At 41.7% G+C, this 72,089-nt stretch overlaps 1 protein-coding gene, 2 long non-coding RNA genes and 1 pseudogene across 3 annotated transcripts; 1 reads left to right on the top strand and 3 right to left on the bottom strand.

The window, feature by feature from the left end:
• Positions 1-40,333: 40,333 nt before the first annotated feature.
• Positions 40,334-41,859, bottom strand: LOC129492222 (uncharacterized). The gene is made up of 2 exons (XR_008660766.2): positions 41,543-41,859; positions 40,334-41,308 (listed from the first exon to the last, which is right to left on the bottom strand). It is a non-coding gene; the product is annotated as an uncharacterized lncRNA (long non-coding RNA).
• A 305-nt stretch (positions 41,860-42,164) lies between these two features.
• Positions 42,165-46,342, top strand: LOC129491611 (large ribosomal subunit protein uL24-like; annotated as a pseudogene).
• A 2,958-nt stretch (positions 46,343-49,300) lies between these two features.
• SOWAHB (sosondowah ankyrin repeat domain family member B) lies at positions 49,301-53,516 on the bottom strand. Its single transcript, XM_055296208.2, has one exon. The coding sequence runs from the start codon at positions 53,000-53,002 to the stop codon at positions 50,618-50,620; it is 2,385 nt and encodes a 794-aa protein (XP_055152183.2). The 5' UTR covers positions 53,003-53,516; the 3' UTR covers positions 49,301-50,617.
• Positions 53,517-57,989: 4,473 nt separating this feature from the next.
• On the bottom strand, positions 57,990-64,201 carry LOC134731525 (uncharacterized). Its single transcript, XR_010113861.1, has 2 exons — positions 63,763-64,201; positions 57,990-58,472 (listed from the first exon to the last, which is right to left on the bottom strand). It is a non-coding gene; the product is annotated as an uncharacterized lncRNA (long non-coding RNA).
• Between the last annotated feature and the right edge of the window lie 7,888 nt (positions 64,202-72,089).

The raw sequence follows: 72,089 nt of genomic DNA, 5'->3' as shown, positions 1-72,089 counted from the left end.
CTGGCTCTCATAGCAATAAGGTTTACTGGGGGCTGAAAATCAAAATGAGACTAGAGAACACATTCTTTGTTCTACACACATCCCCTATCAAAATACATGTGGGCCTGGGGTCTGGCATCTCTCTCTACTTAGAAAAGCCAGAATCCTTTATTGTGGCAACAGTGAGGAGCAGCTGATCAGCTACAGGTCCTGGCAAAAGTGGTACCAGCCACCTCTCTGGGACTAGACCAAAGCACTGAGTTCTGGCTAATGCTATGCCAGGAAGGCATGTGCCTTCCCATTTTCTTGGCCTGCATGCAGACTTGCAAATACTGTCTCCAGAAGTTGGCTCCAAAACAGCTAACAAACGTGTAATTGGGCAGAAAGAAGTTCAGGTCACAGGACGGCTTATGAGAGAACAATTCTGAGAGAACTGAGATGCCTCTCAAGTCATTTCACTCCCTCCTCTGCTCCCCAAGCCTTGACAATCAAGAGGAAGATCTGTAAGGATGCCAAGAATAGTCCTAGCCTTGAAAACTGGGGTCTGGATAATAAAGGGATAGGGAAGACTGCAGGAACCTTGTCTAAAGCATGGCGCTGGAGCATCTTAATTTCAATACATAATCTTACATTACTCCCTAGAAAGTAAGCTTCATAAGCACGGAATTTTTTTCTTTTTTGTGCATGGATTTATCCCACAGGTAAGAAAAAAAAAATGCCTGACACATTGCAGGAGTTCTATAAATATTCAGATTAATTAATCTTCTGAATTTATTCATTGAGTGGAAAGAATGAATTAGGAAAACCATATACTCAACAATTATGTATTAGATACTTCATATATGTGCAGTAGTCCCCCTTATCCACCAGGGATACGTTCCAAGCCCCCCCGTGGATACCCAAAACCATGGATAGTTCTGAACCCTATATATACTATGTTTATTCCTATACATACATATGTATAATCAAGTTTAAGTTATAAATTAGGCATAGTAAGAGATTAACAACAATAATAATAGAATAGAACAATTACAATAATATGTCAACATCACTACTCTTATGCTTTGGAGCCATTATTAAGTAAAATAATGGTAACTTGAACACAAGCACTGCAATACCTTGGCAGTCAATCTAATAACCGAGATGGCTAGTAAGTGACTAACAGGTGGGTAGCATCTACATCCTCGATACACTGGACAAAGGGCTGAGGCACATCCCAGGCAGGATGGAGTTGAACAGCAAAGCTTTCATCACACTACTCAGAACAGTGAGCCATTTAAAACATAGGGATTGTTTATTTCTGTTCCTTTCCATTTAACATTTGCAGACCACTGTTGATCACAGGTAACTGAAACCACAAAAAAGGAAAATGGCGGTTAAGAGGGCACTACTGTGTATCACTGGACTAGGAGCTGAACATGGGCTCAAGGAATGATTAAAAAAGCTTTTCCTTCTGGAGAAGATGATATGTGCGCAATAAAAACTTAAGTGTTTATTAGGTTTTGGAGCATTGGTGTAGACAGCAGGAACTCTGTCTCAGCTGATGAGGGAAGGTATTGGAAAGGAGGTGAATGTGGGTCCATGTCTTGAATGGTGTTGATAGTGTTCCCTAGGGCTGCAATAACAAATGATTACAAACTGGGTGGCTTAAAACAACAGGAATTTATTTCTCTCACAGTTCTGGAGCCACAAGTGTCAAGGAGAGCCACACTCCCTCCGAAGTCTCTAGAGAAGAATCCTTTCTTCCCTCTTCCAGATTTTGGTGGCTGCTGGCATTGCTTGGCTTGTGGCAACATAACTCCAATCTCTGTCTCTGTCTTCTGATGGCCTTCTTCCCTATGTCTCTCTGTGTCAGGACACTCTCATTGGGCTTAGCGCCCACCCTAATCCAGTGTGATCCCATTTTGAGCCTTATCTTAAATTACATCTGCAAAGACCCTGTTTCCAAACAAGGTCATATCTTGAGGTTCCAGGACATGAGACTATGACACAAATTTTTGGATGACACTTTTCAACCCACCACAAATGGGTAGAACAGCAATGACAAAAACAAAAATTCAAGGGACCAGGATTCCCAGAAACCAATATGCAGCCAAAGCCTCAAAGCTTTCTGAAGTCATTCCAGAACAACACAGAAGAAAAGAGACAACTGCAAATGTAGGGTTCCCAATAGACACATAACCTTCTGGATTGAATTTCCAAAAACTGAGAACAATTTAAAACACACATGGAATGTATAAAAGGAGAAATTTTGTTTCAAAATTACATTTGAGTTTGAAATGGGCAAATAATTAAAAGCATGAAGTCTAGAGTCAGATGGTCCTAGATTTGATTCCCAGTTTCTTAAGTTACTTGCTCTATAATTTGGGCATATTACTCCTTTCTCCACACCTCATTTTCCTCATCAATAAAATAGAGATAACAATACAGCCTGGTTCCTAGAGTCAGTATAAAGATTAAAAGTGATAGTGCACTTAGAATGCTTAGTTTAGAGCCTGGCATAGAGAAACTGCTCAAGAAATGTTATCTCATTATTTTTAGATGCTGATAGAAGTAGACAATGAATTCAATGAGGGGACGGAGAAGGTTAGGAAACTGGACATTAACAGGATATTGTAAGGGAATGTTTATATTCAAGAAGAAAAAATAATTTATGTCTTCCAAGGACTGGGGTATATTCCTATTTAACTGCAATGTCTAGTGTGGCAGTTCCCAAAGTATGGTTTGGGGACACCAGGGAATCCCCAAAACCCTTTGAGGTAGTCGATGAGGGTTTTCCCACTCTCATTCTCTTTAGAGGGTGCTGTGGAGTTTTCTGGATGCCACATGACATGTGATGTTGCAGCTAAACAAACACAGAAGCAGATATGAGAATCCAGTCGTCTTTAATAGGCCAGACATTAAAGATATTTGCAAAAATGTAAGACACTGACCGTCCTATTGCTAACTTTTTAAAAAAAATTTATATTAACATATCTATTGATTGTTACTTTTAAATGAATGAATAAATTAAAATAAAGATGTATCTATTTTAGTTTCTAATACAGTGGATATCAATAAATATAACCCACATAACAAAAGCACTTTGAAATTTTCAATATTTTTTAATAGGAGAAAAGGTCCTAAAACTAAAAAGTAGGAGAATCTCTGGTCTAGAGAAGCACATGACATGCCTGGCAACACCTCTGCAACATACCAGGTAGTCACTGGATAGAAGTGGGCTCAAAGTTCAAATTCAGAGATTATCACCTCATCAAAATATTTTTAGAAATGTTATGAGGAAAGCAATGTGAAATCAATGCTTCTATAATATATCCATTTCCTTTGTGTTGTGGTTTGAATGTTTATGTTCCCTCAAAGTTCATATGTTGAAATCCTAACCCCCGTGGTGATGGTATTAGGAGGTGGAACTTTTGGAGATATGTTTAGGTCATGAGGGCTCCACCTTCCTGAAAGGGGCTAATAACCTTACAAAATAGGCCCAAGAGAGCTTGTTCACTCCTTCTATGTGAAGACGAAGGCATCGTCTATGAACCAGAAAGCAGTCCCTCTGGCCCGAATCTCCTGGTGCAATGTGTCAGGCATTTTTTTTTACCTGTGGAATAAATCCATGCACAAAAAAGACAAAAATTCTGTTCTTGTGAAGCTTACTTTCTAGTGAGTAATGTAAGCTTACGTATTGAAATTCAGATGCTCTAGCCCCATGCCTTAGGCAAGATTCCTGCAGTCTTCCCTGTCCCTTCATTGTCTAGACCCAGTTTGATTGCAGACTTCCCAGCCCCGAGAGCTGTGAGAAATAAGTTTCTGTTGTTTATAAGCCACCTAGTTTATGGTATTTTATTATAGCAGCTAAAACAGTCTAAGACACTTTAATTCTCAGCAATTGTTCAACAGGCAGAGCTTCATGGATTGTAAAGATCGGAGATCCACTCAAGATAGCTCAAGTAAAGGTGAACACAAAGACAACCACTAAAAACTCAGAATGTAACATGTATTTGTAGTGTAAGTTTTCATCTCATACTCCCCTTATTTCACATCCTGTCTTGTTTTATTCATATTAGAATTGCCAATTTCTCTTGTAATAAATTGAAAATCACTCAAGCCTTTACTTAGGAATTAGGTCACATCTTTGCTTTTTGTTGTTATAATTCCAGAACTGCCATTTTTTCCCAGGAAAAAAATAGTATGGATGGTCATATTCTATACCACATAACCCTATCCTAACTGGCTACAGCAGATTGAACTGAAACAGGATACTTAATCCAAGGGTAGACAGTCCATGACTGATCTATGGCATGTTTTCTGTTAGTCTAACGGTGGCTTCCTACTGTTAAATATACCGATAGGCAGGCCTCCAGAGCAGCATGCTCAGACTTCTCTGATGATTAAAAACAAAACATATAATACAAGGGGCTGATTAAAGAGCAGATACGCAGGCTTCTGTCTTGGAATTGATTCAGGTGTTTGAAGGGGACTGTGAATCTGTTTAACAGGGCCCCAGATGCATCTTATCATCAGGGAAGTTTGGTAAACAGGTGGCTTTTTTATGAAGGCATTGGGAAATCCCAGGTACGGAAAAGAGCAGTGATTCTTGAACTTCGTGAACATACCAGTTACTTGGATCCACCACAGAGAGATTATGACTAAGTAGATCTGGCCTAAAGCCCGGGAATCACCGTTTTATTCCCCAGACAGTTAATACGTACACTCAACTTTGAGAACAGCCAAGATGAGATATTTTTTTGTTTTGTTTTTGTTTTTCTGGAGATGGGATCTCCCTTGTTGCCCAGGCTGGAGTGCAATGGCGCGATCTCGGCTCACTGCAACCTCTGCCTCCCAGATTTAAGAGATTCTCCTGTCTCAGCCTCCCGAGTGACTGGGATTACAGGTGGGCACCACCACGCCCAGCTAATTTTTTGTATTTTTAGTGGAGATGGGGTTTCACCATGTTGGCCAGGCTGGTCTAGAACTCCTGGCCTCAGGTGATCTGCCTGCCTTGGCCTCTCAAAGTGTTGGGATTACAGGTGTGAGCCAGCACACCTGGCCAAGATGGTTTTATCAGACAGCTTTTCTCTTTTCTTTTTTTTTTTCTATCAAAGTGTTTTGATTCTGAGATTCCCTACCAAGAAAGAATAGAATTTTTTTGAAAAAATAAATGAAAGGTAAGTAGTGGGCTCAGAACAATTTTGGAGCAGGCTCTGCTACCTCTGCTATAGGGGAAGGTAGAGCACAATGCAGGCCTTCAGCAAGCTTAAGGGCAACTCTGGGATATTTAGGTCCTGTGGCTGGCATAAGGGTGAGACAGGAGGGGCACAGACAGAGAAGCTTCCCTTTCTTCCCCTCAGCTCCTCATGATGGCAGCTCATCATCAACTTGTTTTTGTTTTTGTTTTGAGACGGAGTCTCGCTCTTGTCACCCAGGCTGGAGTGCACTGGTGCAATCTGGGCTCACTGCAACCTCCACCTCCTGAGTTCAAGTGATTCTCCTGCCTCAGCCTCCCGAGTAGCTGAGACTACAGGCACCCACCACCACGCCTGGCTAATTTTTGTACTTTACTTAGTAAAGATGGGGTTTCGCCATGTCGGCCAGGCTGGTCTTGAACTCCTGATTTCTGGTAATCTGCCCGCCTTGGCCTCCCAAAGTGCTGGGATTACAGGCATGAGCCATTGTGCCCAGCCTCAACTTCTAATCCTCATCAACTTTCAGGGTGGGTCAAAATTCTACCAAGTGCTACCAGCCCAAATCTCAGGCTGAGTACATACCTGAACCGGTGAAAGCCACAGCCCTCTCAACCACATAACATTGTAAATGCCTTTGTAAACTGCAGCTTGGACTGAAACTTGGTGAAGACAACAAATGACGCCCCAGAGGTTCCAGTCTCTGAAATTTCCTCATTAATGTCACATCAGCCTGAAATCAAGATGCTATTTCTCAGTGGGAACTCATCTTTACTATCGGATCACACTACTTATTTTCCAAGAAGGTCCAATTACTCTTTGCTTATTCTCCTTCCTAGAAAGAACTGAATTGATTTGCACTAGCCTGATATAGTGCCATAGGCATTTGTTTCTCCATTAAGAAAAGTGTTCTTTGGTCACCTCTCAGAATTCACAATGAACCTGTACTTCTTGCATCTTATCATCAGGGAAGTTTGGTAAACAGGTGGCTTTTCTATAAAAGCACTGGGAAATCCCAGGTATGGAAAAGAGCAGCGATTCTCAAACTTTGTGACCATACCAGTTACCTGGATCCACAACGAGAGATCATGGCTAAGTAGATTCTCTTATTCCCAGTCACTGCTTTTTGAGTCTAGACCCACAGGCTGCATAAGACAACCTTTATTTTTCTTCATAACAATCTATCGCCATCTATCAAATTACATATTGGCCAATTTATTTTGTTTCCTATCTCCCTCTAGTAGAACGTAGGCTCCATATGAGGGTAAAGTTTTGTCTATTTTATTCCCTGGGTCTAAAAGGGTGTTTGGTAGTTAGTAGACCCTTAATAAATATTTGTCAATGGGATGAATAAATGGGTTTTGTTTTCTCTCTGACCAGTTGAGGGAGAAGTGGGAAGTATGGCTTGTAGCTGGCTGAGTCAAGGGACAGGAAAGAGTGGTTGGTTCTAAGGTTCAGGGTCAGGCAAGGGATATTATTTAAGGAAATGAGATAGCGTGGGCAGAGACAACCTTAACCAAAGTGTAATGTAGAGGAGCTTCAAGGCTCTAATACAAAGCACTAGAGCAAAGTGGCCAATGGATAAAAACTAAGGTTGGGTACTCAGAGCCTAGAGATCAGACACAGAGGGTCTGAGGCTAAGCAGATGGGAAACTGTGTGGCAGGTGAGTGCAGGAACCCCCCACCCCCAGCAGAGTTACACTTGAACCACCAAATTCTGTTTCCTGCTGGTTTTCCCTTATAAAAATAGGACATTAAAAAGCTGCTACTCGCTGGGCACGGTGGCTCACACCTGTAATCCCAGCAGTTTGAGAGGCCAAGGCAGCCAGATTATTTGAGGCCAGGTGTTTAAGACCAGCCTGGCCAACACGGAAAGCCCCATCTCTACTAAAAAAAAATACAAAAATTAGCTGGACATGGTGGCCACACCCACAGTCCCAGCTACTCGGGAGGCTGAAGCAGGAGAATCACTTGGGCCCCAGAGGCAGAGGTTGCAGTGAGTGGAGATGATGCCACTGCACTCCAGCCTGGGCAACAGAGTGACACTCCATCTCAAAAAATAATAAATAAAAATAAGTAAATAAAAGCTGCTACTATTTCTAGATTTACAATGAAGAGAAGCAAGCTCTTGCTGACATTAGACAACTTAGCATGGAAAGTTCTAAGTGGTAAGAAAATAAAATACAAAATATAGTAAGCTAGTAACAACATACCATTTTTCCTCTTTATTATGCCATAGAACCTGACAGATTTATAGCCATTCTGAGGCCTCGTTTGAGTCTCAGAGTATTTTTTCAAATATACGCTTCATTTATTTTGAAATAATTCCAAATTTATAGAAAATTTACAGAAGAGAATTTCTGTATACCAAATTCTCCAAATATTAACAGCTCCCATGTTTACCTTACCATTCTCCCTCTCCCTATACACTCTGTTTGTTTGTTTTTTGAGCCAGTGTCTCACTCTGTTACTGGGCTGGACTGCAGTGGTGTGGTCACGGCTCACGGCAGCCTCAACCTTCCAGGCTCAAGCAATCATCCCACCTCAGCCTCCCAAGTAAGTGTGACTATGGGCACATGCCAATACAACCAGCTAATTTCTTTTTTTTATCTTTTTAAAATTTTTTTGTAGTGATGGGGTCTCACTAGTACTTTCCTATGTACTTTTGTTCTAAACCATTTGAGAGTAAGTTGTAGCTATAGCATCACATTACCTGTAAACATTTTTTTGGAAGACTCAGTATCATAAAAATATCAAAATCTCAAATTGATAAATAAATTTCATGCAGTTACAATAAAATTCCAATTTTTTTGCAGGAGCTTGACAAGTTTTATCTAAAATATTTTGTAGCCTTTATTAAAGAGAAATACAATGTTAAAGAAAAAAGATAGGGCTTGACCTGCAAAGTATCAAAAATTATCATAAACATATAGTAATTAGGACAGAGTGGTATTGACAAAGGTATGGACAAACCAATCAATGGGAACCCAGAAATAAACCCAAACATATACAGACTTGATTTTATTTCAGTGCAGCCATGTTAGTTTCAAGTGAAAAGGATAGATGTTTTTTGGTGTGTGGTACTGGGACAATTATGAGGTTGGTGCAAAAGTAATTGTGGTTTTTGCCATTGCTTTTAATTATTTTTAATGGCAAAAACCGCAATTACTTTTGCACCAACCTAATAGTTAACTTTGGGGAAAATATGGTATTAGACTCATAACAGTCTTTAGCCAGACTGTTTAAAGACCTGTATGAGAAAAATAAAAGCATATGACTCTTAGAATCTTATATAGAAGAGTAACTTTATTAACCCCTAAACATTCCTATGCCTATTTCCTAAACACAAGGACATTCTCTTACATAATCACAATTTAATTATCAAAATCAAGAAATTAACATTGATTCACTACTATATCTTAATCTAAAGACCTTATTCAACATTGCCAATGGCCCCACTAACGTCCTGAGAGCATCCTGCAAGAACAGAATTCTACTGTAACCCCCACTGTGTTCAGTCACTGGCTGTAAGCAAGCCTGAGTGAAGGCCATGGTGGATCACAACAGCTGGAACTGTCAGGTCATTTCTGCTCCCCACAGCAACAGATCTGGGTGGCAAGTTTCTATAGCTGCTAATATAGTTTGGATATTTGCTCCACCCAAATCTCATGTGGAAATATAATCCCCAATGTAGTAGGTGGGGCCTAGCGGGAGGTGATTGGATCATGGGGGTGGATTTCTCATGAATGTCTTAGCACCATTCCCTTGGTGCTGTCCTCGAAATAGTGAGTGACTTCTCGTAAGATCTGGCTATTTAAACATGTGACACCTCGCTGGCTCTCTCTCTTGCTCCTGCTCCCACCATGTTAGGCATCTGCTCTCCCTTTGCCTTCTGCCATGATTGGAAGCTTCCTGAGGCCTCTGCAGAAGCAGATGCTGGCATTATGCTTTCTGTACAGCCTGCAGAACCATGAGCCAATTAAACGTCTTTTCTTTCTACATTAATCAGTCTCAGGTATTTCTTTAAAGCAGCGCAAGAATGGTCTAATACAGCTGCTACAGTAGGCCTTCTTGTTACCAAACTAGAAAGGTCAAGAGAATCCTAGAGGTCCATCCTGAACTGAGTTGGTCTGCTGTGCCCACCTCAGCAACTGCCTGCCTCTGACCTCTTTGTAGTCCAGAAATAGAAACCTCTCTATGTCTGAGCCACTGTAAGTCAGGTTTTCTGTTATTTGTGGTCAAAACCATTTCTAACTGACATAAGCCCCTAAAAATAGAAATGCCAGATATGGTGTGTGTGTGTGTGTGTGTGTGTGTGTGTGTGTGTGTGTGTGTGTGTGTTTTGAGACGGAGTCTCACTCTGTCGCCCAGGCTGGAGTGCAGTGGCGCAATCTCGGCTCACTGCAAGCTCCATCTCCCGGGTTCACGCCATTCTCCTGCCTCAGCCTCCCCAGTAGCTGGGACTACAGGCACCCGCCACCACACCTGGCTAATTTTTTTTGTATTTTTAGTAGAGACAGGGTTTCACCATGTTAGCCAGGATGGTCTTGATCTCCTGACCTCGTGATCCACCCGCCTTGGCCTCCCAAAGTGCTGTGATTACAGGCGTGAGCCACCATGCCCGGCCAGAAATGCCAGATTTTTATACCTATGCATGTACACACATACAAATACACATACACATACTCAAACTGCTCTCAAGAAAAAATTTAACAAATGAATTACATAATATATGACTACAGCTGTTTCCTCTCATGACATGCAATATATTTTTATCACTTCAGCTTATTTTGATGATTTTAATAGGCACAACACCTTTCTTTAACAACTAATGTCATAGAATCACAGAATTTGAGTGGAAGAAACTTGAGTGATTATCTCATCTAAACTCTCTTACAGTACATATAATGTTAAGAACTGTGTTTACAGATAAGTAGTCATGAAAGAAAAAAGTGATGTAACAGCAGGTGCAAAAGCAGCTGAACCCAGCTAAGAGGATAGTCCAATTATCTCAAGCCAAATAATCAACGTGTATATTCATGAATGTGCCCACTAAACATTTTCTACAATGTTCTTTATGGTCAGACTCAGCAAACTCTCTTTTTCACAGGCAATACAATAGCAAAACTTTAAAGAAATTTACATTGACAAGCTGTACCATGTTGTCATGTCAGTATAATGTGGGGGGAGAAGCAAATTATTTGATTTCAGCTTCAATCAGTTTTATTGTAGGCTCTACCACTTGCTAAGAGTGTAACCCTGGGCAAATGATTTGTCCTTTCTTTGTCTTAGTTCCTTCATCTATAAAACAGGAATGATATCACAGTTACCGTCTTACATTAGCTATTATTATTGCAGTATGGTCTACGGAGAAACATGCACTGGTTATGTCCTAGAAATAGATGTGACTTATTAAATTATTCTGGCATTTATTGGCCTTGGAATGTCCACTGCAAGGGTTAATAAACTTTGGGCTGTCATGTTCCTCTGAGTCTGACTGGGCCCCAGCCTGCATGCCTTTCCACTGTTGGCAGGAGTCTAGACCTCAGATCTTTGTACTTTGGGGATCTTTGAACCTGAAATTGCAATAAAAGGAGGGCAATTTATTCAAGAGGCTTTATCAAGTTGCCATAGAAACTGATCCTTTTTCCAACTTTCTTTCCATACCCTCCAGTGCAGAGTCACTAGTCAGTAGGCTTTTAAAAGACACTAGTGGATGCCCTCAGAAGCATCTAAAACACCTAAACTGCAATCTGAGGTCCTTTTGTAATCTATACAGATCCTTTCTCTGGAACCTGTAAAATGTTGCAACTCTGTTAACAAATGGAACTATGTCTGTATCTTAAATGGGGAAATGTTTGTAACCCAAGTGTCTATGCCCAGCTGAGTCTACTTGGTTCAGGCATGAAGGCAACAGAAACACATTCCAACTATGTAAGGGCCCAGAAAATCTACAACCTTCGTACTATCCCTGAAAAACTTACTCTAAAACATACTTGGCAAACTGAGAAATAAAATAAACTTAATAGTAGATTGAAAGGAAGCAAGTAATTTGATCTTGAAAACAGCTTAGTAGTATAGATTTCTGGGAACATTTCCTAATCTGCTTTGTAAGGGTGCTTCAATCTTGTCTGAAATCTACAATAAACTAATAGGATTTTTTCTTAAAGATAAGCAAGTTCCTTGCTTATTTTCACAAAGCTGAGACTAATAATGCTTTAATTCTAAACAAACTATTATTTTTATCTTATGGCTTTGGGTCAGATTACCCATCTTTCCACACTGTCTCCAAAAATAATACAAATGACGAAGAACAAGTTGTACCAAAAGCACTGTTATTCCCACTCTCTGGCCTTTTGGGAGACAAAATGACATAACTGAAATAGCAAGTCAGTCTGGCTGGGGAATCAATACCGAGTCTGTAAATTATCATCTGCATAGCCTTAGACAAATCACTTACCTGCTTTTTTTTTTTTTTTTTTTTTTTTTTTTTTTTTTTTTTTTTTTGAGACAGAGTCTCGCTCTGTCGCCCGGGCTGGAGTGCAGTGGCGCAATCTCGGCTCACTGCAAGCTCCGCCTCCCGGGTTCACGCCATTCTCCTGCCTCAGCCTCCGAGTATCTGGGACTACAGGCGCCCGCCACCGCGCCCGGCTAATTTTTTGTATATTTTAGTAGAGACGGGGTTTCACCGTGGTCTCGATCTCCTGACCTCGTGATCCGCCCGCCTCGGCCTCCCAAAGTGCTGGGATTACAAGCGTGAGCCACCGCGCCCGGCCCACTTACCTGCTTTTTGCCTCAAATTCTTGATTTGTCCCTCATTCTACAGCAAAGGGAGACAAAGTGGCATTCCCAATTTTCTACAGTTTGGACTCTAGGGTAAGAGGATTTTCAGTAATCAATACTATCTAAAGTGATAACTGCTTGTATATTCAAAAACAATGAGATGGATTCACATACCTGGATTCCCACCAGAAAGAATACTGAGGGACTTACAGCCTTTCTAACAGTGGGCATAGCAGTTGCAATCCTATTTGTATTTTTTTTTTGTAGTTTCTTCAGTGGAAGTGTGTGTGTATGTGTGTGTGTGTAATTTGATATTTACAATTCTCTGAGGAATGATTATCTCCATTTTTTTCCTAATAAAGAAACAGGGCCCATGCCTGTAATCCCAGCACTTGGGGTGGGCTGATGCAGGCGGATTGCTTGAGGTCAGGAGTTCAAGACCAGCCTGGCCAGTATGGCAAAACCCCGTGTCTAGTAAAAATGCAAAAATTAGCTGGGCGTGGTGGTGTGCGCCTGTAGTCCCAGCTCCTCATGAGGCTGAGGCAGGAGAATCACTTGAACCAATGAGGCAGAAGTTGTAGTAAGCCGAGTTAGCACCACTGTACTCCAGCCTGGGTGGCAGAGTGAGACTCCATCTCAAAAAAAAAAAAAAAAAGAAAAAGAAGCTCAGAGAAACAAAGTGAGTTGCTCAAAAATGAATGTAAGACAGAGGTGGATGGAAAGGGTGACAGGTGATAATGGAAACCATAAAGACCTCTGAATACAACTCCTCCATAAAAGTAGTGGGAATACTGGCAAAAATAGCCAAATAAACTTTTTTAGAACTCTGGAAATTAACCAAAGAGAAGTATTTATTTACAACAACAACAAAAAAAGCTGATCTCTTTAAGCACAGTGAACTTCCTGGCATTTTAATTTGTCCTATTCCTCTTCCTCCCTAGCTCAGTAGAGGCTGGAAAACAAACAGCCCCCCAGTCATGGTGAAAACCAGCAGCCTAGCAGCCACTGGAGGGGGCAAAATGGGTTGGGAACTCCCCAAAACACTCTTCTCAGAGAGTTGTCAGTTTTTGACAAATCTGGCAGTTCCCTGGAAAATTCTGTTCTAAAGCCTTGTCTTTATTTGACCTGACTCAGAACAGCCTTTTCCCCAGGGCCATTTGTCAAAAGCAATCAATAGCAATTGTTTAACATTACAACTGCTTGAAGCAGCGATAACAGTTGAGACAAACAAGAAGTGGACCAAAAAACACTTACAAGGAAAAGCTTGGGAATGAAATATTCATAGGGGGCTTTGCAAAGCTTCCACATATTTCTAGAAACCTAGAAGGATGCAAATGATAAGGCTCTTCAAGAGCCCAGGGAAGACTTAAATAAATGGAAAGACATCCTGTGTTTATGGATTGGAAGGTTTAATATGGACAAGATGGCAATACTCTCCCAAATGGATCAACAGATTCAATGCAATCCCTATCAAAATCCCACTTGCCTTTTTGCAGAAATTGACAAATTTACATGGAAATGCAAAGCACCCAGAATAGCCAAAGCATTCTTGAAAAAGAAGAGCAAAATTGAACTCACATTTCTCAATTTCAAAAGTTACTACACAGGTAGAGTAATCAATTCAGTGTGGTTCTAGCATACAAGAGATACATAGGTTGGGCACGGTGGCTCACGCCTATAATCCCAGCACTTTGGGAGGCAGAGGTGGGTGGATCATTTGGATCCTTTGAGGTCAGGAGTTCAATACCAGCCTGGACAACATGGTGAAACCCTGCCTGTACTAAAAATACAAAAATTAGCCAGGTGTGGTGGTGGGTGCCTGTAGTTCCAGCTACTCAGGAGGTTGAGACAGGAGAATTGCTTGAACCCAGGAAGCAGAGGTTGCAGTGAGCTGAGATCCTGTCACTGCACTCCAGCCTGGGTGACAGAGTGAGACTCTGTCTCAAAAAAAAAAAAAAAAAAGAGAGAGAAGAAAAAACAACAACAAAAAAAACAGAAGAGATATATAGATCAATGGAATTGAATTACTGTTACACTTAATGGTCAGTTGATTTTGACAAGGATGTTGACACAATTCAATGGGGGAAAAATCATCCTTTCAACAAAAGGTAGTGGGACAACTGAATATCTATATAAAAAGAATGAAGTTAGAACCTGAAGGAGTGAAGAACATATCATCTCAAAATATCCTAGATAGGTATATTGATTATTTCAAGTTGAAAACGTTGGAGAAATTGCAGTTTCAGAAAGGGCTAGCCAGACTGTCTCTTCCTCCATGCAGTAAGCCATTTCCTCTGGGAGGGGTACCTTCACCTTATCAGGGTAAGAATGCAGCCCTTCCCTCACAGACTTGGAACTGGACCTGCAGTGGGCCTGAATAAACATATTTACTGAAGTAACCCTTATCTTCTGCTAATCTTATGCCCCCACCCCATGTATCTCCAGTGACTCCCCAGGAAAATTTACTGTCTCGAGCTAGATTTTATTTGTACTGTCATTTCTTCTCAAATTTATCATTCTTTGTCTAAAAAGTATAAAATCGTCTTGCTTTGGCCACTTCTTCAGACTTCACTCTCTTGTGAAGATCTCCATATACATGTAAAACTAATAAAAATTTGTATACTTTTCGCTTGTTAATCTGCCTGGTGTCAATTTGGTTTCTAGACCCAGCTGAAGAGCCCGCTAAGAGCCAAAAGGGGTTGGAGAAGATCTCTGGCTCCCCTACAAACCCTACCTCACACTATATGCAAAAATTAACACAAAAACAATCCAAGATCTAAATGTGAGATCTAAAACTATGAAACTCTTAGAAAACATAGAAGTAGCCCTTCATGAGCAGTGGATACTTAAATACATCAAAAACACACTGACAAAAAAAAGGAAATTAAACATCAAAATTTAAAACTTTTGTGCTTCAAATTACATTATGAAGAAAGTGGAGGCTGGGCATGGTGGCTCACACCTGTAATCCCAGCACTTTGGGAGGCCAAGGAGGGCGGATCACAAGGTCAGGAGAATGAGACTATCCTGGCTAATACAGTGAAACCCCGTCTCTACTAAAAATACAAAAAATTACCCGGGCATGCTGGCAGGCACCTGTGTAGTCACAGCTACTTGGGAGGCTGAGGCAGGAGAATGGCGTGAACCTGGGAGGCGGAGCTTGCAGTGAGCTGAGATCGCCACTGCACTCCAGCCTGGGAGATGGAGCAAGACTCTGTCTCAAAAAAAAAAAAAAAAGAAAGAAAAGAAAAGAAAGTGGAAAGACGTCCCAAGAATGGGAGAAAATATTTGCAAATAATATATCTGATAAGCGACTAATATCCAAAATATATAAAGAACTCATACAATCCAATGATAAAAAGACCAATAACACTACTTTAAAACAGGCAATGTATTTGAATAGATATTTTTCAAATATATACAAATGGCCAATAAGGACATGAAAAGATGCTCAACATTATTAATCATCAGGGAAATGCAAATTAAAACCACAATGAAATACCACTTTATACCCACTAAGATAGCTATCATCAAAAAGATGAACAATAACAACTGTTGGTAAAGAGGATATGCAGAAACTGAAACCCTTATGTACTGCTAATGGAAACATAGATGGTTCAGTCACTTTGGAAAACAGTTTGGAGTGCTAAAAATGTTAAAAATAGAGTTACCGTATGACTTAACAATTCTACTCCTAGGAATATACCCAAAAGAATTAAAAACATGTTCACACAAAAACTTGTACACAAATGTTCATAGTGATGTTATTCATAATAGCCAAAAAAGTTGGAAAAAACCCAACTGTCCACCAACTGATGAGTAGATAAACAATACATGATATATCCATACAGTAGAAAATTATTCAACCATAAAAAGGAACTAAGTAGGCCAGGCACAGTGTCTTACACCTGTAATCCCAGCACTTAGGGAGGCCAAGCAGGTAGATGGCTGAGCTCAGGGGCTTGAGACCAGCCTGTGTAACATTGCAAACCCTGTCTCTACAAAAAATACAAAAATTATCTGGCATGGTGGAGCCTACCTGTAGTGCCAGCAACCTGGGAAGGTGAGGTGGGAGGATTGCTTGAGTCTGGGAGGTCAAACCTGCAGTGAGCCATGATCGTGCCACTGCACTCCAGCCTGGGCAACAGAGTAAGACCCTGTCTTGAAAAAAAAAAAAAAAAAAGAAAAGAAAAAGAAGAAATGAAGTACTGATACGTGCTACAATACGAATGCACCTTGAAAACATTATACTAAGTAAAAGAAGTCAGATGCAAAAGACCAGAAATCATTTCATTTATACGAAATTTTTAGAACAGGGAAAATCATGATCGAGATTGAAAGTACATTAGTGATTGCCTAGTGTAGAGGGGCTCTGGGGTGAAATAGGAGTGAATAATAACAGATATGGGATTCTTTTTGGAGTGATTCAAGGGTTCTGAAATTGAAGTGTGATGATGGTTGTGCAACTTTGTGATTGCCCTAAAACCACTCACACATATACTTTAAAAGGATAAATTGTGTGATACGTGAATTATATCTCAAAACATTTTTAAAGATAGAGGTGAAGCCAAGAAGCAAGTATTCCAGCTGTGAGATCAGGGGACTCTCCACCATACTACACCAAAGGAAATGCTTTAGCCATCACAAACTACTGTTTAATGGAGATACACAAAGAAAGGGGACAGGCATAAATAGTTTGCAAGACTGATAATAGCTCTCAGATAGTCCTCCTATATTGTCATAATCCTCACTGGAATCTGCAAATAAGATCTTAATAAATATCGGCTGCGTAAATACCCTAGGTCTTTTGTTCTATAAGAGAAATGTCTTGCTGGCAAAATATGTTTAACAAACTCTTTTTTGGGTCATTGTCATCCCTTCCTCCCTAGGGATGCTTGGGAGTAGGAATCAGAGCAGGTTGGTGGGTCTTATTGGATTGGAAATCTTCCCATATATGTTTCTTGTCTGGTTTATGTATTTACTTATTTTTGAGACAGGGTCTTGCTCTGTCATCCAGGCTGGAGTGCAGTGGCACAATCATAGCTCACTGCAACCTCAAACTTCTGGGCCCAAGGCACCCTTCTGCCTCACCTCCCAAGTATCTGGGACTACAGGTGCACACTACTGCACCCAGGTTAATTTTTATTTTTAATTTTTTGTAGCGATAGCATCTTGCAATGTTGCCCAGGCTGGTCTCGAACTCCTGGGCTGAAGTGATCCTCCTGCCTTGGCCACCCAAAAGTGTTGAGATTATAGGAGTGAGTCACCACACCCGGCCTTATCTGGCTTATTCTAAGTTAATCTCTGAGAAAAGTTCTTCCCTTTTTTTCAGGCATGCCACATACACTGATTTTCTGGAGTTTCAGAAGAGAAATTCTTAACCTATACTGTTTATATGAGGAGTTACTCTGCCAATTATCAAAATATGCTTCTTTCTTTCTTAATGTTAATTTTGGCAAATATACTTATCAAATACAGCACATTTGTTAAAATGAAACTCCTAAGAAAAAAATAAAAAGGAAAACAATAACTCATGATCAAAGTTTACTCTGTAATTAAATATCTATCTAGCTTTACGGAAATTCTATGATTCTTTGCATTCTGCTGGGAAGAAAAGGGGTTGCTTTGTTTTTTATTTCAAATGTCAATACATGAAAATATTCAACTCAACATATATGTTGAATGCTTTCTATGTTGAAAGCACTGTGCTAAGCCTGCTACGACATACGTAAACATGATAAGGACATGGTAGATAAGACGCTGGCATCAAGGAATTTATGGTCTTCCCAGCAAGACCTTCCCTTACCATCTTATTAAAAAATTTAAACCTCGACACTGCCCTGACACTCTCTACCCTTGTCCACACTTTTTCCTTAGAAAAATCTAACATACTGTATATTCTATTTATCTTTGTTTATTGCCTTTCTTCTCCAATAGAATATAAGCCACATGGAGACAGGTATATTTGTATATCTTGTTCACCACTATGTTCTAGTGTCTAGAATGGTGGTTGGCATATATTTTTGTTGAAGGAGAGATGCATAAACAAGCATCTCACTGGTGAACTGGAAAGAATGAGCTGGATAGTTCAGTCATGGATAGTGAATAGAGAGATGTCTTGGCAATCAGAAGATGGGTCCATTTCAGGTGGGGGTAATCTTGGACAAGGCATTTTTCTTGATCTATAAAGTGAAAGAGTTACATCATGATACTCAACTTTTTGCATCTTATAAATCACCCACTACTCCCGTAAAGAATCTGAGCTCCTCTGTGATAGAAACAAAAAGTCCATTATATTCCAGGAACAACACTGACATGTGTTTCTATATTCTGTTACATTCTCCACTTATGAAAAGTTTCAAACACAAAAAAATTGCAATACCATATGGGAGTAAATTTTATTTGCTAGAATGTATAATGTAATAAATAATAATGCCATAAAGAGTTAAAATTATAGTGATGCTATTGAGAATAATTTATTATAGTATCAACTATAAAAACATGCTAGTACTAAATTTTAAATTGTAGTAAATGACAGCAGGAAAGACATTATGTATGTCTCCTGAGCACTATATATATGTTCTTGTAATTACTTTAAAATATGTCATACTATACTTATATAAGATATTACCATTGGAGGAGACTGAAGGAGACTGAGGGTGCCTCAAGTGAACATTTTATGCAAGGTGTTGTTGAAAGGCGTGGTTGAGTACCTAAAAAAATGAGAACTGGGAACCACATTGCTTGTTATAGAACAAGTTGTATAAACTATATTCAAAAAAATGAATTTTTCTTTTCAAAAATGTGTTGCAAATTTGATCTAAGACTCACTTTCATTAAAACCAGTTATCCAAGTATGGTGATTGAGTTGGGAGGAAAGCAAGTAGGTAACCGTTTCCCTACTTAACCTTCTTGAGCAGTTACTGTTATCTTCCAAAAAGAACCTAAGTTCTGTGCATGACCAGGTCAGTCTGCAATTGTCCTGAACCGATTGACAATCCGTGAATAAAATAACCTCCCTGTCCCTGTCCCCTTCCTTTGTAATCAGAAGATCACTGGAAAACACACATCCTCAAGGCAGGTCAAGACTGACTGAATCAAAAAGTAAATTAATTAATTAATTAATTTTTAAAAGACTGACTGAATCTTCTCCAATGGCTTCCCTTTGTCCTCAGGATAAAACCAAACTCCCTAATGTAGTTTTTATGGACCTTTGAGAACTGGCCCTGTTACCTTTTCAGTTCATAACTGACCACTCCCCTTTCATTTTTTGTTTCAGTCTTTCCTGTAATTCAGAGCTTCTTTCAGTTTCTCCTAGAAAGGGCTGAGCTCTTTCTAGCCTTCAGGTAAAAATTAGATACAATTCACCATTTCAACCATTTTAAATATATAATTTATAATGTTGTGCAACCATCATCCCTATCTAATTCCAGAACATTTCTATCACCTTAAAAAGAAACCCTATACCAGCAGGGCACAGCAGCTCGCAGCTATAATCCCAGCTCTTTGGAAGGCTGACGTGGGGGATGACTTGAGCTCAGGAGTTTGAGACCAGCCTGGGCAACATAGGTACACCCTAGCTCTACGAAAAATAAAAAAAATAGCCAAGTGTAGTGGTGTGTGCTTGTAGTCCCAGCTACTTGTGAGGGTGAGGAGGGAGGATCACTTGAGCCCAGGAGGTCAAGGCTACAGTGAGCTGTGACTGTGCCACTGCACTCCAGCCTAGGTGACAGAGCTAGACTCTGTCTCAAAACAAACAAAAGCCAGACAAACAAAAAAGAAAGAAAGAAAAAATAAAGAAACCCTATACCCATTAGCAGTCACTCCCAATTCCTCCCTTTACCTATCCCCCTAGGCAATCACTAATCTACTCTGTCTCTCTGGATTTACTTGTTCTGGACATTTCATATAAATGGAATCATACAGCATGTGGCCTTCTATGTCTAACTTTGACTTAGCATTAGATTTTCAAGGTTCATCCATGTTGTGGTATATATCAGCACTGCATTCCTTTTTATGGCTGAATAATTTTCCACTGTATGGATATACTACATTTTGTTTACTCATCAGTTGGTGGACATTTGGGTTACTTCCACTTTTTTGGATATCATTAATAATGCTGACATTAACATCTGTGCACACATTTTTTGCATGAACACATGTTTTCAATTATTTGGCTATATATCTAACGGTAGAATTGCTGGGTCCTGTGGTAACTCTCTATTTAACTTTTGGAGAAGCTGCCCAACTATTTCCCCTCTAGGATGTTTTTATTGGCCCCTGAACTATTTTTTTTTTTTTTTTTTTTTTTTTTTTTTTTTTTTTTTTGAGCCAGAGTCTCGCTGTGTCGCCCAGGCTGGAGTGCAGTGGCCCGATCTTGGCTCACTGCAGGCTCCGCCCCTCGGGGTTCACGCCATTCTCCTGCCTCAGCCTCCCGAGTAGCTGGGACTACAGGCGCCTGCCACCTTGCCCGGCTAATTTTTTGTATTTTTTTTTTAGTAGAGACGGGGTTTCACTGTGTTAGCCAGGATGGTCTCGATCTCCTGACCTCGTGATCCGCCCGCCTCGGCCTCCCAAAGTGCTGGGATTACAGGCGTGAGCCACCGCGCCCGGCCACCTGAACTATTTTGAATGTGCCATTCCTTAGTCTGGAGCATTCATCCCCTGAGATCCCAGTTTAGACATCACTTCCTCTAAAAAGCCTTCCCTGACCACTTACCTCTAAATTAGATAAACTTAAAATCTGAGGTAGAGAATACCATCCCAGCATTTACCATATCATCTTGTCTTCCTTGGTTTTCTCTCCCTAGTCTGTGAGCTCTGTTGAGAGGTAATGTGGGTATCATTCTCTAGCACAGATCCTGGTATCTGGGAGGCATGCAGTGAGGAATGTTAGATTGAAGAATCACCGCATTATTCTACTCAAAGCAACAAAAGTCTTTGCTGCATGATTCTTCCACTAATGAAAGTCTACATAAATTAATTGAGTTATTGAAGAATGACATTGGAGAATATGTACACGTGTATACGTACATATATTACTAATATTCATGACTAAGTATTTTATTGACTGATTTTTTAAGTGTTTAATAATAAAATTTAGGGACCACCTATTATGCCAAGATTGAAATTATATTTATATGTACAAATGTTTCAAGAAACAATTGCTGGGAGGATGCCAGATGGCCAGTCAGAAGCAGCTGCTTTCTGCCACACTCATAGAGAGGAACGAAAGCAGTGAGTGAATTCAACACCTTCAAATGAAATATCCATATTCTTGCATTGGGACTGACTAGGCAAACAACTCGACCTGCAGAGAACGAAGAAAAGCAGGAGAGTGGGCGATGGCCCACCTGGAAGCAGGACAGAGCCAAAGGAACCCCACCCCTAGGCAAAGGAAGCAGTAAGTGATTGTGCGACCCTGCCCAGGAAACCACACTTCTCCCACAGATCTTTGCAACCTGTGGATCAGGAGATCCCCTCATGAGCCCATGCTGTGTATTGGTCTTGGGTTCAATACACAGAGCTCAGAGTCTCTGGAGCCTCCGCAGAGCAGCCACTTAGGCATACACACAGACACGGGAGTTTTACATACTCTGGCCCCAGGATCGCCGGCAAGGTGGGAAATCCATCCATACATATCCCTAGGAAGGGGGCTGATCCAGGAAGCCAAGCAGCATCATTCTGCAGGCCTCACTTCCATGACGTCTCACAAGTTAAGACTCACTGGCTTGGAATTCTAGCCAGCCAATAGCAACATGCTGAAATCTGCCTGAGACAGATTCGAGTTCCCGGAGGGAGGGGCAGCCGCCATCTCTGTGGTGCGGTAGACTCAGCCATTCCAGCCTTCCAGCTTTGGAGACCACAGACAGTCCAGATGAGGAAGGGTCCCCGCCAATGCAGCACACCCGCTCTACCAAAAAGCATCCAGACTACGTTTTTAAGTGGGTCCTTGAACCCGTTCCTCCTGACTGGGCGAGACTTCCCAACAGGGGTCTCCAGCCACCTCCTACAGGTGCATTCAGGCTGGCAACAGGTCAGTAATCCCCAGGATGGAGCTTCCTGAGGAAGAAGCTGGCTGTCATTTTTGATGTTTTCCAGCCTTCACTGGTGATACCTCCAGGTATGGGAAAACCCAAAGCAACTAGTGTCTGGAGTGGACCCCCAGCAAACCACAGCAGCCCTTTGGTAGAGTGGTCTATTAAAAGACGACAACAACAACAACAGCAACAAAAAATACCCCATAAAAATCCCACTCAGGTCAGCAACCTCAGAGAGCAAAGGTAGAAAAGCCCACGAAGATGAGAAAGAATCAACACAAGCACGGGAGTTAGAGGCTGCAATGGGCTATGGTCGTGCCACTGCACTAAAGCCTGGGTGACAGAGCGAGACTGTCTCTAAAAATTATAAAATAAAAGAAGAGGTTTTGGAGAGATCATGGCAGACAGAAGGCAGGACTAGATTGCAGCTCTGGACAGAGCTGTGGGCAGCAGCTTGCATTGTGAATTTTATCTCCAGATCAACTGCAAGAACAAACCAGCAACCCTGAGTGAAACCACAGACCCTCTGACAGAAGTGGACTGCTCCTGCAGCACCCAGGAGACCACCCCCGCCCCCACCAAAAAAAAAAAAAAAAAAACTGTGAGTGCCCCAATTGTGAAAGCGGGAAAGGGAGACCCTCCTCTCCCGAACACACACCTCCACTGGAGAAGCTGAAGGTCCGTTTGCAGGAGAAGTTTCCGACTTTACCTGGAGCTAAGTCAGTTTGGAGACCCGAGTGAAATACAGGGGTAGAGGAAGCAGCAGAAAGGCCCTGGGAGCTCGCAGATTATGGGAGAGAAGCGTAGAGTAAAACTACACGAGGAGAAGCAAATCTTCAGCTGAACTTTGTAACAATTTGAACAGGGTGAGAAGCCTCCTAGCCAGAATTCCGGGGAGGATGCAAATCTGGTGCGCAGACTCCACAGGCAGGGGAAGAACTAAGCCTTTTTCTTTCGCAGCTGGGAGGTGGATAGCCTGGGGCACGTTTTCAAGCCTATATTACTCTCCACCTGGAAACCGTCTGGGGGCTGTTGAGGGGCAGGGAGGCGCGGTGGGAGTGAGACCAGCCCTTCGGGTTGCATGGGAGCTGGGTTAGGCCTGTGATTGCCGGCTTTCCCCCACTTCCCTGACAACCTGCATGACTCAGCAGAGGCAGCCATAATCCTCCCAGTTACACAACTCCAGTGATTTGACAATCTCACCCCCATCCCCCACAGCAGCCACAGCAAGACCCACCCAAGGAGAGTCTGAGCTCAGAAAATGCCTAGCCCCGCCCCCACCTGATGGTCCTTCCCTATCCACCCTGGTAGGGGAAGACAAAGGGCATATAATCTTAGGAGTTCTAGGGCCCCGCCCACCACCAGTTCCTCCCTGTAATACCACAGCTGATGCTCTCTGGAAAGTGCCACCTCCTGGCAGGAGGCTAACCACCATGAAAAGAGAGCATTAAACCACCAAAGTTTAGAACCCTCACTGAGTCCATTGCAACCTCCACCACCTCCACTGGAACAGGCACTGGTATCTATGGCTGTGAGACCCATAGACAGTTCACATCACAGGACTCTGTGCAGACAACCCCCAGTACCAGCCCGGAGCCACGTAGCCTCGCTGCGTGGCTAGACCTAGAAGAGAGACAACAATCACTGCAGTTTGGCTCACAGGAAGCCACATTCATAGGAAAAGGGAGAGAGTACTGCATCAAGGAAACACCCCATAGGACAAAAGAATCTGAACAACAACCTTCAGCCCTAGACCTTCCCTCTGACAGAGCCTACCCAAATGAGAAGGAACCAGGAAACCAACCCTGGTAATATGACAAAACAAGGCTCTTCAGCGCGCCCCCCCCCCCACCCCCAGATCATACTAGTTCACCAGCATTGAATCCAAACCAAGAAGAAATCCCTGATTTACCTGAAAAAGAATTCAGGAGGTTACCAGCCTGGCCAACATGGCGAAACCTTTCTCTACTAAAAATACAAAAATTAGCCCAATGTGGTGGTGCACACCTGTAATCTCAGCTACTCAGGAGGCTGAGGCAGGAGAATTGCTTGAACCTGGGAGGCAGAGGTTGCCATGAGCTGAGATCGCACTACTACACTCCATCCAGGGTGACAGAGCGAGACTCCTTCTAAAAAAAAAAAAAAAAAAAAAAAAACCAGCACTCTGGGAGGCTGAGGCAGGCGGATCACAAGGTCAGCAGATCGAGACCATCCTGGCTAACACAGTGAAACCCCGTCTTTACTGAAAAATACAAAAAATTAGCCGGGCATAGTGACGGGCACCTGTACTACTCGGGAGGCTGAGACATGAGAATGGCATGAACCTGGGAGGCAGAGCTTGCAGTGAGCTGAGATCATGCCACTGCACTCCAGCCTGGGCGACAAAGCAAGACTCCGTCTCAAAAAAAAAAAAAAAAATTCAGGAGGTTAGTTATGAAGCTAATCAGGGAGGAACCAAAGGAAGGCAAAGCTCATTGCAAGGAAATCCAAAACATGATACAAGGAGTGAAGGGAGAAATATTCAAGGATTATCGAGAAATATTCAATAGCTTAAAGAAAAATCAACAAAAAAAATTCAGGAAACTTTGGACACACTTTTAGGAATGCAAAATAATCTGGAAAGTCTCAGCAATAGAATTGAATAAGTAGAAGAAATGAATTCAGAGCTTGAAGACAAGGTCTTTGAATTAACCCAATCCAACAAAGACAAAGAAAAAAGAATAATATGAACAAAGCCTCCAAGAAGTCTGTTCTCGTGTCATTAATAAAGACATACCCGAGACTGGGTAATTATAAAGGAAAGAGGTTTAATTGACTCACAGTTCCACATGGCTGGGGAAGGCCTCACAATCGTGATGGAAGGTGAAGGGGAACCAAGACATGCTTACATGGCAGTAGGCTAGAGAGCTTGTGCAGGGGAACTCCCATTTATAAAACCACCAGATCTCGTGAGAGTTATTCACTACCACAAGAAGAGTATGGGGGAAACCACCCCCATGATTCAATTATCTCCACCTGGGTCCACCCTTGACATGTGGGGAATATTAGAATTGAAGGTGAGATTTGGGTGGGGACACAGCCAAACCATATCAAATTAAACTAAAAAGCTTCTGCACAGCAAAAGAAGCTATTATCAGAGTGAACAGACAACCTATAGAATGAGAGAAAATGTTTGCAATCTATCCATCCAACAAAGGCCTAATATTCAGAGTCTACAAAGAACTTCAACAAATTTACAAGAAAAAAACAAACAACCTCATTAAAAAGCAGGCAAAGGACACGAACAGACACTTCTCAAAAGAAGTCATACATTTGGCCAACAAAATATGAAAACAAGTTCAACATCACTGATCATTAGACAAATTGCAAGTCAAAATCACAATGAGATACCATCTCACACAAGTGAGAATGCCTATTATTAAAAAGTCAAAAAACAACAGATGCTGGTGAGGTTGTGGAGAAGAAGTAATGCTTTTACACTGTTGGTGTGAGTGTAAATTAGTTCAGCCATTGTGGAAGACAGTGTGGTGATTCCTCAAAGACCTAGAGGCAGAAATACCATTTGACCCAGCAATCCCATTACTGCGTATATACCCAAAGAATACAAATCATTCTATTATAAAGATATATGAATACATATGTTCAATGCAGCACTATTCACAATAGCAAAGACGTGGAATCATCCTCAATTCCCATCAACAATAGACCAGATAAAGAAAATGTGGCACATATACACCATGGAATACCATGTAACCATAAAAAAGGAATGAGATCATGTCCTTTGTGGGGACATGGATGGAGCTGGAAGCCATGATCCTTAGCAAACTAATGCAGGAACATAAAACCAAACACCACATGTTTTCACATAAGTGGAAGCTGAATGATGAGAACACATGGACACATGGGGGTAAATAACACACATTGGGGTGTGTCAGAGGGGGCATGTTGCAGGGGGGAGAGCATCAGGAATAATAGCTAATGGATGCTGAGCTTAATACCTAGGTGACAGGATGATCTGTGCAGCAAATCATCACGGCACACATTTACCTATGTAACAAACCTGCACATCCTGCACATGTACCTTTGAACTTAAAATAAAAGTGGGAGAATAAAAAAAAGAAACAATTGCAATTCTTTGACCAAGTAATTCCACTTCTGAAAATCATAAGGAAATAACCATAAATGCAGAAAATGTTTTAATGCATGAAGATACTGACAGAATATTTATAAATATTTATAAATAATAAAAAATTAGGAAGAATTTTCATCAACAGAAAATAGAGGAATGGCTACCTAAACTCTACAGACATAAAAGATAATGTTTAAGAGTAAGTTAGATTAATGCAATAGAGGCTGGGTGCAGTGGCTCACGCCTGTAATCCTAGCACTTTTGGAGGCCGAGGCACGCGGATCACAAAGTCAGGAGTTCAAGACCAGCCTGACCAAAATGGTGAAACTCCATCTCTACTAAAAATACAAAAATTAGCCAGGCATGGTGGCACACGCCTGTAATCCCAGCTACTCAGGAGGCTGAGGCAGGAGAATCGCTTGAACCTGGGAGGCAGAGGTTGCAGTGAGCCAAGATCATGCCACTGCACTCCAGCCTGGGCAACAGAGCGAGATTCCATCTCAAAAAAAAAAAAAAAGAATAATGCCATAGAAACTGTAATATACTGTGACTGTGCAATGATTTAAAAAGGAGGGGGGAACCCTGAATCAATGGGGGAAATTCCATGGTAAGAAATACAGTCACACATTGTTTAATGACCAGAATGTGTTTGGAGAAATTCACCATTAGGCTATTTCCTCATTGTGCAAACATAATAGAGTGTACTTACACAAAACTAGATGATATAGCCTACCACACACCTAGGCTATATGGTATAGCCTACTGCTCCTAAGCTACAACCTGTATGGCATGTGAACTGCACTGTATACTGTAGACATTGTAACACAATGATAACTATTTGTATATCTAAACAAGAAAAATGTACAGTAAAAATATGGTATGATAACCCTATAGGATCACCATTGTATATGTGGTCCATCATTGACTGAAATGTTATGTGGCACATAACTGTATATCAAAATGCTAACCATGTTATGATATGTAGCAGGACAATGTGTAATTTCCCCCCTTTTTCTATTTTCTAAATTTTAAATGTGATTTTATTACCTTTATAATTTTAAAAGGTATAATAAACATCAAAGCAAATAACATAAAAACTTTTTAAAAGCCTACATGACTAAAACGGATGTCTCTGATGAGGTTTTTGCTTAGGACTTTCATTTTGAGAGTATAACAACAAAGATTTATAATGCCTTATGAGATGCTGGAGGGCAACTGCCAATTCAGAAAATGCTTTAGTCCAAATCAACGGAAAAATTAACTGTTTCTAAGACTCAAGACAGATTGGCACCCTTATCTAAAACTTTCCATTTCTCTATTATACTATGCCTGGAGAATGTAGAGCAGAAGTCCATCCTCAAACTTCAGTGAGCAGAATAATTACCAGAGCCCTGGATTAAATGAGATTCCTCAGTCCTGGCCCCAGAAAATCAGATTCACTAAATCTGGGCTGGAATTCAAGCATCTGCCATTTTTATCTAACAAGTAAAGCAATGATACAGATGAGCCACAGACCACACGTGAAAAAACATGCTTTCCATAACCTTCCAAGGTCTTAACAAACTGTCTCTAATTCAGAAGTGGCCATTGTAATGAGCTCTGCTATGGAAGATAAATTCTGCAAAATGCATCAATTTACATACAGAACAGCTACCTGAAGTTGGAAGTTTTATAGAGCAGTTCACATTAGCTTGATTGCCCTTAGGGAAAAAGAGAAATTAAAAAAAAAATAGAAAGAGAGAGACAGGAAATGCCTATGCTTTAAATTCTAATGAATGTTTGCGTCTGGCACCTTGAGACAATAATACAAAAAACGAGCAGTCAAGGCAGGGCGCAGTGGTTCATGCCTTTAATGTCAGCACTTTGGGAGGCTGAGGTGGGTGGATCACTTGAGGCCAGGAGTTCAAGACCAGCCTGGTCAACATGAAACCCCAACTCTACAAAAATACAAAAAAAAAAAAAAAAAAATTAGCCGGGCATTGTGGCGTGAGCCTGTGGTCTCAGCTACTCAGGAGGCTGAGGCATGAATCACTTGAACCCAGGAGGCAGAGGTTGCAGTGAGCCAAGATCATGCCACTGCACTCCAGCCTGGGTGACAGAGAGAGACTCTGTCTCAAAAAAAAAAAAAATAGAAACAAAAACAAAACAAACAAACAAAAACGAGCAGTTGCACTTACCATTTCTAAACTGACCACTTTGATAGGTCTGTCAATATAAAACACAAGCTACAGAACTATTTTAAACTTTCTTTCCTAATCCCAAGAATCTTTGCTATTCAGTCACTGTTTGGATATGGATGTTGGATAAGCAATGATACCACCATCTCATCAGCACATCAACATAATTTTAACATCTTAAAATTTGGAGAGTCTCGCTATCTCGCAGGGATTTCTCTCCCAAAGATGCCCCAGAGGTAAGAAAGTAGGATACCCACACATTCCATATGTTCACAATCCTAGGGTTTGCCAAATAAATAACTAAATGCTTGTGGAATCTCTGCTGGAAGGCAAAGGAAATCTATGCTGGAAGCTTTCACCTAATTCTAAAGAGAATTTTATTCCATTTGTAGCAAGTCCTGAGTTCTACCTCTCCATCAGACATTTAACTAAGGCACAAAAATTCCTCAAGAATCCAAGTCACTCATAAAGAAATGCTTGTACAAAAATAAGTAAATAAAATAAAACAAATTGCTTCAGTAAACCTGTCTTTAACTGCTGTGTTGCTGCTGCTATTGTTACACTGTATAATTTAACTCCTTCTCTTTTTTTTTTTTTTTTTTTGCAACTGGCTAAGGGTTTGGTGCCAAGATAAGTATCCCCCTTTTCCCTGCCCCAGAGGCACCTCTACAAAATTGGTGGGGAAGAGGAGAATCGAGGGAAGGAGGCCATGGGCAACAGACTCTAGGGAAGGAGGAGCCTTTGGAATACCACCAGCAGAGGAGACAGGGCTCCAGGTTCCCTTTTAAAACTGCAATGGCTGCCAGGAGATATGTCTTAGATGACACTTATACCTTTATTTACCGCGCTGGGAAACACCCTGCCCATGGCTATCTTCAATCAGCTCTGAAACCTTCCCTGTTGCCAGGAACCAGCTTCTGCCTAGTAACAGGCCATTTGAGGTTCCCATTGGCTGGGACTAACCCTATTTAATATTAAAGAGAACATCTCCTTATTACATTGAATAATTAACTATACCAGCCTGGGCAACATAGAGAGATCCTGTCTCTACAAAATAAAAAATAAAAATAGCTCGGTGTGGTGGTGTACACCTGTGGTCCCAGCTACTCCGGAGTCTGAGGTAGGAGGATGGCTTGAGCCTGTGAGTTCAAGGCTGCAGTGAACCATGATTGTGCTACTGCACTCCAGCTTGGGCAACAGAGGGAGACCCTGCTTCAAAAAAAAAAAAAAAAAATTAACTATTAGAAGTCATTTAGATTAGATGTGGTTCAAGGAAGGGATAGTTACATTTAAAAAATTTTTTGTTTGAATTAATTTCAAACAGAAAAGTTGGAAGAACTGTGCAAAGAACCCCTGTTTACTCTTTGCTCCTATTCTTCAAGTGTTAACATTTTACCACTTTTGCTCTGTATTCCTCCGCCTATTTCTTTTTTTATTAATAGGCTTTAAGAACAGCTGTAGATTTACAGAAAAACTGAGCAGCTAGTACATAAGGTTCAAATACACCCCCCAGTTTCCTCTATTAGTAACGTCTTACATGAGCATAGCACCTTTGTTACAACTGATGAACCATTATTGATACATTGTTATTAACTAAAGTCCATAGCTTGTTCAGATGTCCTTAGTTTTCACCTAATGTCCTTTTTCTCTTCCCCCATCCCATCCAAGATACCACACTTATCATGTCTCTTTGGGTTCCTTTTGGCTATGACAGTTTGTTAGACTTTCCTTGCTTTTGATGACCTTGGCAGGCTTTTAAAAATTTATTTTTATTTTTATATATTTTTTAGAGATGGAGTTTAACTATGTCGCGCAGGCTGGAGTACAGTAGATTTTCACAGGCATGATCATAGCTCACTGCATCCTTGAACTCCTGGGCTCACACAATGCTCCTACCTCAGCTTCCCAAGTAGGTGGGACAATAGGTGCAAGCTACCACACTCAGCTATTGACGGTTTTTAGGAGTACTGGTCAGGTATGTAGTAGAATGCCCCTGTATTGGAATTTGATGTTTTTCTCATAATTAGACTGGATCACAGCAGTAAAGTACCATTCTCATCATTATCATAACAAGGGTACATACTATCAAGATGACTTTTCACTCCTATGGAAAAAAATTAATAAATAAATAAAAGATGATTTTTCACTGCTGATATGGACCTTAATCATTTGGCTGAGGTAGCATCTGTCAAGTTTCTCTACTGTAAAGTTACTCTTTACCTTCTTTTCCATACTGTACTCTTTGAATGGAAGTTACCGTGTACAGCCCACACTTAAGGAGCGAAGAATTATGCTCCACCTTAAGGGTGGAGCATCTACATAATTAATTTGAATTATTCTGCAGAGAAGATTGGTCCCTTCTCTTCATTTATTAATTTATTTAATTAGTTATTTATAGTGACATGTGCTCCTGGATATTTATTTTATGCTTTGAGTTACAATCCAACGTTATTTTATTTTGTTGCTCAGATTCTTCCAGTTTTGCCCATTGATTTAACATAATTTTTAATCCATTAAAAAAATTAATATTAGGCTGGGTGCATGGCTCACACCTATAATCCTAGTGCTTCGGGAGGCTGAGGCAGGAGAATCTCTTGAGCCCAAGAGTTCGAAGTTACAGTGAGCTGTGATCATGCCATTGCACTCCAGCCTGGGCAACAGAGTGAGACCCTATCTTAAAAAAAATTATAATCTGAGATATGAAAACTATTTTTTTTTTGAGACGGAGTCTTGCTCTGTTGCCCAGGTTGGAGTGCAGTGACACAATCTCAGCTCACTGCAACCTCCAACTCCCGGGTTCAAGCAATTCTCCTGGCTCAGCCTCCCAAGTAGCTGGGATTACAGGCACTTGCCACCATGCCCGGCTAATTTTTTGTACTTTTTAGTAGAGACGGGGTTTCACTGTGTTAGCTAGGATGGCGTCCATCTCCTGACCTTTTGACCTGCCCTCCTCGGCCTCCCAAAGTGCTAGGATTACAGGCGTGAGCCACCGCCCCCGGCTGAAAACTATTAATAGAAACATTTCTCCTTCTGTATACAAGTTTAAAAAATCTATCTGTGATTATATGAAATTTATTTTATATCAAAATTTTAAAAATAGGTAGAAGATTCCCACGGTCCAAAGTTGAAAAGAAGCAGAGGGGTGTATGGTGAAAAGTAGCCTCCCCATCCTGATCACATTCAACTTGTTACTCTCCCTGGGAAATATCAGTGTTAGCAGTTTACTGTATTTCCTTTTTAGAGATTTTTTTCATATATAAGAAAATACATATACTTTCCCTTTTTTCTTCCCCTCGCTTTTATATAAATAGTGTACATATCATGACAAACCTGGCTTGTTTGTCCATATCTTGAGAGATTGTTCCATATCAATATTTGAAACTTCCTCATTCTTCTTTATGGCCAGAAGGTATTTTATTGTATTGGTCTCTTACTGATTCTCAGTAACATTTATGTCTTTTCCAATTTTTTTTAATATTATAAGCAATGCTGGAATGAAAAAGCTTCTACTTAGCAATTTTGTACCCATGCATATCTCTGTAGGATAAATTCCCAGAAGAGGAATTTATTGGTGAAAGGGTTTTATGATAACCTGACTTGTAAGTAAATCAAGTATACATAATGATAAGTTTGAGGTGCTTGAAATTAGGCTTTCTCCACTTAGGCCAGGAGGGACTGCTAAGAACCCTTCAAGGACGATGCAGGTTGGAACTCCAGGCATAGCATTTTGGAACATCATATAACCCCAGCAAGGAGTCGGGTAGATAGGGCAGGGTAGTAGAGTTCAGTGAATGGTCCCTAACCTTTCTAACACTAGAAAATGATGAATTAATGGGTATCTGTTATGTTCCCTACTGGCTTCTTTTATTATCATTATCATTATTTTATTTTATTTTTCCATAAGTTATTGGGGTACAGGTGGTATTTGGTTACATGAGTAAGTTCTTTAGTGGTGATTTGTGAGATCCTGGTGCACATATCATCCAAGCAGTACACACTGCACCATATTTGTAGTCTTCTATTCCTCACTCCCCCCACTCTTCCCCCCAAGTCCCCAAAGTCCACTGTATCATTCTTACGCCTTTGTGTCCTCACAGCTTAGCTCCCACATGTCAGTGAGAACATACAATGTTTTGTTTTCCATTCCTGAGTTACTTCACTTAGAATAATAGTCTCCAATCTCATCCAAGTCATTGAAATGCTGCTAATTCATTCCTTTTTATGGCTGCATAGTATTCCATTGTATATCTATACCACAGGTTTTGTTTATCTACTCGTTGATTGATGGGAATTTGAGTTGGTTCCACAATTTTGCAATTATGAATTGTGCTGCTATAAACATGTGTGTGCAAGTGTCTTTTTTGAATAATACCTTCTTTTCCTCTGGGTAGATACTCAGTAGTGGGATTGCTGGACCAAATGGTAGTTCTACTTTTAATTCTTTAAGGAATCTCCACACTGTTTTCCATAGCAGCTGTACTAGTTGACATTCCCACCAGCAGAGTAGAAGTGGTCCCTAATTGCCGCATCCATGCCAACATCTATCATTTTTGAAGTTTTTGATGATGGACATTCTTGCAGGAGTGAGGTGGTATTGCAGTGTGGTTTCGGTTTGCATTTCCCTGATCATTAGTGATGTTGAGAATTTTTTCATATGTTTGTTGGCCATTTGCATATCTTCTTTTTAGAACTGTCTATTCATGTCCTTAGCCAGCTTTTTGATGGGATTGTTTGTTTTTTTCTTACTGATTTGTTTGAGTTAGTTGTAGATTCTGGAAGATTAGTCCTTTGTCAGATGTTATAGATTGTGAAGATTTTCTCCCACTATGTGGGTTGTTTGTTTACTCTGCTGACTGTTCCCTTTGCTGTGCAAAAGCTCTTTAGTTTAATTAGGTCCCAGCTATCTATCTTTGTTTTTATTGTATTTGCTTTTGGGTTTTTGGTCATGAAATCCTTGCCTACTGGCTTATTTTAATATCACCAGATGCACATTTAGCCTAGTCAATAAAGAATTTGTAAGATATTATTACCAAGTAAAATGTTTTTCAGGATCCTTATAAAGTGAATAATTGGTATGGATATAACTAGCATCCAATAAGCAATGCTTTCTAATCTTTAAATAGTAAGGCCAAAAAATTTTTTTAATACTCAGTGTGATGGTTAATGCTGAGTGTCAACTTGATTGGACTGAAGGATGCAAAGTATTGTACCTAGGTCCGTGAGAGTGTCTGTGAGGGTGTTGCCAAAGGAGATTAACATTTGAATCAGTGAACTGAGAAAGGCAGATACATCCTCAATCTGGGTGGGCACCATCTAATCAGCTGCCATTGTGCCTAGAATAAAGCAGGCAGAAGAAAGTGGAATGAGCAGACTTGCTGAGTCTTCCAACTTTTGTCTTTCTCCCATGCTGGATGCTTCCTGCCCTCAAACATCAGATTCCAAGTTCTTCAGCTTTGGGAGTCTTGGACTTACACCGGGGACTTTGCCAGGGACTCTCGGGTCTTTGGCCACAGACTGAAGGCTGCACTGTTGGCTTCCCTACTTTTGAGGTTTTGGGACTTGGACTGCCTTCCTTGCTCCTCAGCTTGCAGACAGCCTGTTTTGGGACTTCACCTTGTGATTGTGTGAGTCAGTACTCCTTAATAAACTCCTCTTCATATATACATCTATCCTATTAGTTCTCTCCCTTTAGGGAACCGTAATACACTCAGTATATTACCTTGAATTACATGACATGAGGCAGTCTTGTCTCTTGTAACTGGTTTCTATTTGTAACTTAAAGCCAACAGAGACTGTTTTTATATATAGAAGTCCATTAAGAAAGCGGCATTGGAGATGTGCTTTTGGATAAGTCTGAGTGATTAGAGTGGATTTATTGCTATGCCCTTGACATTTTACTCCCAAAGATTCTACCATTCTACCTGGTTTCTGTACCAGTATTTCTGAAGTTTTATCCTTGGCATTTCCATTCTATTCCTGATCTCCTTTTCTTCCTGAACTCCTACTTTGCCCATGCTGCCTCTATCCTACTCCCTTAGTCACCTACCTCCAAGTATCCAATCACAACCCGTCGTCTTGTTTTTCACTCTGCCAAATGAAAGAAAATCTTGTTTTCAGGCAGATGAAGGATTATTTGAAGGGATATGCCAAACAATTTATCATATGTTCCTTTCTTTTTAATAATATGACTCCATACATCATTAATGATAGACCAAGAAGACAAACCCAAATGAGACTGTCAGGAAAGTGGCTCTTCTACAAGTGCTCCCACACTTCATTAGTTAGTAACAAAACATCAGCCAGTCCAGAAACAAAGGTCAAGAGAAGCTGATTTTTCCACTGTTGTTTATATGAATTAGTACATGAGATGGTTTTGCAATGTGTTCACAAGTCTTTGATACTCCTTTCAAGAGCTGGAGCTTCTTCTCTTCCACTTGAGTGTGGGTTGGATTAATCAGTCACAGAAGTGATTGCGTGTGACTTCCATGACTATATTATAAAAGACGCCATGGTTTCTTCCTTGCTCTTTTGGTTGAATTATTTCTGAGGGAAGCCAGCTGCCAAGACACTAAATTGTGAGGACATTCAGTCAGCCCTCTAGAGGGAGACTGAGGCCTTTACCAAGAGCCATGTGGGTGAGCCATCCGAGAACCACCCTTCAGACCCAGGCAGGCCTTCAGACGACTGCAGCCATGACTGACGTCTTGACTACAACCTCACGAGAGTCCCTGAGCCAAAACTGCTCAGCTAAGCTGTTCCTGACTTACGGAAACTATGAGATGATAAGTGTTTCACTTTTTTTTTTTTTTCCTGAGACGGAGTCTCATTCTGTCCCCCAGGCTGGAGTGCAGTGGCGCAATCTCAGCTCACCGCAACCTCCACCTCCCTGATTCAAGCAATTCTCCTGCCTCAGCCTCCTGAGTAGCTGGGATTACAGGCGGGTGTCACCATGCCCAGCTAATTTTTGTATTTTTAGTAGAGACTGGGTTTTCACAATGTTGACCAGGCTGGTCTCGAACTCCTGACCTCATGATCCGCCTGCCTTGGCCTCCCAAAGTGCTGGGATTACAGGCTTGAGCCACTGCGCCCAGCCCTGTTTCACTCTTTTTTTTTAAACTGCTAAGATTTGAGGTAATTTGTTACATGGCAATAAATAACTAGCAATTACAATATTACATTTATGGTGTGTGGCGGTAAGGACTTTAAAAAAATGTGACAAGACAGTTTCACTAGCAACAAATAGATATGCAACTCAATGTAAAAGCTGCTCTGCATACCCATTAAAATGAGCAAATAACATAAAACCCACTCTTAGTATGGCTTTCAGGAGACATGCCTGCTGGTGGCACTTTAACATGATTCAATTTTTCCGAAGTACAAGTTGGTAAATGTGACAAAAGCTATAAAACTGCAGCTGGGAAAATAGCCAAGAAATAAAAGAACCTCGTAATTATTTTTACAATATATTTGTCTTCTTGCTGCTATTGTAATTTGAGAAAAAAAGATATATCAGTACTACAGTATTTGTAATAGTGAGAAATGACTCAACGTCAAAGAGTAAAGAAATAGCTAAACAAACTACAATATATTAATTAAGGTAGACCTGGCTATAAAAAATGTAAAAAAGGAAAATTATTTTAATATATGGGATATGCTGTTATATAAAATAGTAGAAGCTAAAATAAAATATGCATGCTGATTAGACTTATGCAATCAAAAGTTAAAAGGGAATATATGGGATTGGAAATGATTAAAATCTATTACTTATTAGGTTATATCTTCTGAGAATATGTTTGAATTGCTAAAAAAAAGATTTATTGAAAAGTAAAACTACACCAATCTTCATCTTCAGACAATACTTTAACTAAAAGATCTGTATGACCAGGAAAAAAAAAAATGTATATTTTAGATTTCTATGTTTCCTTCCCTAGCCTTATGTTAAATAAAGTAGTTCTAATATAGTCTCTCCTTAGCGTTAAGAATAGTAAAAGTACCGGTAGATCTAGCCCCTTTTATGATGCAATCAAGCATAGTAAACATTCCTAAATCATAACTGGCCCACACCTGTCTCAGTGTCTCCTTTGCCCCATAAACAAACAGAAAAACTGCAGGTGAGAGATGGTTGGTCACAGCTGGGAGTTCCCTCTTGTCTTCCTGCTAGGGGTGGGAACAGGCAACCAGTTTCCTGGAGGAGGAGCCACCTGCCTGAAAAGTCATGCACCTAGAACACTGGGCAAAGAAACTGGTTAAAAACAAAAGAAAATTTATGACTTCAAGTCAAATGAATGCTAATAATAATTTTTAAAATAATTTAAAACTTAACTCATTTAGGACCTTGCTCATAGACTGCAGAGAAGGGAAATGGCATTGAAGCAAAAGCCTGGCCTACAAATAATTTCTCAACTGCTCCACTTTTAGTCATCTAAAGACCTAAACTTTATCCGGAACTTGGTATAGAATTCCAGTTCAAAAGGAAAAAAATAGTGATATATCAAACAATAAAATAGGTTGGCAATTATGTACAATATGATTTTGGTTTTGTCATAAGTTTTGAAAGTGTGTATATACAACAAAATATTATCAGTGATTGCTCAAGGTAGCGAAATTAGCGACAGATTTTTTCTTCTTTTTATCTGTGTTATTGATTTTTCTTTACAATGAACATGTATTATTTGTATAAATATAAAATTCTTCAAGATGCAAAAATAGACGTAAAATTTATAAAAGCACAACCTTTATCAACTGACTTTAGTTTTGTGCATCTAAAATGCAATAAGCACAAAGCACTTAAGAATCTTTCATTGTTTTTTGAGACACATAAATTACTTGTGTTTAGTGCTAAGTATATTTCATTGTAGTTTTTAAATTTTCTTACAACTGTTCATCATGTAAAACGTGAGAAATTCCTTTCAACTCGAATAATTTGTTCATCAAAATAATCCATTTCCTAAACCTACCAGATAATGGCAGTATTTATGTGGTATCTTCTCACAACAAAAAATACTTATTTACTTCTCCCCGTATTAGCTTTCTATTTCCTTTTAGGAACACCGATAGTCCATAACTTCGATCATAAGCCAGTATCTAAATGCTGTGGCTTTCAATTTATAAGGAATAAGGATTATCTTTTACTCAATTCAAGTGAATAAAGACATAAGGAGTTTTGAACCTGAGAAAGTACCTCACAAAAACCTCCAAAACTGGATTTGAGTCAGAAATGTACCACAATAACAGGGAAAACATTAAACAGGGCAGCCTGAAGAGCCCTGCCTGTGTCCAGAATGCTGAGATCACCAGGTGATACTACTCCACCTGCTCTGCCATTCTGCTTCTCCAGATGGCCTTGAGGAAGCTTTTAGTAGGAAAACACCTAGACCCAAGAGACCACAAGAAGGTGTGACACATACAAGCATATAAGGTTATGCTCAGGCGACACCTCATACAACTTCTGCATGCAGATGTTTTTGTCTTTGCCCCATGTCCAGGGGATTAATCCTTTTCCCTTCTCAAAGAATCACAGGCTGTTCGCAGGATTAGGAATTTTAGTGGTCTCAGAGTTAGCGGCCACATGCAGATGATTTCCTTTACTAAAAATCTGAGAGACATCTTAAATAAACACATCTTATGGTATAAGAATATAGCTACAATTCTTTATTATCTATGCTACAGTATATGTGTGTGTTTGGAGGCGGGGGTGCGTGGGTGGGTAGAATGGAATGATATAAAATATCAATAACACTTGATATGGTTTGGCTCTGTGTCCCCACATAAATTTCATCTCGAATTGTAATCCCCATGTGTCGGAGGAGGGGGCCTGATGGGAGGTGATTGAATCATGGGGGTCGACTTCCCGGTTGCTGTTTTCATGGTAGTGAGTTCTCACCAGATCTGATGGTTTAAAAGTGTGTGGCACTTCCTCTCTCTCCCTCACTCCTGCTCTACCATGGTTAAGATGTGCTTGCTTCCCCTTTGCCTTCCACCATGATTTTAAGTTTCCTGAGGCCTCCCAGCCATGCTTCCTACACAGCCTGCAGAACTGTGAATTGATTAAATCTCTTTTATTCATAAATTACCCAGTCTCAGGTAGTTCTTTATAGCACTGTGAGAACAGACTAATACAACACTGATGATTAAAACCTCAAATAATTCAAAGATTCTAACATGTAGCAAGTAAACTTGAGTTTCAACCCCTTTGTCAGTTCCTGATTGAATTTTACAATTAGCTAATAAGAACAAAGATCAGAAAATGCTCGTGTAAGATCATCCATATTAGATACACTGCTCCTGAAAGATATGTGTAAACCTAAAATTTGAAGAGTAGTTCTAGGACTCAGCTTTCCCAAGAATTTATGACGGGTATCAGGAATCTTGCCCAAGAAATCCAGGGCAATATTTTGTGATCTTTCCATAATGCATGGAAAGAGGCTCCACAGGTAGGTTAATTACATATTTCTATGAAACATTACTTAGTTAATATGCCCCCTAGGAGTCCAAAGTTAAAGTCATTATTGTGAGACTATATGGCCTACAGATCAAGCAAAATCAGCCTTCTGTTATCCCCCACCCCACATTTGCAGCTACTCATTAGTAATATTGTGTATTTTAGTGCTGTCTGTCCTGAAGATCCGAAGCTGATTTGATACTATTGGTATGTTTTTCTCTTTCCTCCTCTCTCCTTTCCCCAGAAAAATCAAGGTTCACAGAGGTTTTATATTTGCCATATAACCTATTAGGGTCAAACTAGGTGGAAAACTAAGAACATCCACTTAACAACATGCAAACACTGTAAAGGCATGGCTATTCCTGTGGCCCATTCCAGGAAGAAAAATCCATGTGACTCTCCCTAGACCATTAGTGCAGGCAAAGCTGTCAGCACAGAATACTCATTTTGCTCACTTTTAAAAGTCGGTTTTAATCAGAAACTCTGAATACTGTACTTTGATCTGAACACTCTTATGCGATTCACTAAGTCTTGAGAAGTTCTCAGTCCTCAAATAACTAAGAAAATTGGACTATTTCTGGCCCATTAGCAGGGTCATAGAATGAAATCCTTGTCTTACCCCTACCATGACTGGCCCATTCTCTTAGGCAGTGAGACCCATTGTGGGATGGTGGCATGTCACTTGGTTCACAATATTTATGTCCCTGAAGTGTTTTCCTAGTTGACACCAAAGGACAAGAATTCACTAGAAGCTAATTGTATTTTGGGACATAAATAGCAAAAACCTTCAAATCCTGTAAGATTAATAATTGTAGTTTTTGAAAAAGCGATGGCACAGAAATACCTGTTAGTAGGTGCTAAATTTGGGAATGTTCGCTGTTCTAAAAAGAACAGGAGACAAGGAAAGGAAAAAAGGAAAGAAAGAAAGAAAAAGAGAGTACATGGAAGAACTAGACTGTTTCAAAACAGTCCTGGCTTTGGCCCCAATGGGCATTTGAAAAATATTTCTCCTTACTTCTCTTGGTATTTTCTTTTTAAATTGAGAACTAATTTACATACAGTAAGGCCTTTACAAAACACACAAGTCTTAAAAGTAGAAAAGAGAGGGCATCATCAGGCTGCACAGACCAGATGCTGAAGTGCTGAGCACGAAATGGCAGTAGTGGCCACAGCAACCAGGGCAGCATGAGGAGCACTGGGCTCCTGCAGCCTACCCCAAGGGAGGTGCATTCCTGCCAGCCTCCAGTGGCCTTCACCATGTGCTGGCACCCGCTGTGCACCAGTCCACTCATCCAAGCTGTCGCCAAGGAGCTCTTCCTGGGCAAAATTGAGAAGGAAGCACAACAAAGGTTCTTGCCCACAGCTCTCCCCCTCCCTCTGCCTACTGACCCCCACTGGTGCTTCCCTGTGTGGCCCTGCATGTTGTGTGCCTGTCCTCTTGGGAACTGTGGGCAACAAATTATCTTTTCAGTTGTACAATACTTGTTTCCTGACCTGTTGGCCTTATTATATCTCAAATTTTATGTCAACCCACAATATTTAGACCAGCATGAATGACAAGACACTTTGGACACTTAAGAGTGAACAAATGAAGAACATACGAACTATGCACCTTTTCCCAATGTTCTTCACAAGTTTTGTACGTTAAAGCATAAGAGTTTCTTTCAAGTGATGGGGAAGGCTAGTGGCTATTGGGTGGGATCCACTGAAGGCAAAGACTACACTGTGATGATGGAGCCCAGCATTCAGTACCAGGCCATGGTATCATCAAATTTTTCTTCTAACAAGGACTAGATGTGGTCTGCCTCATATCACACGGACACCATGAGCTCTGTCTTTCAGGAGTCCTGGTGATGAGAGAGCAGCTCCTAGTATGGCCTTCATGTCCTCCTGACCAGTGTTGATCCATAGGTGTTCCATGACGTAGTCTAGTATAGGCCTCTCCCTGTGGTCAGAAATAGGTTTATGAAGCTCTCTGGAAATGAAGAGTGAAGAGTGGGATTTTGTACAATTGTTCACATAGTATCAGCTTCCTCAGCGCCACAAAATCTGCCTGATAAATGTCAGGCCCTTGTTACTGTGGTGTAAAGAATGACTTTCCAGCTCTACATGTCCACTGGGGTCCATCATATGTTTGGCCATGGAAGAGTTCAGGACCGCATAAGAGGGACTCCCACCGAAGGTGCCCAGCTTCTGGCCTACAGTGAACCTGGTATCAAATCCAAAGTCTGTTATTTTTATGTTGTGATGGACCACAAGGAAATTCTTGGGCTTCAGGTCCCTATGGATATCCCCCTTTTGTTGGTGGTACTAGAGGGCTGATACTATCTGCTGGAATTTGCTTCAGGCCTCTTCCGCCTTCATATAGCCCAACTCCAGGATGTAGTCGACCAGCTTTGTTCTGCTGGCGTACTCCATGGCTAAGAACAAAGTGTCTGTGGTGTCGAAAGGGCTTGATGACCTTGGGGTGACCCCATGGAATAGACTCTAGAGGAAGGAGGAGTTCTGCTGCCCAGTGAGAAGGTACTTGGTGAACTTCATTCACCCTGGTGAAGCTGTCCTGGCTGATGATCTCGAGGAGCCTATAATGATCAGTAAGGGTCTCCTCATCAGCAGAGATGGTCGTAAGGCCCTGCCACATGGTAGGTAACCTTCTAGCTACAAATCCTAATTAGGAATGCTAACCAAGAATGCTACCTATAAAAACGTTGCTAACTGTGAAAACGAAAGAGCATAGCTGGAGTTGCTCTGCAGACTTTTGTGTGTGACCTATGGGTCACTTCAGTGCCAGTGACCAAGTGCCCGGCCAATTTCACCTGGTCTGTAGCTGGGTGCTGGATAACGGCACCAGGAACCACCTCTGCTGACCTCTTGGCTCTGTTTACTTCCCTCTATGTTGGTGTCATTCTTGGGTGGGCTTTCCCTTCAAGGTGACAAGATGGCACCAACCACTCCAGCAACCTGACAGAAAGAGAGCTTCTCTTCCTCCAGGGTTCCAACCCGGAAGTCTGACCTTTGGCACCCGATTGGTTACTTGCCCAGACCTCAGCCAATCACTATGGCTGAAGAGAATGGGCTCTGCTGATTGGCCAGGTCGAGGTCATGTGGCCTCTATCTCCAAGGGAACTTGGGAGCTGCTCACCTGCTTCCAGTAGGAGATGGTGTGACACCTAAGAGAGCAGGTTTAGGGACGAGCCTCAGTCCTGTTCATTTCCTGGATATGCCTGCTCATGTCCTCCCATGCCACTGTCTTCTATGTACACGAGAACCCATGGCAGCACTTTATCCCCTCTCCTGCCGCCTCCTTCACAGGCCCCATTTCAGGCATAATACAAAGGCACAGGGCTTCCTGCTTGAAGGTAGGATTTGGGGTTCACTCCCAGCTTCAAGGACTGCTGCTGTGTCCTGTTGTAATTAGCCAGTCAGTGATCACCTACCATGTGCCAAACCCTTCTAGGTGCTGATCCAAGGATCAACAGGACTGATGACATTGCTGTCCTCAAGGAGCTGACACTGCAGCGTGAGTGGACAAATTCAGAGGACAAATTCCGATCAGTGTTCCCTCTTCCAGCACACATTCACTGAGGTCCTACTGCATGTTCCAGACATGGAAGCACGGCAGGGAGTGGAGCAGGCAGAGGTCTCCATTCTTATGGGATGATAGTCTAGAGGGGAGACAGAGAAAACAAAAGTAAAACATAAGCAAAGCTAATTAACCTGAGCCCAGATCACCAATCTGTTGAATTCAGCAAATTGTATTCCAGTGATTCAATATGGAAACAGAGGCCCTAGCTAAGCGGTGGCTCATTCTTGGAGACCAGCTCAGATGTCACCTTCTTTATGAGGCCCTGCTGGATCCTTACCACTCTCCCAGGCCCTTTTGCCTTACTTGGGACCCCTCAGTGCTGTGATCACACTTTGAAGTCCTCTCAAGCCTGTGAGTTGTGTGAGGACGCTGAGGTAGATGCAGAAAGGGGCTCAGAATGTGATGATGAGTAAAGTCTGAATAAACGAAAGGATCAACCCCCATCCCACCCCACCCCCCCAAAAAAAAGTAGAAAATAGGAGTCAAGCTTGGTAGCTAGAGATCAGGAAGTGTTATTTTCACATCATGAAGGAAGAATAGTCAGATCAATGCTTTTTAATCCAACTCAGTGACTTCATCATGACCAAATTTAGCAGAAATTTGAGAAAGTTTACTGCATGGTTCCATTTAGATTTTTCCAATTCATGAGTGATAGTAGCATTACACACACACACCCACACACACACACACACCTCACCTCTCCATAAGCCTGATTCCTTCAGAGCTCTGTCTGAGTTTCAGTTCCGGGCAACATCAGAGCTTCTAATTTGACTGGTATTAGTTTATGTGACTTCAATTGGACATAATTCTGTTTAATGACATAATAGCTAATGATTATTACACACAAGAGGTAGTTAAATAGTCTTTTTCACTTGAAATGAGAAACCCAGACATCTTTCTTGTGTAGAAGCATAATGAAAATTATTTAGCTTTATCAATAAATTTTTATCAGCACCTTTTTAATCAACTAGATTTCTTTGCTTTCTGCATAGATGGAAATTTAAGTGAACTGTAGACTTTGAATGGTGTTAAAAATAATAATACCAAATGTTTACTGAGGATCTACTATGTGCCAGGCATTTTCTATGAACTTTGTACAGGTATAAATTCATTTTATCCTCTCAGAAAACCCATTTTCTATTGCTATTATTTCCATCTTACAAATGACAAAACTAAGAAGTTGAAGGTCTTGTCCAAATCAGAACAGGAGCCAGGCAACCCAGCTTCATTGCCATGAGCTTAAGTACTTACATTATCCAACCTTTCATTAAACATTTTAAATTTGTTTTGATGTTGACAAACCCAAGTGCACACAGCAGCACTGCTATGCAAAAGAGCTTGTACAGAGATTGAATTCACACTCTGGATTCAGTGCCACCATGAACCTAGATGGTCATGACAGGAATAAGTAATTTAATTACAAAACCAGGCCAGACATGATGGCTCACCCCTGTAATCCAGCACTTTAGGATGCCGAGGCAGGCGGATCTCTTGAGGCCAGGAGTTTGAAACCAGTCTGATGAACATGGCAAAGCCCCATCTCTACTAAAAATACAAAAATTAGGCTGGGCATAATGGCTCATGCCTGTAATCCCAGCACTTTGGGAGGCCGAGGTGGGTGAATCACCTGAGGTCAGGAGTTTGAGATCAGCCTGGCCAACATGGTGAAACCCTACTAAAAATACTAAAATTAGGGCTGGGTGTGGTGGCTCACACCTGTAATCCTAGCACTTTGGGAGGTTGAGGCGGGTGGATCACCAGAGGTCAGGAGTTGGAGACCAGCCTGGCCAACATGGTGAAACCCTGTCTCTACTAAAAATACAAAAAATTAGCTGGGCCTGTAATCCCAGCTACTCGGAAGGCTGAGGCAGGAGAATCATTTGAACCTGGGAGGCGGAGGTTGCAGTGAGCCTGGGCAACAAAAGCAAAACTCCGTCTCAAAAAACAAAAAACAAAAACAAACAAACAAAAAACCTAAAATTAGTTGGATGTGGTGGCACACGCCTGTAATCCCAGCTAATCCAGAGGCTGAGACAGGCAAATAGCTTGAACCTGGGTGGTGGAGGTTGCAGTGAGCCAAGATTGCACTCCAGCCTGGGCGACAGAGCAAGACTCTGTCTCCAAAAAAAAAAAAAAAATAGCCAGGTGTCGTGGCTCACGCCTGTAATCCCAGTTATTAAGGGGGCTGAGGCATGAGAATTGCTTGAACTCGGAAGGTGGAAGTTGCAGTGAGTTGAAATCATGCCACTGCACTCCAGCCTGGGCAACAGAGCGAGACTTTGCCAAAAACAAACAAAAAAAAATGGACAAAACCAGGGTATTTTGAGGGTGAGAGGAAATGGAGTAACTCTTTTACATCTTACCTAATACTTAATTCTTATCAACTAAATCAGCCCCACCAACAAAGTTTTTTTTCCTCACTGTATACATCCAATTCAATGGATAACACCTTATCCAGCTTATTGAGTCAACATTCCTGATATTCCCAATATGAAACTAAGCTATTATAATAGTTTCACTGATCTCTGCTTCTAGTTCATCTCCTTTACTGCAGCAAGAAGAATCTTTGTTTCACCCCAGCTTATATGTCACTCTCCTGCATTAAACCTTCAATGGCTTCCTATTGCCTGGATCAGTGGCTCTCAGATTTATACAGGAACTTAATGTGGTGATAGTTGCATAAGTGTGATTATACTAAAAATCATTGAATTGTACATTTAAAATTGTAAAGTTATTTTTTAAAATGTATAGGGGGAGCTGGGCATGAAGGCTCATATCTGTAATTCCAGCACTTTGGGACACTGAGGCTGGAGGATTGCTTAAGCTCAGGAGTTCACGACCAGCCTGGGCAACATAGTGAGACCTCATCTCTACAAAAAAATAAAAAAATTAGCTGGGTGTGGTGGTGTGCACCTATAGTTCCCGCTACTCCAGAAGCTGAGGTGGGAGGATGGCTTGAGTCCGGGAGGTCAAGACTGCAGTGAGCTGAGATTGCATCATTGCACTCCAGCCTGGGTGACAGTGGGAGACCTTGTCTCAACAACAACAAAAAAGATGTACGGGGTGCCAGGTGTGGTGGCTCACACATGTAATCGCAGTGCTTTGGGAAGCTGAGGCCAGGAGTTTGAGACCCAGCCTGGGCAACATAGCCTGGGTAACAGAGAGACCTTGTCTCTAAAAATAAAAAAAATAAAATAAAATAAAATAAAATAAAAATAGCTGAGTCTGATGGTGTATACCTATAGTCCCAGCTACTAAAGAGGCTGAGGTGGGAGGATCTCTTGAACCCAGGAGTTTGAAGTTACAGTGAGCTACGATGGCAACACTGCAGTCTAGCCTGGGTGACCAAGTGAGACCCTGCCTCAAAACCCAAAATATATAGAGGAATCAAGGCATCTGGAATTCATAGCATGCTATGTGTAACACACTGAAATATTGAACTATAAGCAATTTTACTATCATAAAATAAGACTACAGTATATATACTTAATATCTGCAGTATATTTATTACATTAGAATTCACTATTTTATGACTACAACAAAGAGTGTCGAGCACCTTTTGCATCCATCACTGAAGCGAGAGTGGCCAAAGTGAAATTCAATGCTTTTGTGACTTCTGACCAAAGCAAGAACTGCAAAAGGCATTTCAATACACTTTCACACATTTTCAAGAAGACTATGTCTTCCCCTCTTTCCAAAGAGCTAAGACAGAAGTACGATGTTTGATCCATGACCATCCGGAAGGATGATGAAGTTCAGACTGTGCAAGGACATTATTAAAGGTCAGCAAATTGGCAACGTACTCAAGGTTTACAGGAAGAACGATGTCATCTACATTGAATGGGTGCAACAGCAAAAGGCTAATGGTACAATTGTCCATGTAGGCATTCACCCCAGCAAAGTGGTTATCACTAGGCTAAAAGTGGACAAAGACCATAAAAAGATCCATGAACAGAAAGCCAAATCTTGCCAAGTAGGAAAGAAAAAGGGCAAATACAAGAAAGAAACAATTGAGAAGATATGGGAATAAATGAATCTATAAACAAACTTTCATACAACTGCTAAAATGAAAAAAAAGTGTTGAGCTAAGCTTATCAACAATTTCTAATGTTTGTTTTTAAAACGAAATTGCCATTGGTTAAATTACTTTGTTGCTTACCACTATGTGCTAGCAAATAGGCATTAACAACACTGAAGACCTAAGAAAAATGCGAAAGAGGAACTTTAAGCACATTTAATCTAATACTTTGATATACTTTTGTCTTCAAATTAAGACTTCAGGAAAACACCTGGATTTGGAATAACACTAAGTTTTTCTGGGAGGAGTTTTCCCAATCCTTGGCTTCCTAGAAAATGCCTGTATTTCCTGAGGTCAAAAAGACCCTTCTTTCAACCTAGTCCTAAATGACCTTTCCAGCTTCATCTCTTTCTGCACTGCCTCACTTCTGCCACACTGTCTGGCTCAGTATCCCCAAACCACTCTGTGGTTTTGGTCATGTCCCTTCCTCTCCTGGGATATTCTTCCAGAACTCTTTTCTGCACTTCACCCTTCAAAGCTCATCTAACTTCCTTTTTTCCTCCTGACTTCCCCAATCCAGAAAAGCATAATCAGAGCAGGAAATAGGTATATTCTACTAAATGTTGTATTTCCAGCATAACCGAAGAGACTGGCACATGGAAAATGCTTCACAAACATCCCCTTCTCTGAATTCTCAGAGTCTTGACACACACACATATCTGTGCATGTACTATGCTAGAAGCAATTTTTAGTGACCCAATCCTCACATCTCCTTCCCCAGTAGACTATGAGCTCTTGAAGGCAGGAATTATGTCTTTGTCACATAGCAGATGCTCCATAAATATCTGGAAATCTAGATGAACTGAAAACATATTCACTAATCTCCAGATGTTCAAAATCTTCAGGAATATTGAGACATACAATTTACTTGAATACTATGTGGCAAAAATTATAAATGATGTATGTACACAGTATTATAAGAATTCTGATGAGGGAGCTATACAGCTTCCAGCTTGGAGGTGTTTGTCCTGGAATCTTCATATAGGCTGTGACATTTGAGCTATCCTTTGAGGAATAAGATTACCAGGAAAGTAGCAAAAAGGGTTTTCTAAGTAAAAGAAATTCAGCACAAGACAGAAACTGAGAGGTTAGGGCCACCAGCATCCCAGTGGGTCTGATGTAGCTTAAGTTTGGGGTTCATGGCAGGGAGTGGCTGGCAGAAAGCTCGGAAAGTATGCTAGTCCTGGCAGCCCTCCTGGCCTGGACTTTACAACATGACTAAGAGGGTGTCAGGATCAGATCTGTGTTTTAATCAGCTCTCTACACCCTCTTCTCCCCTGACTCCTCCCCAACATAGCATATTGACCATGTAAAAGAGTTGATCAGAGGCAGGTATGAGGGACATGATGAATCATCATAAGAATCAACTTGAGACTTACGATTGTGTTCTAACCAGTGAACAATCAGCCAACACTAGTGCTATGTAAATCACACACTGAAGCAGAAGTCAAGAATGTGGTAGAACTAACACAGCTGGTTTCTTGGGAAAGTTAGCATCATTCAATTAAAAGATTCCTGGCCTCTATGAAGCCCTCCCTGATTTTCCCAGCCAGAAAGGATCTCTCTCTCTCTCTCTCTGTTTCTCTTTCTCTCTCCCTGTTTCTCTTTCTCTCCCTCTGTTTCTTTCTCTTTCTCTCCCTCTGTTTCTTTCTCTTTCTCTGTTTCTCTTTCTCTCCCTCTGTTTCTTTCTCTTTCTCTCTGTTTCTCTTTCTCTGTCTCTGTTTCTCTTTCTCTCCCTCTGTTTCTTTCTCTCCCTCTGTTTCTCTTTCTCTCTCTCTGTTTCTCTTTCTCTCTCTCTGTTTCTCTTTCTCTCCCTCTGTTTCTTTCTCTTTCTCTCCCTCTCCCTCTCTCTATCTCTCTTTCTCTGCTGAAACAAGTGCTCTCTCCAGAGCATGTATTTTGTACTTAGGACACTTTTGAAAATTTTTTCTTGCATTGCTGCTGTTTGTCCTCATTTCTGTTACCATCTTTCTTTTCTCTTTGCCTCATTTTACAAGCTTATTTTCTGATATAATGCAGCTTTAAAAGACATCATGGGAGCAAGATAGGGTACAGGTCAGGCACAGTGGCTCATGCGTATAATCCCAACACTCTGGGAATATTGAAACATACAACTTATCACTTTAGGTCAGGAGTTCGAGACCAGCCTGGCCAACATGGTAAAATCCCATCTCTACTAAACATACAAAAATTAGCCAGCAGTGGTGGTGGCTGCCTGTAATCCCAGCTACATATGAGGCTGAGGCAGAAGAATTGCTTGAACCTGGGAGGCGAAGGTTGCAGTGAGCCAGTATCACACCACTGCATTCCAGCCTGGGCAACTTCCAGCCTCAACTATTTTTGAGACTCTGTCTCAAAAAAAAAAAAAAAAAAAAAACAAGGATACGATGTAAAGCAATCAATAATAAATATTGTCAGATCTTAAATTTCAAGACAGGAGGGGTCATCTCCCACTCACCTTTATAAATCCCACAGCACTACACAAAATACATCTGTTGAATAAATTGATGTAGTAATAACAATATGATAAAGTAAAAACATTCATTGGATTTTTTAGAAAGCTGACATTTTTTTCTTGAAATATCACTAGCTTACTAGTAGTTTACAATTTTTACTAGTTTACTAGAGTATTTGCATAGATGTCTATTATGTATTCTTTTAATTTTTTATCTCTTCAAACTGTGTCCCATCTGTGGTTGCCATTTTTCTTGCTTTGATTTGACAAAGTTTCATCTCTTATATAGATCTTTAGGGAAAAAATCTCTTAGATTTATTTATTATGCTTATTTTTCTAGTAGAAGAGATATATTTATTTCAGCAAAATTATAAAGTAAAAAATCAAAGAAACAATAATATTTGGCACTCGCTGAGACATAATTTTGTAAAGAAGAAAACAGTAATCAGCATAAGTAGAATAAATTATAAAGATCTATTGATCTTTTAGTGGGAGCAAATAACCAGAAGAAACACAAAAAGACTTAAAATACAGCATCATTGCCACATCTCATGAAAACATTCCCATAAAAAATTAACAATTTCCACTTGAACATGTATTTCAGCCCTCTTTGAACTTATTCTGAAATCTTGATGTTCTGCTGACGTTTATAGACTAGCCATTCTGTCACTCCATGATCTCACAAGTTATCAGTCCCTTCAAAAGCAATTAAAAAGGAGCACTTCATGTTAGATATAGAGTACTTAAAGGCTAATATTTAATCTTAATTGGCAACAAGTTTAGTGCAAATAAAATTATATTTAGCAGCTTAGATAGTCCTGGTAAGGATGCATTCTCTTAACCCTTACTGTTTCCCCAGAGTGAAATCATTTCTCTCTTTTTATGAGTACAAACGTTGGCCATTCAAATCTACTGAAAACTAGTAATGATAATTCTGTTTGTTACACAGGGAGTTTCCATGAAAGATGGTTTCAGTCACTATGCAAATGAGCCATATGGTTTTTACATTTGGAAAGTTCCCTTCGGGTTGATACAAAAAAGCAGGGCCTGAATGACAGTCATTCCTCTTGGGAATGGAGTCCAAGTCATAACTGGATCTTACCCAACTGCTTCTCTGATCAGTGAGAAGACCCGAAGGAGGCATTAATCATTTTACCCATTAACCACCATGCATGGGATTCAAAAGAAGACTTGAGAACAGGGCTGAGGAATCCCTCAAATCAAACTCTGCTCTCCAGTAATAATTTTATTTCACTGATTTAAATGCCAAAAAAAGAAAAATAAAGCCATCTGATTTCAAACCTGGTGCTTCCCACTGTCAGCCAAGATTTATTCTTCAAATGAACAGAAGCCAGAGAGCTACTAGCCAGAGAAGATTCTGCGTGTGCTTCGTCAATTCCTCGAATTGCTTCTCTTTTTGTTAGACATCTGTTCCCTCTCTAGCCAAGGCCTGGGACTCCTGCTTCAGGAAACAATATGGCTTACTGTGCCCAGATCCATGGTGGCAAGGGAAGAGGAAGAATGCCTCCTAGATATCAAGCACCTGGCCCTGCCCCTTGTCTAGGTTTCTCCAGTCAAGGACTTCAGCTTTCAAAAAGCTTGGATGACCCTCTTGAGGTCCAGGATGTAGTGACATAAGATCCAGGGAGGTCAACGCCATCTCACTCGACCATCCTCTTTACCAACTCTCAGCAGCTTTTCTATTCCCCCTGAATTCTCTCACTGAGTAGAGTGAGGGAGTGCTGCCTGCGTGTTGGACAGAGAGACCCACCTCAGTCACTATACTCTTCTCTTTCCCTTGGACTGTGGAATTTCTCATACTGGTTGGCCAATTTCCACTTGTTGTGCTGACTTTTGAGTAGTGCAGCGAAGGAAGTTTTTCGGGTGACACTTCTAGATATTTCCTTGCTCTTGGCCTTTCTGGTGGGGGAAGAACTTCCAACTAAGGGATAGACAGGGAAAATGGGCTTGCCCTGAGGGGCTCCCAACAGCTGCCATATTTCCCCAGAGGTATTACTGGTTAGATACTGCCATGGCTTCTTCCCACTGCTGTCCCTGATATTTACCCGAGAAGCCAACCTTTGCACTAGCAATTTGATGACACCCTGGTGGCCGTGAATGGCTGCAAGGTGCAGCGGGGTATATCCACAACTGGACCTCACGTTTACATCAAGGACAATCCCTGCCTTCTTTGCTCCAGACACCAAGTCCTGAAGGGCCCTGAGGTCACCATGTTTGGCTATCCAGTGCAAGGCAGTGTACCCAGTCAAAAAGTCTTTGTGCAAGGCCAGTTGAGGGTCCTCCCAGAACAAAGTCCACACCTGAATCCAGGAGCCACTGGCAAGCTTCACAATCCACTCATGCTCCCTGGCATCTAGAGGAACCAGGGATGATTTGTGCTCAAAAGTTCTGTGGGGGGCCAAGGCTGCAGGCCCCCCCACACTGGGGGCCCACAAGCTGTGTTGCCAACCCCGCTCAGCCACAACAGCCCTAACCTCTGCAAGTTTTGGTGATAAAGCTGCATCAACCCTTGGGCTGGGTGCTGTTCCTGCCTTGGAGGGCTTCCTGGATCGAGGTGGGCGCCGACTTCTTTTCAGCAAGCCCTCATCAAGATACTCCTCATCAGAGGAGGACAATTTGGCCCTCCCTGCCAGAGAGCTCCTCCTGAGGGACCTCCTTAACTTAGGAACTGGCCAAGGCAAAGGCTCCAGGGGGTGGCCTGCAACGCCATTAGCCCCTGCAGGGACCTGCTGAGAGATGTGACCATCCCCTCTGTTTCTGAGGCCCTGAGGGCTCCGGCGGGGGCTGCCCTCCTTCCGAGATACAGAAAGGCCCCCAGCTGTATTCCTGAGCTTCCCCCGATCTGGGGTTCCCAAGACAACCTGCAGCCCCTCTTCAGAAGCCCCGGGGGAGTCTTTGGGCCCACTGCTGCTCTCCTCACTGCCATGACTCTCCTGGTCCACAAAGTCATCCAGATCTTGGAGGGACAGCTGACAACGAATGCTGCGAAAGACAGTCAATGAAGGGTTCCCCGCCCAGGATTCCCAGGACTCGTCCGGAACAACAGGAAAGAGAGAGTGCGAGGAAAGACGGGGGTCTGGCGGCTCTGAGTTAGGCTCCGTGGAGCCGGGTTCCAAGGGCAGCTGGAGGAAGTTGTCTGGCAGCAGCGACCAGGCGCGGATAGGGCCCTGATCACGGGCCTCGGGCACCTGCGGGTGCCTGGCCACCCACTCTCGAGTGCGCTGCTGCTGCTGCTGCTGCAGGGTCGAATAATGCAGGGAGCTAGGGGTCAGCAGCTCCGGCCGGTCTCCACGGGGAGCGGGGCCGGGCAGGAGAGCAGGCGGGGAAGCCCTGCTCGTCGCAGCCTCGACGGTGGCGGGAGGCGAGCAAGGCGTTGCAGGCACAGGCGCGGGCTCAGCCAGCGCGCCTTCTTCCCGCTCCCTGGAAGCCCCGCGGTCATCCTGGGCAGGCAGAGCCCGTGCGGGCTTCTCCTCGGCGGTGGCGGAGTGCGGGAGTGCGCCGAGCTCTCCCGGGAGCCCAGCCAGGTTGTTCTGGAGGCACTCCCAGCAGCAGCGGCCCTGCGTCTCCGCCGCTGCGCACCTTGCTCTCGCCTGGGCCCCTGCCGCTGCAGCTGCGGGCACCGGCGCCCTCTGTCCGGGACTGCCCTTCGATCCGCCGCCTTTCCCGGGCGCCCCGTGGGAGCCGCTGGCCGGGAGTCCATTGCAAGCTGCGTCGGCGGCTCTGGCTGCTGCACCTGCTGGCTCCTCCTCCGGCTCCTTCTCGCGCCGCCGCCGCCTGGGCTGCTGCTGGGGCGGCTCCCCCCCGCGCGCGCCTCGCGGGGAGGAGGGCGCAGCTACCCCTGCACTGGAGGCGACCGCGGGCGGCTCGCGGGGTCGCTGCAGCCCCTCCTCCCCCAAAAGGTCCCTGTACCTCCTCTTGAGCACCACGTACTTGGTGCCGTCGGGGTCCTGGCGCACTGCGGCGACCGAGTTGACGAAGCCCTTGAAGAGCTCGCGGCGGTGCTGGTGCTGGCTGGGGGACGCGTCGGGGTCTCGGAGAAAGCTCTTGAAGTGGCTCAGCAAGGCAGCGTTGGTCACGCGGCCCCCAGCCTGGCACAGAAAGTCCAGTAGTGCCTCCTGGCTCAGCTCTCGGGCCATCGCTGCCTTGTCCTCCGCCCCCGAGGTGTCTGCGTCTCGCCCTCCCGGGGCTCTCCCCAGCCAGAGGAAACCCTGGCCGAGCGAGTGTCACCTGCGCCCGGGGCGGCACTAGCCGCCCCCATCAGCCGCGGAGGCCAGCGCTGCCCGCAGCCCGTGAGCGCGTCAGGAGGGCCGTGGGTCCCCTGCGGGTGGCCCCAGGGCTGAGTCCCCGCGGCAGTCTGGGTGAGAGAGGGCGGTTCCCAGACCTCCCCTGCGCGACTCTAGCCTCTCGCAACGAGTCTCCACAGCGAAAGTTCCCGGGATAGGGCCGAGTCGGTTTCACCTGCGCCCTGGCGGCGCCTCCTCCCTGGCTCTGGGGGAAGGGCCAGGCCCGCCTCCTCGTGTCCCTCCGCCCCCTGAGGTCTCCCCCACCCCACGCCACCCAACCCAGAAGAGTCAGGCGGGAGAGCCAGCCGGTAGGTGAGGTTGGCGGCGAACGGAGCCGGCAGCGAACTGCTCTGCGGCCGGGGAAGTGGAAGGCAGGTAGGCGACCGGCCGTTCCTCTAAGTCTCCGCCACGCAGGAAACAAAAGCGATAGAAGGTCCGTTCCTGTCCTCCGGTGCTTTGATGAGTTCAGGCTGAAGCCGATGGGGGAAGAGGAGAAGCTGCAAGTTAACAGGCAATCTGAGTTATCTTTCTTTATTAACGCTGTAGAGAAGTATTTCAGATTTCTCGAGGCTGTATTGCGGTCCGCAAAACTCACTTTGCATCCAAACTAAATTTTTCTTAATATAGAAATACTTTCTGGGCCGCTTCTCCGGCGCCCCCTCGAAGGAGTCCAAATACATCCAAGTCTATACCGAAAAGAGAAATCACTCTGAAAATTACTACTGGGCAATATTGGTTTGGGCCTTTTTCCTTCATACTTGTCTCACATTAAGGTGCTGGAAAAAAAAAAAAAAATCACTTTGATAGCTTCTTGCCCCCGGCGGCTAAAATGAACTAGGAATTATGTCTCGCCAGTTAAGGTATTTGATGTGTAGCATTAGTCTGCTTTTATTTACTCTAAAATTTGTGAACAGCAGAGATTTGTACAGTGTTTTGTGTTGGCTTGGTGAAGTCCTTCCTTTCAGAATGTAAGGTTCAAAATGCAGACTAGAGCTGTCTTTAACAGCACCTTTTCCCCCAACAGCTGGGATCCCTCTTCCTTTTTCTCTCTCCACATGTTGACCCTTTTGTCTTTGATGTGAGATCCTGGATGTCCCTCACTATTCCTTATCAGTCCTGTTAACATGCCTGAGATAGTTTTCACTGTCATTATCTCTTTACCTGTTTTAGTTCCAAGCCTTCTCTCATTCTTTTCTTTAACTTGGCCTTCCCATTTCTTTCTGTTACCTTGTTTACCTTCAGCCTCTACTGACAGGAAATATTTCCATTTCTCAGATCTTCTCATGTCCCCTGTATTTCCCATTCAAAAACCTCGATTTTCTCCTTCCCTGTAATTTGCCTCTCTTTGTTCATAGACTCTTCTCATCTTTTCGCTTTTCCTTTTGCTCTTCTATTTCTGATTATTCATAGTTCCTATACTTCTCGCCAAGAGAGAGTATTGAAAGTATGTGTGTCGGCCCTACAACTGTTGACGAAGACATGTTTTAGCGTGGACCAATCTTAGTGACTGCCCTGTAGACCACATTAACTGAGCTTGATTTTAAATCCCCAAAAATACCCTAGTACTTTTCCAGGAATGAATCTTTGGCTTTACCTTATCTAGGTCAGAAAAAAAGAACTGGAAACATTTTTGTCTATTTTTGGCATTTTCTAGGATCCAAACCCAATACTGGGTTGAGAGAGGTATAGTGGTTTTCACTGATGTCTCTACATAACATCAAGCCTTTAGGATAGTTTTTAAAATTAAGGTTTTGTATTACATTTCAGTTTTCTTTTGAATTTATTGGTTGGTATAGAGTCTTGCTGGGACTGAGTAAGGTGAGTCCATACCTAAGGCAGGAGGAAGACCAAATGGAAGACTCAAGTGGATATTTTAGAATGGCAAGTGGAAAGAATCCCTCTTTGCTACTTTTTAAAACATCTGGTTACAAAATAAGGGGCTAACTGCAAAAGAGAGCCATAATATGGACTGAGGTTCTGACTCAAAGGAAATAAAAAGACTAGAGTGAAAGAAAGTGGAAGGCCAGGTGAGAGGAGAGTATAAAGCATCTGGTTGTGGAAATCAGATTTTTAGTTGAGGGTGGAATTAATAGGACTGGAGCCAAAAAGAAGAAAAAAAAATCTGATTGCTTTAGATTTCAGATTCCCAGGTACTTTGGTGTCCAGACCTTCTCCTCTTTCTCTCTCTTGTCCCGGGATAAAGGGGTGGTTAATCAGACAGCTCTTTACGTTATCTCAGGGAGCATTTTCCTGCCTCCTGCATATACAGTTCATTATTTCCAAAAATATTTATGAAGCTCCTACATTACCCTGACACTGTTGGAAATGGGTATAAAGAAGAAAGTGTACTTGAGAACTCACTATTTCTATTTAGTAAGGAGCAACAAGAGAAATGGCATGAACCTGAGTGCTAAGTGATTTAACAGAGACATGCACCACGCAGTGGAGAAGTTGAGGGGAGGTGTATAAAGGAAGAACTCAGGCTCAGCTTGGGGGATCAGGACAATTTTCCAGTAAGAGCTAACTTTGGGGCTGGGCGCGGTGGCTCACGGCTGTAATCCCAGCACTTTGGGAGGCCGAGGTGGGCGGATCACGAGGTCAGGAGATCGAGACCATTCTGGCTAACCCGGTGAAACCCCATCTCTACTAAAAATACAAAAAATTAGTCGGGCGTGGTGGTGGGCGCCTATAGTCCCAGCTACTCGAGAGGCTGAGGCAGGAGAATGGCGTGAACCCGGGAGGCGGAGCTTGCAGTGAGCCGAGATCTCGCCACTGCACTCCAGCCTGGGCGACAGAGCGAGACTCCGTCTCAAAAAAAAAAAAAAAAAAAAAAGAAAAAGAAAAAGAAAGAAAGAAAAAGAAAAGAAAAGAGCTAACTTTGAGTAAAAAGGTGAGAATAGGCTTTAAGGCAGAAAAACCATTGGTGCAAAGGGAAAGATCTGGCTTAGCATCGCTATTTGGGGAATGAACTGCCAATACATCTGCTTGGCCTGTTTGGCTTTAAGGAAGACGATGTGTGTGGATGTGTTGGAAAGGGAAAAAGTAGATGGGAATCAGAAGATGAAGGGCTTTGGGGGCAGGGGCGGCTTGGAAGAATTTTCCCAAGGGTAGCAACCTGACCAGATTTGTACTTTAGAAAGATCTCCTGGAAGTAAGTGTTGGTTTGGAATCATGACCAATATTAATAAGTCAAAAGAGCACATTGTAGAACAATGTTGTATGTAACCAAACCTAAGAACCATTGATTGTATGACACATTGTGATTTTAGAGATGTTAAAATATGAAACAAAGTTCCTCCTAAAATAGGATACGGCATAGAGAAATATGGCATGTGTAATAAGATCCTATTTTTAGAAAAAAACTATGTGTATATGTTTTGGGGGGTAAAATTTAAGGACTGGATATGGGGTGACTTTAATTTTTTTAAATAGTCTTATAAACTATTTTACAATGAGAATATATTACTTTTTAGTTTGAAAAAGACACTAAAGAAAAAAAATCCCATAAATGAATATCAACAAAGAAAGAGACAATATCAAATCTTTAGGCTGGAGGAGGAAGGTGAGGCTGCCCACAGGAAGAATAGTCCAAAAGTTACTGAGGTGATCTAAGAAAGTGATGAAAAAGGTCTGAGCTCAGCAGTGGCCAAGAAATGGAGACAAACAGATGTATTGGAGAAGTGTTCAGTAGATACATGTAATAGGATTTGGAGCCAGAATAGTCTGGGGATGAGAGACCAGGTTGGCTTGCTCCCGTGTGTCTAGCTTGAGTGCCTGGATATAGTGCCACCCGACCAACCACTGTGTGTTTTTCTCCATTAGGGAACAGTATACCCTGGGGGGTTAGAAACAGGGAAGGCAGGCACTGAACTGTTCCAGGTTGAGGGTTGGCAGGTCGGGGCATACAAATTAAGCTTGTGGAAGAGTGTAGTGGTATGAGTGGATAGTGGAGGGTTAGTGGATGACTGTTACCAATGGACAATTGTTACCATCCGCCTCAGTAGAAAATATAAAAGCAGTCATTGTTGGAAATGGGAAAGATGATCAATTCAGTTTGGACATATTAAGTTTGAGGTGCCTATGGGCCATAAAAATAGAAATATCTAGGAGGCAGTTGGTAATATAGGTTCGAGGCTCAAGGATGTGTGGCATTAGCATCTGTAAATAATGGTCATTTAAACCACAGGTAATAACAAAATTGTTTAGAAAGAGATATATAGGCAGTGGGAAGAAATGAGGGTAGAGGGTGAATCCACATTTACCAAAGACAGAGGAAAAGAAACCTGTCAGGGAGACTTAGAAGGAGCAGGTGGAGGGGAAGAGGAGCACCAAGGAAGGAGGAGGAACAGCTTTCTATGCCAAGATGCCAAGTTAGATAAGACATGAAATATGACCATAGCCTGTTAGGTCACTGGGGCCCAATCTGGAGCAGTTTCACAACAGTGGTAGGGACAGAGACTAGGCCATAGAGTGAGTGGGGTAGAGAGTGGGATGAAAAAAGCCTTGAGCATGAAAGGAAGGAGAAACGAATTCTAGACAAGGAGAATATGAGATCATGTAATGTAAGATTTGTTTTGTATAGTTGTTAGAAGAGATATGAGCATGTCTGTGTGCTGAGGGAAAAGAGCCAGGAGAGGATAAGTTGAGACCTAGAGGAGAGAGTAAATAATTGATGAAACAGGGCTTGGGGTGGGGTTGGAGTCCAGAGTTCAGGTACAGGGATTCCCTGGGACAGGACAGCAGAGAACCATTTTCCCCATTAAGAATTGAGAGGGGAAAAATGGCTATTGTATTCATTAGCATAGGCTAACCTGCTATAAAAATAAACCTTAACTCGTAATGACTCAAAAATAAAGTTTATTTCTCACTTACATCATTTTTAGGGCAGTTTTTAAAGACAGGCAGGCAGCTACTTCCCATGCAGTTATTTAAGGAACAAAGCTGATGGCAGCTCTGCCATCTTTAACACATGGTTTTCATATCATCAAACAGCTTGCCAGAAGGGGAAAGATCACGGTGATGTGCACGTGAAACATTTTTATAGACCAGGCATGGAAGTGGTAGACAATACTAATGCTCAAATTCCAGTGGCAAAAAATTTCATCACATGATACACCCCTTGCAGTTGCAAGGGAGGTTGAGGAATGTAGCGGAGCTGTGTGTCCAGGAGGAAGGGAGGAATAGATTCTGGTTAACAGCAGTTCATCTTGGCCATGGCTATAGATATACATTCACTTTATTTGCACATGGGGAGCAGAAAGCTGAGAGGTTTTATGCATGAAGATCTCCATTTTCCTCATGGTATAGAAAAGGATGCCATTCACTGAGTATGAATACGTAGGAGAGAGAAAAAAGCATGAATAAAGTTCATGTATCAGTTAGGGCAATTGGGAGAGGCATATAGGATTGCTATTTGGCCAAAGGAACCAACTTATTTTGAAAGTTTATGGTGTCACCAGATCAAACCACTGTGTTATTTTCTCCATGAGGGCACAGTAACCTGGGTGTTTAGAAACAGGAAAGGCAGGCGCTAGACTGTTCCAGGGTTGAGGGTTGGCAGGTGGGGGCATGAAAATTAAGATTTTGGAAGAAGGAAGTGGTATGGATGAATAATGAAGGAAGTCAGCTCAGAAGGGGCCTAAGAGATAGGGAGAAAAGGTTTGAAGAAGTCTTGGTGGGGTTGAAAAGCAGGCACAATGGGAGTAAGTGAATACGAGAACTAGAGGGTTAGGATATTGTGAGCAGAACATCAATTATTCCCAGGTCTTGAGGCTTGAGGTTTCCAAAGTGGAATAGTTTGGGAGTGATGACAAGGTTCAGAGTGTGACCACATGAATGAAGCATAGTGGAGGGGAGAGGCATATTGAAGATGACGATACTGTAGAATGTTGGGACCAGGTATTGAATGAGTCTTATACAGGGATACTGAGTTATCTAGGATGGAGAGGACAAAAAAATTGTCTAAGTCCTTAGTACTGTGGCATGAGGAACACTGATGGCATTCTGCCAGGAGTATTTGCTCTGCTTCTCATCAACACATAGTGATGAGGAGCAAATAGTGTAATAATGTAGTGATTTACACATGTGGGTCATGCTCCAGACCACAGTTCTTTATCAGATCTTCAGAACAAGTATGGGAAGTGTAGAGAACAGAGATCATTACTGTTATGGATGAAATGTTTGTGAACCTCTAAATTCACATGTTGTACATCCTAACCCCCAATGTGATGGTATCAGGGGATGGCGCCTTTGGGAAGTAATTAGCTTATGAAGGTGGAGCCCTTATGAATAGGATTTGTACCCTTATAAAAGAGAACCCACAGAGTTCCCCCATCCCTTTCTGCCATGTGAAGGCACAATGAGAAGACAGCTGTCTATGAGCCAAGAAGTGGGCCTTCCCTAGACACCAAATCTGCCAACATCTCGATCTTGTACTTCTTAGCCTCCAGAACTATGAGGGATGAATGTTTATTGTTTAAGCCACCAAGTCTATGGTATAATGTTAAAGCAGCCTGAACAAACTAACTCAATTATCTTGCAGAAAGCAGCTATCCTTGCTATTAATAAGTCTGTATTTCTTGTAGGATGTTCTGATGAGCTTATTCTTTGCCTTCCGTCCAAACCTCTACTGTGGATGTGGAGTGATATCACCACTCAGGAAGGTGGAACTGCCCAATATTAATCATCCAGGTTAGTGGGTAGATCCCCAGGTGATATAGTTTGGATGTTTGTCCCCTCTAAGTCTAATGTTGAAATTTGATCCCCAGTGTTGGAGGTGGGGCCTCTGGGAGGTGTGTGAGTCATAGGGGTAGATTCCTAATGAATGGCTTTGTGCCTTTCTCATGGTAATGAGAAAGTTCTTGCTCTGTTGGTTCACACCAGAACCGATTGTTAAAAAGAGCCTGGTGTCACCTTCCCTCTTTCTTGCTTCCTTTCTCACCATGTGACACACTGGCTCCCTTTACCTTCTGCCATGAGTAAAGGCTCCTGAGGCCTCACCAGAAGCCGAGCAGATGCTGGCACCATGTGTGTTGTACAGCCTGCAGAACCATGAGCCTAATAAACCTCTTTTCTTTATAAATTACCCAGTCTCAGATATTCCTTTATAACAAAGCAAAATGAACTAACACACCAGGTGAAACCATAGCAAAGGTAGAATGTAGAAATGCAGGAGAGAAAACCAGGGGGCTTGCCAACCCTCTGTCCTCACTGTCCTTTGTTCAGGTTTGGATTTCCACAAGTCTACACATTCTGACATAGCAAGGGAAATGCATTTTCATGCTGAACTACAAGCTGAAGTTGGGGATTCTAATTTATGTGCCAGACAATCTAATGATATGGTGCTTCCTGCATTTACTTCCCTTCTCTTAGTTGAACCTTTATTTATTTATTCATCAAATATTAATTGAGGGCCCACCAGGTATATGCACTTTTCTGAGGCTGGGAACACAGTGGTAAACCAAACAGATAAAATCACTGCTCTCAGAAAGTTTACATTCTAGTGAGAAAGAAACAGACAATAGACAGAAAATAAGCAAGGAAATATCAGTAGCAATAAGTGCTCAGATGCAAAAGCCAGCTGATATGATAGAGGCTGACTAGAGAGCTATTCTAGCAAGGACGGGCAGGGAAGGCCTTCGTTAGAACATAACAATAAGCAGAGACCACAACAATAAGAAGAATGCAGCCATGTGAAGATGGGGAGGAGGGAGCAGGATGGAATGAGCCTACCAGACAGAAGGAACTGCTGAGGTTACATCAGAAATGAGCATGGTTTCACCTCTGATTCTTGTGATAAAGATAGATAGATTAGATAGGTAGGTAGATAGATAGATAGATTAGATAGGTAGGTAGGTGATAGATAGATAGATAGATAGATAGATAGATAGATAGATAGATAGATAGATAGATAGATAGGAAAAGAAAGGAGCTTGGTGTGTTTGAGGAACAGAAAGCAATCCAGCCTCGAATCTGGAGCATGATGAGCAAGGGAAGTTTGGGGTGAGGTCAGACAGTAAGCAGGATCTGGGTCTTGCAGGGCCTAATGGGGTTGGAGTTTCAATCTAAGTGTGATGGGAAGTCATTAGAAGTTTATAACCAAGAGAGTGATACATAATTTGTGTAGTAAACAGACCATCTGGCTGCTGTGTGGAGAGTAGATTGTAGGGGATATTAAAGTAGGAACAGAAAATCCCCCTGAGAAACCACCACAGAAGGGGAGGTAAGAGATGGCAGTGGCTTAGAATATTAAGGCATCAGATGTGGAGAAAGATTGAGATTCACAAAATGTTCCAGAGGTAGAACTAAGAGAGTTTGCTGACGGATTGATTTCTTAGGCTGTTCTTACACTGCTATAAAGAAATACCTGAAACTGGATAATTTATAAGAAAACGAAGTTTAATTGGCTCACAGTTCTGTAGGCTTTACAGGAAGCATGGTGCTGGCATCTGCTTGGCTTCTAGGGAGGCCCCAGGAAGCTTCCTATCATGGTGGAAGGCTAAAGGGGAGCAGGCACCTCACGTGGCGAAAGCAGGAGCAAGAGAGAGGGAGAGTGAGGGGGGTCCTCACAACCTTTAAATGACCAGATCTCACGAGAACTTACTCACTATCACGAAGACAGCATCAAGCCATGAGAGATCCACCCCGTGATCCAATCACCTCCCACCAGGCCCCACCTCCAGCACTGGGGATTACCATTCAACCTGAGATTTGGGCAGGGACAGATATCCAAACTATATCAATTGGATATAAGTTTACCAAGATTGAGAATATTGCAGGAAGAACTGGTTTGGGAGCAGGAAGTCAAGCATCCCACTTTGGAAATGTTATATTTGAATGACCATTAGATATCTAAGTAATAATCTAGAGCAAGCAATTGGACATATAAGTCTGGAGCTCAGGAGTAGGTCAGAGCTAGAGGTATAAATTTGAGTCTTTGGCCTTGAGGTGGTATTTTAAAGCTACGGCATTAGATGAATGTATCTATGGAGGAAATCTAGAAAGAGAAGAAAAAAGTCCTATGTCCAGCTCCAACATGAGGGGTCCATCTTTAGTAGTATCTTGCATAAATATTATAAGCTGTCTCAACCATACTATGTTCTCTCATACTATGGCAATGAGAGAAACTGTAAAATCCATGCTTTGTCCCCCTAAAGCCAGTTTGCTGATTGTGGCTCCAGCAGACATTAGTGTGAGTAACCTTACACCCCAAGAATAAGGTTAATTTTAAGGTCTGGAGTAAAGGACTTTCCTCCCTCTTGTGGAAAGTCTTCCTCTGTTGCCAACTTTAGAACATATGGGTTTAAAATTTTTTAAAGGCATCAGCAGGTTTTCTATGTGTATCCTGATTTTACATGTGGGAAAACCAAGTTTCAAAGTTGAGTGGTGTCTTAGCCCATTCAGGCTGCTATAACAAAATACCATAAACTGGGTGGCTTTTAAACAATAGAAATTGTTTCTCACATTTCTGGAGACTGGGAAGTCCAAGATCAAGGTTGCAGCAGATTTGGTGTCTGCTGAGGACCTACCCTCTGGCTCATAAATAGTACCTTCTACATGAGTCTTCAGTTGGTGGAAGGGAAAACTCTGGTCTCTTCAGCCTCTTATAAGGCCCCTAATCCCACTCATGAGGACTCCACCCTCATGACCCCATTACCTCAAAAAGGCACCACTTCCTAATACCATTACATTGGGATAATTGAATCAAGGCGACTTCAAATCTATTTCCATTCTTCTTTCAGCATTCTGTACTAATTCTTGTGTTCTTCCTGAGTAACTCTATTTCCTCAGATTCAATCGCTGCTTATATTCTTATGATTCCCAAATATATATGTGTAGTTCACCTAGAAAAAGCACAGACTTTCAAGCAATTTGTCTCATCTCGGCTCTGTTCCTATCTCCTTAAATTTGGCCAATTTCAAACCTCTCTGGGCCTCAGTCTGTTCATTTGTACAATGGGGGAATTGGATTAGTTGATTCTGAAGTCCTTTCCAGCGCTCACATTCTGATTTTAAATTTGCTGCTTCTTCTAATAATGTTAATACTAATAATGACATTTATTGCATATGCAATGCCAGGCATTGAGCCAAGTGCTTTACAGGTGTTAATATACTTAGTACTCCTAATAGCATCCTATGAGATAGGAGCTATTATTATTTTTATTTTATAGTTGAGGAGACCAAGATCCAGATAATGTAATTTCCCGCTATTTTGTAATGAATAAGTAAGTGGCAGAGGCAGGATTCAAACCCAGAGGGTTTTAGTCTGGAGTCAGCATCACTTAGTTCCAGCTCTGTACTTGTTTCACTTCAAAGACCCCGAACCCTGTTCTGCCTTCTCACCTTAGTCCGACTTGACTTCTGCCCCTCAAGCGCAGGTCCTGACTTCTTGTGTTACCTCTTTCCTGTCTATCTTTATCCTCTTTCTCCCCTATCTCTCCTGGCTATTCTTTCCTTCCTACACAAAAGAAAAGAAAAGCAAAACCAAAAAAGAGTGCCTCCCTCAGTCACTGCCTTAGCCCAGCCTCATTATTCTGTGCAGATGTCCAGAAGTCACCACCTCCCAGGGATCTTTGCTGAACTCCTTGGCTAGGTCAGCTTTCCATCTCCACGTACCTCCAGGCATTTCCACTGGGAGAAAGTTAGCTTTGAGATGCCCATTAGACATTAAGTAGAGATGACCAGTGGCTGAACTGTGTTGCCCCCTCATCCAGAACAGGGGCTCATGATGGTGGCACTGTGTTTGGTTCACCACTAGCAAAGACTTTGTTGTGAAGAGGACTTGGAATAACAAAATGTATCTGTTTCCTGGAGCTGCTGTAATGCAGTATCACAAACTGTGTTCCTTAAAATAATGGGAATTTATTTTCTCACAGTTCTAGAGTCCAGACATTGGAAATGGAAGTGTTGGCATGGCTGTTCTCCCTCTGGAGGCCCCAAGAGAGAATCCTTTTCCTCTTCCAGCTTCTGATAGCTGTCTTCATTCCTCAGCTTCCTTGGCTTGTGGCCACATCACTCCAATCTCTTGCTCCATCTTCATATGGCCTTCTTCTCTTCTCCTGGATTAAAGATAAACTAAAAATAAGATCCTTAATTTAATTATATCTGCAAACCTTTACCTTTTCACAAATAAGATAGCATTCACAGTTCTAGTGATTTAGACATGGACACATCTTTTGTCCATCACTCAACTCACTATACAAGAAAACTGAAAGAAGTTCAGGGATGTCCTTCTCCAACCCCTCCCCTTCTCCCTTGAGTCTGGCTAAATTAAATTTCCCTCAAGATTCAGCTCAGCTGTCATGAAATCAAGGGAGTCATCCTTGACCCATACCCCCAGTCTCAGCACATGTTCCTCCTATAATAATAATAGCTGTTGCATATTCAGCACTGTTTTAAGGGCTTTATGTGTATGAACTCATTAATTCTTGCTACAAACCTATGGGTAACCTCATTACCATCCTTATTTTACTGAATCCTTATAGTCTGCTGTGTTGTCTCTGTCCCCTACTAGACCTCCTCCAGGGCAGAAACCAACCACTTACTTATTTCTGTACCCCTAACACTCACTGTGGTACATCCAGGCTCTCTAGAAAGGCGGATGGGTTGAATAAATGACTGAATAAGAGATAGGTTGATAATAGACTGGGGAGAGTTTTGAGTATCAAATAAAGACATTTGGATTTCATCTCTGAGATCACAGGAGGCCAACAGAGTTTTAAAGCCAAGAAATGATAGAAGGGACCCCTCTTTCAAATATATCCCCTCCTTAGCAGAAATCACATCAAATATTGTTTTAATTACATGTAGTTCTACCTGGGCCTTTCTACCATGCTTTAGCCTCATATTTCTTGCTTCTTACTGGGTCTTTCTTGGCCCTAAATCAGCACGTCCAGACTAGCCCTCATTATCTTTCCATTCTACCAAAGTCATTCTTCCTATATTACAGAGCTCACTAGACCATGTGAATTTATCCCAAGCACTCACCTCACCTGCCCTGCCAACTCTATCTTCTGAACTTTATCTCAGATCCATGCCCTTGGCCACTGCCGCATTTTGGGCTCTTGAGTCTTTCACCTGGACTATTGCCGTAGCCTCCTTATCAAACTTGCTGCTTTAGTCTTTTCCAACTCCAGTCCATCCTCTATCGTACGGCTCATCTTATAACCCTAAAAGCCAGATCAGATTATATTACTCTCTTGTTAAAACAACAAGCAAACAAACCCCAAAACAACTTTGCAATGGTTATTCATTGCTTACAGAATCAAGATCTTCAAGATGTAGCTATGTCTTAATTCATCTGGGCTGCTATAACAAAATATCATAAACTGGGCAGCTTCAAAGCAATGGAAATGTAATTCTTACAGCTCCAAGTCCAAGATTAAAATGCCAGCAGATTCAGTGACTGGTGAGGACCCATTTTCTGGTTCATAGATGGTGTCTTCTAGCTATGTCTTTACATGGTAGAAGGGGCAAAGCAGTTCTCTGGGTTCTCTGAGTGCATACATCCCATTCATGAGGGCTCTGCCCCCATGACCTCCTAATTCCATCCCATTGGTGATTAGCTTACAGAATGTTAATTTTGGGGGGATACAAACATTCAAACCATAGCAAGCTACAATCTAGTTTTTCTCCCTATTCATGAATCATTTGCCTTCTTGGTGAAGATTAATTTAGTTAAAAGTAGATAATATAATCTGTAAATCCACTCAACAGGCATACAAATAGCAATAAAGTTACAATATATATTGAAATCATTTCTTACAAAGAAACCATAGATGAAAGATAATGCTGAACTCCAAGCCCAAGCAAACAATACTGCAAGCCCAAGGGATTGGCACATAAACCTTGTATGTGCCTCCAGCAACATTAAACTTAAAAGAATTACTGCCTAGCCATATCTGAAAATAATTGATCTGCAAACTTTAAATTATGGAAAATAACATTTATAATAGAAGTTTACATGATCCCTCTTTAATGATGAGCTCCTCCTTAAGCTTTACAGTCATGTGTTCCTTAACAGGGTTATCTTCTCAGAAATGTGTCAGGAGATTTTGTTTTTTTGCAAACATCATAGAGTATATTTACACAAACCTAGAAGGTATAGCTTACTACACACCTAGGATATGTGGTATAGCTTATTGCTCCTAGGTTGCAAGCCTTTATATCATGTTACTACACTAGTAAGACAGAAAATAGTAACACAACAGTAAGTATATGTGTGATAGAAATTTTTCTGCTCCATTATAAGTTTATGGGACCACCATCATATATGCAGTCTGTTGCTGACTGAATCATTGTTATGCAGCAATGACTGCTGATATACATATAGACAAATTTCATTTATGTTTCCTATACACATAGCCCGAAAGTAATTTTATATAATATTTTTAATAATTTTGTGCATGCAACAGATTTGACTGTGACTTGCACATGTTTAATATATATTAACACATATATACATATATGTTATATATTTTAAATGTATGCATACATTTAATTATATATTAAATTAAATGTATGTACTATATTAAATTAAATGTATGTACTATATATTCATATTTTATATATTTATAGCCATATAATATTCATGTTCAATATTATATTCAATATAATGAATATATATATAAAAAAAGTGAAACAGCCCATCAATCTCTCTTTCTCTCTCTCTCTATATATATATCTTATTTAATCTTAAGTAAGAAGATGAGACTTTTTTAAGACTAAATAATGCCAGGTTGGGATATTTTAAATATATACATACATTTAATTATATATTAAATTAAATGTATATATTACATTAAATGTATGTACTAAATTAAATTAAATGTATGTACTATATACTCATATTTTGTATATTTACAGCCATATAATATTCATGTTCAATATTATATTCAATATAATGAATATATATATAAAAAAAGTGAAACAGCCCATCAATCTCTCTTTGTCTCTCTCTCTATATATATATCTTATTTAATTTTAAGTAAGGAGAAGAGACTTTTTTAAGACTAAATAATGCCAGGTTGGGATAGACGTAGCTACAGGTTATTGGGAGAGAACCAGACCTTCCACCCATTAGAAGTTGAGCATTCCTTATCCAAAAAATCTGAAATCTAAAATCCTCCAAAATCCAAAGCTTTTGAGCACAGACCTCATACTACAAGTGGAAAATTCCATATCCGACCTCATGTGACAAGTTGCAGTCAAAACTTTGTTGCATGCACAAAATTATTTAAAATATTATATAAAATTACCTTCAGGCTATGTGTTTAAGAAACATAAATGAAATTTATGTTTAGACTTGGGTCCCATCCTCAAGATACTGCATTATGTATATGCAAATATTTCAATATTCAAAAATAATTTTGAAATCTGAAACACTTCTGATCCAAGCATTTTATATAGGGATACTCAACTTGCAGCAGTCATTTACCATTCCTCCCTACCCCCAGCCACCAGTGATCTACTTTCCTTTATTATGGATTTGCCCATTCTGCACATTATATATAAATAGGAATCATAAACTATATGGTAATTTGTGATTGGCTTCCTCCATGTTTTCTTCAAGTTTCAACTATGTTGTAGCATGGATCGGTAGTTCATTTCTTTTTATTGTCAAATAATATTCCATTGTGTAGATATACCATATTTTGTTTATCCATTCATTTATCAATAGACTGACGGGCTGTTTCACTTTTTGGCTATAATGAATAATGCTACTAGGAGCATTCATGTAGAAGTTTTTGTGTGAACATATGTTTTCATTTCTCTTGGTTATACACCTAGGAGTAGAGTTGCTGTGTCATTTGGTATCTCTATATTTAACCTTTTGCAGAATTGCCATACTGTTTTCCATATTCATAGCACCATCTTACATTCCCACCAGTAGTGGATTCAAGAGCAACAGATCTTATATTTCCACTTATGAAGGAACCAAAACTCTCCTCTAGGCTCAATTTTTTAAAACCTGGGAAAGGATTTTACTTCGCCTGGCCTGGGTCCAATGCAGACCTGTTTTCTCATCTCTGTAGCTAGAGAAGGGTCACCTAAGAAGATGGCCATCTAACACATGGGTGTGGGTAGGAGTTTCCCTGGAAAAGTGATATACTGGGCAGACAAGAATAGATGTCTGCCACAGAAGCCTAAAAGTTAAGGATAGCACCACCCCTTAAGGATAACTGTAAATGGGTAGGAGCAATTGTAAATGTGATACAATGACTGGGAGGGTGCTACTGGCATGTAGATAGTGTCTTGGACCTGGAGGTATAAATGTCCTGAAATACGCAAGACAGTTCCCATTCAATAGAGATTTGTCCTGCCCAAAGGTCAATAGTGCTCCAGTTGATAAACTCAGTTCTGTAATAATAAACTCCCCATTTTTCAGTTGGCAACATGTCTATCCAAAATAAAGATTTGATTTCCTAGTCTCCCTTTGCAGCCAGATGTGGCAGTGTGATTAAGTTCTGGCCAATGGAATGTAAGCAGAAGTGTTCTGTGCAACTTTTCACAAGGATCCCTGGAGAGAGAGGTTGTGCCCTTCTTTTCGCCTTTCTTCCCCCCACCCCCCAACCACTAGCTGGAATGCAGATATGATGGCTGGTGCTGGAATAGTCATCTAGATTATGAATAAAAACTCCACTTTGAGAAATAGTGAAACAAGATGGGAGGAATCTGGATATATGATGATTGCAGTCATCCCAACTTCGGGCTGTCCATGGTTAGTGTGAAACAAACTTCTATTTTAGTAAGGCATAATTTGTCTTCTGTCACTCTTAGCTGAACCAAATCCTAACAAATCTAACCATATACTATGTGCCAGGCATCTTCTCAACTGTCTTACTTGTATTCTCATTTACTATTCATACTTTCCCTGTGGCCCCCCTATAAACCACAGTGCATACAGGTCTGCCTGTTTACAGGTCACAGTACTCTTGATGCAAATATGTATTGCAACAAATAACATTTATTAAGCCCTTACTATATGCCAAGTACTGTCCCATGAAAGCACTTTATATGCATTAACTCGATGATTTCCCATCAAACCAATAAGATAAGTACCCGTACCCTCACCTCATTTTGAGATGAAAACACTGAGGCTCAGAAAAATTAAATAACTAGCCTGAGTTCACCTAGATGGTACATGGGAGACACTCTGCCTCCAGAGCCCCTTTCTGTAACTATGCTGCCCAGATAGCAACAAATTAACAAAACCCAGAACAAACTGATAATGATAAAACTAAAGTGACTGTAATTTACAATTAATAAGCAAGAAGAACTGAAATCAGAGCCTAAACGACCTCAGTATAACAGTGACGATGATGATGATGATGATGATGATGATGATGATGATGATACATGATAAGAAAGTGGCCTTTTGAAATTTGGAGAAAAACCAACTATCTGTATGTGTGCATTGGCCAAGCATTTTTCTGGCTGCCAGACTTTTTAGTAGAGTGCAAAATTAGAATTCTAATCCTTAAATATGTGCCAATTGTAGTATATAGAGATCAAATTTCAAGAACTTACTAATAAACACCCATTAGCTACATGTAAAAAGGAAGGTCTGTGGAATCACACATCACTCACATATTTGAATAAAGATGTGCATTTGTTGAAATTAATGTACAGTCTGTCAGGAGGGCCTATGGACTTTACTTTGAGAATCATATTTATAAAATACTGTATGTAAAATGAAGAATCTTGTGTTAAAGCCATAGCCCTCTGTTTCTATTTATATATGAGATATATATCATAACTATATTAGGGTTCTCTAGAAGGACAGAACTAATAGGACACACACACACAAACACACACACACACACACACATATATATATATAAAGGGGAGTTTATTAAGTATAAACTTACACAATCACAAGGTCCCACAATAGGTCATCTGCAAGCTTAAGGAGAAAGGAGAGCCAGTCTGAGTCTCAAAACTGATGAACTTGAGAGTTGGATGTTCGAGGGCAGGAAGCATCCAGCATGGAAGAAAGATATAGGCTGGGAGGCAAGGCTCATCTCAGCTTTTCACATTTTTCTGCCTTCTTTATATTCGCTGGAAGGTGATTAGATGATGCCCACCAGATTAAGGATGGATCTGTCTTCCCCAGCCCACTGACTCAAACATGAATCTCCCTTGGCAACACCCTCACAGACATACCCAGGATTAATACTTTGTATCTTTCAATCCAATCAAGTTGACATTCAGTATTAACCACCACAATACCAGTTTGAAGCTTAGGGCATTAAATGTTCTGAGATGATTAAATTCAATGAACACTGATTGTATACCCACTACTTGTGACTGCATGGCATCAGGGATAAAATGATGACTAAAAGTGATCCTTGCACTCCAGAAACTTGTAATCTACTAGAGAAGACATTAACAAGACAAGTATAACCCAAGGGCAGATGTGCCATTATAGAGGTATGTTCTAAAGGAAGAGTGAGGAGAGTGATTATTGGTGTCTCTGAATATTGGGGAAGGCTTGAACTATCATTATGATTCTGCCAAATGGAGAAAAGAAACCAGACTGAGAGACAAACAGCAACAAAACACAAATCTGGCCAGGTGTGGTGGCTCACCACTGTAATCCCAGCACTTCGGGACGCTGAGGCAGACGGATCACCTGAGGTCAGGAGTTCGGGACCAGCCTGGCCAACATAGCAAAACCCCATCTCTACTGAAAATACAAAAATTAGCTGGGCATGGTGGCGATGCCTGTAATCCTAGCTACTTGGGAGGCTGAGGCAGGGAGAATGCGGAACCCGGGAGGCGGAGGTTGCAGTGAGCCAAGATCATGCCAATGTACTCCAGCCTAGGTGACGGAGTGAGTCTCCATCTCAAAAAACAAACAAAAAAAAGGGACAAAGTTACGGAAAAAGTGTAACAGGCTTAAGGAGTGCCAAGTAGTTGAGGGCAATTTATTTACAGGCATATCTCAGAGATATTGCACGTTCAGTTCCAGGACACTGCAATCAAGCAAGTCACACAAATTTTTTGGTTTTCCAGTACTTATAAATGTTATGTTTACAGTATACTGTAGTCTATTAAGTGTGCGATAGCATTATGTCTAAAAAAAAATTTACATACCTTAACTAAAAAGTGATTGCTACAAAGATACTAACAATCATATGAGCTTTCAGAGAGTCAAGATCTTTTTTTTCTTTTTTGAGACGGAGTCTCGCTCTTTCACCCACGCCGGACTGCAGTGGCGCGCTCTCCGCTCACCGCAAGCTCCGCCTCCCTGGTTAACGCCATTCTCCTGCCTCAGCCTCTCCGAGTAGCTGGGACTACAGGCGCCCGCCACCACGCCCGGCTAATTTTTTGTATTTTTAGTAGAGACGGGGTTTCACCGTGGTCTCGATCTCCTGACCTCGTGATCCGCCCGCCTCGGCCTCCCGAGTCAAGATCTTTTTGCTGGTGGAGGTTCTTTCCTCAGTGTTGAAGGCTACTGACTGATCAAGGTGGTGGTCGCTGAAGGCTGAGTTGGCTGTGGCAATTTCTTAAAATAAGACAACAATGAGGTTTGCCACATTGATTGCCTCTTCCTTTCACAAAAGATTTCTCTGTAGCATGTGATGCTGTTTAGGAGCGTTTTACCCAGAGTAGAATGTCTTTCAAAATTGGAGTTGATCCTCTCAAAGTCTACCACTGCTTATCAACTAAGTTCATGTAATATTCTAGATCCTTTGTTGTCATTTCACCAATGTTCACAGCATCTTCATCAGGAGTAGATTCCATGTCAAGAAACTACTTTCTTTGCTCATCTATAAGAAAAAAACTCCTTATCTGGTCAAGTTTTATCATGAGATTGCAACAATTCAGTCACATCTTCAGGCTCTACTTCTGGTTCTCTTGCTATTTCATCACACATGCAGTTACTTCCTTCACTAAAGTCTTCAACTTCTCAAAGTTATCCATGAGGGTTGGAATCA

This window comes from Symphalangus syndactylus, chromosome 10 (assembly GCF_028878055.3).
Source record: "Symphalangus syndactylus isolate Jambi chromosome 10, NHGRI_mSymSyn1-v2.1_pri, whole genome shotgun sequence".
Classification (NCBI taxonomy): Eukaryota; Metazoa; Chordata; class Mammalia; order Primates; family Hylobatidae; genus Symphalangus; species Symphalangus syndactylus.
The sequence above is the reverse complement of the archived record's forward strand: the minus strand, read 5'-3'. Positions and strand labels throughout refer to the sequence as shown.

Coding starts and splice junctions, on each gene's coding strand:
- SOWAHB (XM_055296208.2), bottom strand. CDS start 53,002: ATGGCCCGAGAGCTGAGCCAGGAGGCACTACTGGACTTTCTGTGCCAG.